Source organism: Oenanthe melanoleuca, chromosome 8 (genome assembly GCF_029582105.1).
Source record: "Oenanthe melanoleuca isolate GR-GAL-2019-014 chromosome 8, OMel1.0, whole genome shotgun sequence".
NCBI classification, from domain to species: Eukaryota; Metazoa; Chordata; class Aves; order Passeriformes; family Muscicapidae; genus Oenanthe; species Oenanthe melanoleuca.
Window position 1 is genome coordinate 10,059,249 of NC_079342.1, and position 72,089 is coordinate 10,131,337.

The 72,089-nt window shown below is 41.5% G+C and overlaps 1 long non-coding RNA gene across 2 annotated transcripts; it reads right to left on the reverse strand.

Annotated features, from left to right (window-relative positions):
• Window positions 1-609: 609 nt before the first annotated feature.
• LOC130256183 (uncharacterized) lies at window positions 610-23,825 on the reverse strand. 2 transcript variants are annotated; one of them, XR_008841069.1, is made up of 4 exons: window positions 23,727-23,825; window positions 18,469-18,540; window positions 18,269-18,364; window positions 610-1,642 (listed from the first exon to the last, which is right to left on the reverse strand). It is a non-coding gene; the product is annotated as an uncharacterized LOC130256183 (long non-coding RNA). The 2 variants fall into 2 exon arrangements; XR_008841070.1 differs by lacking the exons at window positions 610-1,642; window positions 23,727-23,825 and adding an exon at window positions 9,266-9,343 and having other exon boundaries at window positions 18,469-19,300.
• Window positions 23,826-72,089: the final 48,264 nt, after the last annotated feature.

Genomic DNA, 72,089 nt, shown 5'->3' on the forward strand with positions numbered 1-72,089 from the left:
TAAGCTGGGCTTTTTGTGCTGTTCAAGCAAACCAGGCTGAAGAGAAACCCAATGTGATCTCCCACAAACAGGCAGAAACAAAAAGATTAACTAACTTGTGTTATCAGAGTTCTTTTGGAAGAGCATTGACTTGAAACAGCATTAATTCCTCACCTTTATCTGGCTGAGGGGAGCTTCTAAAACATTGGCTTTTCCCCCTGCCCATACTCTAACCATTAAAAAGCCATTAAAATATATTGAAAGACCAGTCTATTAGAGGCAAAATTTGTTTGTACTGTGGCATTTGCAAACATCAGTCTTTTCACTACTGGTTGCATCAGGTAAATCTGTTTTCATTTGATAGCTGCTTGTTTCCAAAAAGAGCTCTAGAGAAAGGGAGAGTCCTTTGGTGTATGGCAACATTTACCTGGTACTCTGCTGCCCCTCTTATTATTCCATGCTTCTTGCAGGAGGAGGACTGATTTAAAATAGAAGACTTCCTCATGTCTGGACATCAATTAATACAACCCCAGCAGTCTCTGAGCTCCAGGATGCATTACTTTCTTTGCATAAAACTAGCCTGAAAGACAGTTTTTGGTTGTTTTTTTTTTTCAAAAACTCACAAAAAAATGGTGCATCTTTTAAGAAGGGATGTGGAAGGAGTATGTAGGGATAAATACCTGCCTTCAAAACCAATACCCTCAAACCATATCTAGCTGGCAGTTTCAAACTCAAAGTAAATCTCCCAGTATGGAATTGTCTCACCAGAGTAAGAGGCTGCTACTTAGTTATTTCTCAGTAAATATGGAATCAGAGTTTTCACAGACATGAAAAAAAAAGTCTGTGAAGAAATCCAGATGCTATTTCATGCTGTACTCTAAAATGTCTGGAGTATGCAGCATTCCTTTCACTGGCTCTGTACATTTCCTCAGGCTCACACAGCTTGCAGTTCAACACCTCCAACAGGCTCTGTGTGGAGGAGCACATCCCTAAGCCCAGTCTGGGAAGTGTTTCCAGGCATTTGAATTGGGCTTGATCATAGAAGGATGGCCAGGAGTTGGCTTCATCCAGCCATGGGAGATTTGATTTTCTGCATACAGCCAAAGAAAGGACACAGTGATGAGTCACCTAATTGCCTTGAAGCAAGTGTAGATTCCTCCTGACAGCACTTAGATGTTTAAGCTCAGAGTTTACCAACGGGCAGCTTGTGTTTACACAAAAATAGAAAAATAGAGAAGCAGCTACTTTGGAGGTGGTGAAAATGCTGTGGGTCTCATAGAGGAAGACATGAGCTCTGGGACCTTCCTGTGCTTTCCAGGTATGACAGGACTCTCTGCCGGTGTGGGCTCCCCAAAACAGGCTGGGGAATCTGCCACAGCCTGGCAGGTTTTGAAAGATGCCAGAGCAAAGTGGGGAGTGCTTTTTTCCTGTGCATTTTCAGGGTCTTAAAGCACTGTGCAATGTGTGAGGACAGCTGCACAGGGAGCCCACAGCCATGGATGGTCAGAGAAAAGGAGATTTTCTGGAAGGTCTTCCTGAAGAAACAGACAGGATGATGTATGTATAGATGCTTGTGTGGCAGCCTTTGGATCCAGATGAAAGACAGCTTGGAGAATCAGGCAATCCAATTACTTCTCTTAGATGTCCTAAGTAAAAAAATTACCTGAATGAGGGACAGGGTGTCACTCTAGAGTGAAAACCATGCAGAAGTTCTAAAAGACATGAACAGTAGTCTAGAGCTGCCATAATCCATTACAGCAGAGCTGGAGAGATTTTCATTCTTGGACTTTGAGTCAAGGAACACACTCATCAGCAAGGGTTCAGCCAAGAATGTTGTTCTAATAAGCACTGTAAAAGCTAAATCAAAAGAATGAAACATGAACATAATGTTTGCACTTGAGCAGAGACATCCCCATCGATTGGAGCAGCTCCTTTTGCAGTGTTTACTCCATACCCAGCTAGCCCCTCTGCACTTCCCTCAGTAGCTCTTCCAGGGGAGCACAGGACTGTCAGCACAGAGGCCACCACAGCTGCACAGGGCCCCAGCTGCACAGGGCAGTGTCACCAAGCTGCAGCTGCCCCCTTACACCTGCAGTGTGGGGCTGTGAGGCTGCAGCACACCCAGACAGCCCCACGTGCCCTGCTCACAGCACCACCTGGGCACCTCTGCACACCCACCAGCTGTCCCTGCAGAAACAAAGGTGAGTTGTACTTTCCAAAAGTCAGATTCCCTCTCCCCTTGCACATTGAGCAGTTGTGTGTGCCTACAAACCAAAGGCAAACTTTGGACACTTGTGCTGCCATGTAAAATTTAGCTGGGTGACACGTACACTCAGCATAGCTGGTGTGGCTGTTGGGATGGTGCTCCAAAGAATGCTCATCTGACTTTGGGATTAAAAGGGTTTTTTGGCCCTTGCAGGTGCAGTCAGTTAATGGGTGCTGTATTTTACCCATGTATGATTGTTACTGCTCACATTAGCTCTGAAAGGGCCAATAAACAAGGAAGAATAATCTGAGACTTTCCAGTTGCTAAGGCAATGAATTAATCAGCATGTATGTGTTCAGCAGACTCACATGCTCCTGCCAAGGCCTACAGCTTTAGGTCTCCTGCTATATTTTTGCCAGCACGAGGGAAGGGAGCAGAGGAATTGGCAGGGAATGAAGTGTCAATGGTTAGGGCTGTAATAAAAATTTTGGAAGGAGAAAGCAGCACCTACCACTACACATTCATGTATTATATGATGTTATAGCATGCCAACAAAATGAGGCTCTTTGCCACCATTCTGTGCAACAGCTTCATTTAGTCTAATTATTGGGTATAAAATCCTCTTGTCCAGTAAGAGCTGATTTCTCCTCCCAGAGTTGTGAATCCAAGCTGAACCATATTCAGTGCATTTGATCATATTTACAGACCCTGAACCAGCTCTTCAGCTGACAAGACATTGCCTCACTTAAACCATTAAATTTCTGTCTATCTCAGGAGCTGAGTTCTTTAAAAGCTTCTTGGAGTAAGATGCAAACCAGCCAAGCAGCACCAACACCATTTCCAAACCCAGGAGCATCAATGCATGCTCGGGAGGGCTGAGGACAGCACAGCATAGTTGATATGCTTGGGTGACCTTACAATTTGTAAATGGTTTTGATGCTGATCAGGCTGCCCAACATAGTGACTATAAATAAAGTTCTATGGTACCTTCTGACAGATGCAATTAACCAGGGGAGGAAAAAAAAAAAAAAAATGGAAGGAAAAATAAACCAAGTTGGATTTTTTGAGGTAGGAAGATCAAATGAAGTGGTTTGGGTTTTGGGTTCAGGATTAATTCCCATTTACCCACTTAAATACCAGAGATGAAGTCTTTCTTACAGTTCTTCACCACAAGTCAGGAGTTAACCAACAAATCCTATCTCTGTCACTTTCCTCTAGGCCATAGACATGGAAATATTTAGTGGACAACACTTGTACTGCTCCCTCCCTCCCTGAGCTGCTGTGCTGCTTCTTTTTCTATTTCACAGACAGAAGCATCACTGTGCATATGTGCCTAGAAGATAATTTCTGAATAATTTCACACATGCAGTTGTTGCAGTGGTGATTCATGCCTCCTTTTCAGTTTAGAGCCCTCTTGGTTTCCTAAGGAAGCTTACCTGCTCTGTTATCTGAAATGAAGGGTAGCCTTTAGCTAGGGCCAATACAACCCCCCACATTCAGTCAGGTTTAGCCAAAGCTGAAACAAAAAGGTGCCTGTAATAAGGGAATCCAAGCCTGACCTTCAGGGTCACCCTGGGGTGAGACAGATCTTTTTGAGCTAGCTCTGTAAGCAGGCAGCTGGTTATCTCCACATCTGGAGCTCTGAGCCCAGTCCTTACCCCAGACCTTCCAATCTGGCTTTGTGTGGATGTAAATCTTCTTATCAGTCAAGTGAACATAATGCCACTTCAGCACACTGCACACTGCAGGAGAATTAAATGGATAAAGTTTATAAAATATTTGATATGTCAGACAAAGCATATATAAGATCTAAACATTCTTACTGAAAAGCTCCAATAGCTGAATATCAGAAAACTAATAGGGAGAAAGGCATTAGAGAACTGGCAGAGAGACTAGGCCTGATCTTTGGCACTAGTTCTTGTGGAAAATCAATTTAATCTCAGAGAAAGCAGCCTTGGGAGGAGGTGCAGGTAGAGAAGGGGTTACCCCAACAGCCCTGGCTACACTCCTGAGACTGACCCTGCTCATCCCTGAGTCACCCACACACTGGGGGATCTAATCAAACCCATTTGAGTTAATTATGCAGTGGTAGGTGCAGGCAGGCTTGGGCTGGCTCACAGGCTCAGAATGGCAGTGAGACACTGCAGAGCAGCCCCTGTGCCTCCATCCCAGGGCTGAGGGATGCTGCTGCTGCTGCTCCCAGCTCCAGGGACTGCTTTCCATAAGCCTCGGTGCCAATGGGCTCAGCTGGGTGTGCACAGGCACCATGGCTGCCTTATTTTGGTTTTCCTAATAATTTTTTGATAACAATATAATTGGATGAGTCCTTAAGGCAATTTCATGTACTAGATTTATTGGAAGTATTACCTGCATATTTAGAGTTAAGAGGGACAAATATTTTATTTCCTTTTTTTATTGTCCCATTATTTATAGAGTTCTCTTTGAATCTTGTAAATACATTTTTTCATTTCCCTTCAGAGTTTGTCTTTCTCTTTGGCAAACATTGATTTTTTTTTTCATGTTTTTTCCAGTGAACCTTGAAATTAAAATGTCTTTTTTTGTTTAATTTCTTTTTTTGTACACTGGACTCATTGTCAGCACAGCAAGAGCAAGGTGCTTTGTTAGATTACTGCTGCTTCAAAGCTGCTGAAAGGAAGAGTTGACCACATTTTATTATTTGTGTGCAGTTCCTTCATGGGTTACAATTATCCTCTTTCACACACAAAGCCAATCCCAAGTTCTCAGCATTTGAAGGAAGCATTTTAATTCTTTTAGTATTTCATAATCAACTTTTACTGAATTATACCAGTTTCAGGAATTTTAGAATTATTTGACATTTTAGTGGAGAAATCACATGTGCAGAAACATCTATATACAAAAAATAGTAAGGTTTACAGGCAGAGAGAGTATCATTTATTAGACAGCTGAAATAGTTGGGGGGGGAAAAAAAGAAAAAGCTCTCAGTCACACAAGCCCTCTGAAAGCATTTATGCTTTTTTTCATCTATATCAACTGTTTTAATAAAAAATACCACTTCTCTCTGCAAACCTTTCCCTCTCTCCTACACTTTTACCATTGCAGCTACAGCAACACTATTTCTAGCAAAAAAAAAAATTGTATGTATATAGCAAAAGAACCATATCACCATTTTTTCAAGTGTTTTTCACCAAAACTACTCTGTTCCCCTTCCTACAACAGAGATTTTATTTTTAAAGTAGAGTATTTTTAGAAAATAATTTTTATGATAATTACTTGGTCATTGTCATTTTATCTGCTGTAGCAGAAGAACTCTCTATTACATAGTCTTGACTAAGAATGCTTTTTTCTTTTGCTAAGTAGCCAGGGCAACATAGGTTATGAAATTAAAAGCTTAAATTATAGCAGGGTAAAGTGGTCGGACCCAGGAACACAGATACACTTGTATCCTTGGTCAGCCTGAATGCCATCAGAAAGTTAGGAAATTCTTCAAAACATTCAGCTACAATGAAATCCTCCATAAATTAGAAAGGTTTTCTTTAGCTTTGTGACCTAGGGTTATACATTATGCTAAGCAAGTAAAGCAGTCTATGTTCAAAGGGTAAAGAGCAGGTAGTAAGTGTTTAAAGCAGCAAGAGTAATGTTTAAAAAAAAAAAAAAAAAAGCATTTAAAAGTGGATTGTTCTAGGCTATAATAAACTATGAATTGTAAAAGGTTAATTGACAAAATGATACTCATCTAATGCAGCAATCATTGCTGAATTCCTAATTCAGGGCTCTCGCTGTATTGACAACCACGTTTCCTGGAAGGGCTCTGGTCTTTGCTCAGTCTGTTTCAGCTGCAGGTTTCCCTGCACACGGGCAGACCCAGGCAGCTGTGGCTGTGCTGGAGGCAGGGGCAGCCTGCAGCCCTGGGCTCCTGCCAGGAGCTGACCCTGCTCCCAGCCCAGCCCAAGGGCCCTGGCCATCACCCCTGCACACCTGCCTTCCCAGGAAGGGCAGCCCCTGCCTCAAGGTTGCTGTGCTTAGGTTCAAATCCCATCTTTGCAGAGCCTCTGACCTGCAATCTGATCTGTTTTCCTCCAAACTGTATTTCTTATTCAATGAGATACAGTATGTTAGCAGTGAACAGAACAGTAGGATTTTAAGAATAGCAATAAACATCCCATCAAACTCTTTCCATGGGCACGTTGTCAGAGTGGCAGAGATACCCTCCTTATGACAGAAAAGATTCCTTTTTAACTTTTTTTTTTTTTTCCCCTAAGATATTATGCCAAATGAAAACTATTTTGTTTGTTTACTTTGTTGATTTTGTAAAAAGCAGCAGTTCCTCAACAGAAAGACAAATGGAGTCGTTGCAATTACTGTTTTGCAGAAGGGACTTCCTCAGCACTGGCTGCATCAGCAGCTTTTGTGAGCAGAGTGAAGTGCCACACAATCAATTCTATCCACACCTGCCACAAGCTGTAACCAAAAAAATGGCACAGGCTGGCTAAGAAGGGGCTATTATAATGTCTCCTTAATTACAATTCATTACTTCTTTTTTTAACAGTACAAACTTGTCAGCTATAACAAAAGATGTTTAAGAAACAAACCTTGTCAAAATAAATGAATTAAGAGCATTCATCCTTTTCCAGAGTGTAAAGAAGTTTGCAAGGTGATAATGAATTCGTAATGCATTAGCCACACTTCTTAAAATGTGTGTACCACTTACTCCACGACTTGCAAAAGTTTTGTCATTCTCACTGAATCTCCAGTTATGGGCATGAATTAGCAAGATTAGATTGTAATTGGACTCTGAGCAATTCAGCTATTATCCTGCCAAGTGCAAGGTGTTTTCCCTGTGCAGAAGCCTGTTAAATTCACATGAAATCCACAGGCATGCCACCATTGCCTTTGCTGTTGCTTGGCAGAGCCCTGTGCTGCAGAAGGTGCAGAGCATCCCCTGCCTGCCAGGATCCTGCCAGGCCAGCATGGGCTGGCCCCTGCTCTGGCAGGTGAGTCCTGCCCCAGGAGCTGGGCTTAAACCTGATCCCAGGTCAGTGCAAGCCTGCCCTAGGAGCTCAGCAACAGCAGGGCCAGGCCATGACTTGGGCCATGCTTCCAGTGACAATTCTGGGCCTGCTTTCCCAAGCCATTGCTTTCTTTGCACCTATGGGCCCTCTTCCACAGTGCAATAAATTCTGTCCAGGCACAACTGAATGTGGACCCAGCAGTGTCACCAAGTGCACCCACCCACACTGATCTGTGGATGCAGCCCCCTCCTGGTTTAGTCCCTTTCTGAACTGGGCACCAGCACAATCTTGCCATCCCTCTATGAGTCTGACCTTCCAGCTCATTAACTGTTCTCAGAACCATCTCAACATCTGCCTAAGATCCATGTCATCTCCATGGTTTTGTCCCCTCACTGGTCACATCCATGACTGTTCACAAGTTTATGGTTTTATCTGTACCAATCTTGGTGTTCCTTTCCAATAACAGAGCTGCTGGAGAGAGTCACTGTTCTGAGAAATTTTGATTTCTCAGAAAATGAGCACCCAGAACTTCCTCCATGTAATGAAATCTTTCCAGCAGTGACACGGCATAGCTCATTTAGCATTTCATCAGATGAGCACTCATAATACTTATCACAAAAAAATAGATTACACTGATGACTTCTTCTTTTATAAACTAAATGCTCTGAAGAACTGCTCAGATTCCTGAAGCCTCCTAAGATTATGGCTTTTGTTTTCCAAAAACCAACGGCAGCTTCTGCAGACTCCATTTTTACCCCTTGGAGCACAGTGACAGCACTGTCACATTTGCCTGCCCGGGGTGGCAGGGCTCCCTCTCACCATCCTGGTGTTGCTAGAAGAGAGGCTGTCTCCCACATCATCCCCACCCCAGCTCCCTCCTCCTGCACCTTGGATAGAGGCACTAATATCACCCTGGATCCAGGCTTCTCCAGCTCCTGGAGACCTCAGCTCATGGTCCCAGCCTATAAGCTCAGGTTGAGGTGGCTGAGCTTGAGAGATACTCTGGGAAACAAGACAAGTTTGCTGTATTCACCATGATAAACCAAACTGAATATTTAAGGAGCTGAGCTGCTTTCAATCCAGCTCACACACAGCTGCAGACATCTTCAACCCATGTACTTTCTGATTCTGATAGAAATTCTCCCCCCCTGCTATTTAGAAACAGACACAGGCACAAGGAGGTCAATACTACTGGGGGTCTGGCTTTAGATTTTCGGCATCAGAAACATGAATGAACAGGGAAACAAAGACTGTAGGAGATGTATGGTAGAGATGTATCAGAGGTGTGGAAGAAAAAAGGTTGGGCAGATATCCAGGGGAACAGTCTGGGACATTGGCCCTTGCCCTGGTCTCTCAGTGATCCCTGGCAAGATGAAGGAGTACAGCACGCACAAGAAGAGTTTTTCCTAGAGCAATACAACTCAGTTATTACTGGAGTGTGTCTGCATCCCAGGGAAATGTACAGAGATTCAGGCTACCCAAAAAGAAGGGAAATCTGTGGATCTGATGGCTCTTTCACAGCCCCACTGGGCTATTCCTGATATCCTACTGCAATATGCCATGCAGATGTGTCTGCCTCACCTGCAGTGGGACCAAAAATTGCAGCAGCCAGGAAGAGTCTGCAGTCCTCAGCTATGGGGGATGATAGGAAGCACAGAGCTGTGGAATACTGAAATAAATACATTTGGGAGCTGCTAAGTTATACAGCAGCCATCCCTATCCCCACAGCAGCCAAATGCAAGCAAGTGCAAAAGCTGAATCTCACCAGTCTTATTCACTCTCAGGGAGCAGAAACAAAATCTAAGCTTCAAACTCAGGATTAAAATAGGGTTTTAGAGTGGCAAGTAGACATGAAGACTTGTGCCCAGAAAACTGTAGGCTGTTTGAATACCAGGCTCTGTGGGAGATCCAATTTGCCACTGAAAGAGCTGTTCATGAATGTCAAAAATAATGCCAGCACTGAAACAGTCCAATCTGCAATAATATTTTCTATTAGATATTTCACTGCAACAGCCAGAATCTTAATAAAGCATATGGCAATTTTTAGTTGATAATGGAAAAGGCATTTCCTAAAGCTGGGGTACACCATACCTGTTGACTGGCAAAGTTTACCTCATGGGCAGAGGAAATTGCATCTCTCCAGAATGGGAGCTCCCCCTTCTGCAGCCTGGCAGGTGCCACCAGCAAGGACAGGTGGGACATCAGCCAGGGACACACTGCCATAGCACTCAGACCAGCCCCAGGGGCAGTGACTGAAACCACCCCATGGGCTCCATCCCTGGGGATTGTTTCTGCCCCAAGATCAGGACTTGCATTCTGATTTTTCAGATTTTTCCTTCCTGGACACAGGGAGCATCTCAGCCACAATCTCCCTCACTTTTCCAACAAAATATAGTGATCTTTAGTAGCAACAGTTGCTTCCAGCTTACCACAACATTTGATAGTAATTGTAGGATTCAATATTTGGAGGTTAAGGTGCATTTTCTAAATGTCCAATATCCATAGCTATGGAAAAATTCATAAATTGTCACATTCATCTTAAATGATTCACAGTTATAATTGGAGAAGAGCTTCCACATGAAAAGTTAGGCCATGCTGACCCATATAAACAAATTCAGTAAGCCACAACAAGCTGCTTGAATCTATTTTAAAATACTACTTTGGAAGCACAGCAAAAAGATACTGACTGTTTAGTTAACTTAGGGTCCATTTCCTATGTATCTATATCTATGTAAAAATATTCTGGTGAAATAAGCACATGTTTTTATTTGCTGGTGTAGAGATGGCATGTGTTGCTATTGTGGTCCATCTACAAAAAATCCATTGCTTTCAGTATGAATTAAATGAATACTGAAGTGTCTCTGCTACTCTCAGAGGAAAATTCTCTTCTACCTACCTTACAAATAAATGTGAAGTCCACTATTCAACTTAGCAGAAAAATACAGCACAGGAAAAAAAAGCAGCTCTCCAACATGTTATTTATACACTTTATATACTGACTACAGGAAAAACTGAAATTATTTTACACTAGCAACATATGTGTAATTTAATATCACTAGTGAAAACTAGGAGCTGAACTGGCCAGGATAAACTTCAAGCACTTGTAATTTTTCCAGTTTTGATCTAAAAAATGGGAGCTAAGCAGAACTCTCTCTTTATCTCTGCAGTGATTACAGCAGTATTTTCTGGAGGAAAGGATAGAAAACCAAAACTGTGCGTGGGGAAATAAATGAACAGAGAGAAAACAAACACTCCCCCACTACCCTACCATCAAACTTCTCTTGAATGAATCCATTGCTCAAGCCAGTCATGAAGCAAACAGCAATGTGCATAACACATCTGTCAAGGGTTACAGGGTACAGTTCATATTTCTTCACTACTCTTACTCTGCATAATGCTGTTCCTGGGATCTCACTCCCCAGCATCCTTCTCTGCTCTGAGCAAGGTCATAATGCACTGACCTTGTATCCTGCAAAACCAAAAACATACCCTAGCTTGCTGCTGGATTTTTTCCCTTGAAATCTCTAGACTAGGTAAAAGTATTGGGAGTTTGTGACTCCTGATGACCTTTAGAGAAACTTCCCCCACATTGCTGTCTCTTGCACTGAAACCAGAGTCATTCTTCCCATCTGATTGATGTTTCCCACTGCAGGCACAGCAGATGCATCCCAGACTTCTGAAGAAAGGACAAGCCTGAAGAGCACAATAAACTTTTAAGACATGGCGTGCATGGGCTCAGAAGGGCTCTTCTCTTTGAGCCTGGCAGGCAGGGTACACAGCATGCCAGCATCCTCATGTCCTTTTGGAAAGCAAAGGAAATGGTAATCCAGCTTTGCTTTCCCTGCATCTCCTGTTCTGAATTTACACCTCAGTGAAAAGGAAACTAATGGATTTGTGAAGAATGGATTTGTTACCATTTCTCCTACAGGTCATGCAGCAGCACAGTTTGGATTGAAGGTCATCAGTGCTGCATGGAATCAGTCACAAAAGCAGGATGCCAGAGGAGAGAGAGGAGAGACCTGCAGCATAAGCCAAGAGACGCTGGAGAGCAGCAAGGAAGGAAGGAGGTGATGGTAATTTAGCCTGTAAATCAGTGACTAACTCGGAGCACAGCTCACCTGCTTCCTGTGCCAGCACAGCCGCTCCCTCTTTTCCTAAGCACAGGGACAGGCAATGCTGTCTGCTTCAGCTGCTCCTCATGGGGCCCTTAGAGGCTGAGTTCATTCTCACTAATTCATCATACAGCCCTCTACCTTCTAAAGAGTCATGGGATCCAGTTTGCCAGCAATACATCTGCATAAAACAAAGTTCAGCACTGCCTGTGGTAATAACTACCCTTGCAATCACACCATAGCACTAAATGCTGGGTAAGTGAAAGGATAATTCCATAAAAGCCTGCGAGTTAAATACATATTTCCTCATTAGCATTTAGCTATTAGTCTCAGATCTTAACAACTCAAGAAGCCAATGCAGATGGACCAGAGTGGCATTAGTGCAGTGACCCTGTGCTGGGCAGGGTCTCATTGCTCAGGGGTCTCAGTACATCATGGAGAGCTCCCTGAGACAGCCCATTTGGAAAGGTGAGCTGTGCACCTCTGATCCTGGAACAGGCCACTTCTGAGACACCACCTTTGCCATGTTAACTGAGAAACGTGGCTACTCAGCCTGATGCTCTGTGTGACATAAGCACACTGGGTCAAGTGATAAACCAGATATTTCATCCCAGCCCATCTCCATTAAAAAAAAAATCTGTTCATGACTTTACATTCATAAATACTCTCACAATGTCAAGGGATGGGGGTTTTTCATCAATTCATTAGATCTGCTCCCATGAATTATTTATATTCAGTGCTAAAAATGGTTCCGAAACATTACAAGAATTCAATATCAGTTTTCACAGTGGGATTTCATCATTTTAGCACTGTAGCATAATAGCCTAATGCAATACTAATACTAATACTAATAGGATATGGTGCTAATAGGGTACAATGAGAGTTCTCTCTAATATGCAAACATTTCCATGTTGCATTATTATTTCTTTTAAGTTAATATGATATGGTGATAATATGATGAAATGAATTAGTTTCATATCATTGTTTGCATGAGTTGTGCATATTAAAAGAATATTTCCCCCCCTCCCTTTGAATTCACTTGGAATGAGCTTGAAAATTTACCCTGTAGTTATTCTTATGCTAATGAGGCTGTTTAGTAGGAAACACTCCTGCTGTTGCTTAGCCAGCTGAAGAAAGAATATGCTCATGTCACCTCTTGCTGGAATAAGAATTTTCCTGCCCTGTTTTGAAAGCCTCTGTCCTAAATGTTTGTTTGAACATTTCCCACTAGCTCATAGATTCATTGCATATTTGTGTTAAATTCTCTGGTCAGTATTTATCAGGAGCACTTTTACATAAGTGGGCATGGCTCCCAGCTCAGCCGTGAGGGGCAAGAGGCACACGCCAGCACCTGGGGAGGTGACCACAGAGACAGAAACATCATGGTTTGTGTGGCCCAGGGCTGGGGTGTGCTGGCCAGAGACATGGCAAGGCCACAGCCGGGCTCCAGGGCTCATCACAGCACTCCCCTCCAGGCCTTGTGACATTTTGCCAAAGCCTGTGCTGTGTATTCCTTGATGCAACAAACCAAGCTGGTGCAAGGGTTTTTCTTGCTGCCCCACAGAGCAGAATATCTACCAGCCTTGGAGAGAACTCCTGTCTGCCCTTCCCAGAAACGAGCTCTGTTCCCTGGTGTGTCACACTGATGTAAGGACCCCTTTGTTTCCCAGCTCTGGTAGCAGACCCATGGAAAGCATCCTACAGGTGCTTTGGCACTCTGTGCTGGACACAGCCTGCAGGGCTTGCAGCAGCCTTGTCCTGTTTGCCTTTTGTGCTACAACACTCAGATGTGCAAACTGGAATGGCTGCAATGGGACTCTGGCCCTTTTCAGAGGGACTCACTGGACTAACTGTGCTCATTAATAAATGGGCACTGAAATTCTGAGGACTTCTATTTGGGGATGATATGGGAGGACATTCCAAAGTAATTCAGCTAACATTAGCATCTGATTATTTTCTTCCTGACTTCCCTATGGAGACAGAGGACATCCCACAAGGTGGTTGACAACAACATCCTGATCTGCCCACACCCCAGCTTTAACTTCATGTAGATCCAATAATTGCCTTCAAATCCCAGCACATTCAGCTTGACTGAACCTGAATTCAGACTCTATGACCATTAATTCATATGTAGTTATACAAGAAAATTTTACACGTGAGGTTAACAGCACATGTACAACACAGAAAACTTCCCCAAATGTTACAGGGGTTTAAAATGTCATATATAAAAGCATCCAAAGTTTTTTTAATTATCAGATTTCCAAAGCTATTTTACATAATTCCCTGTATAATCCAATCTTAAACTCAGAAGACACTCATGCAGATGACATTTCCTCTCTGTTTTGAATAGGGATTATTTTTAAGAGGATACAGAACCTGGAAGTATTTCAATAGGTCTGATATTTAAAGCATATTTAATGGCATTTATGTTTTAATCTTCTTACCTACTAAACTTTAAAGAGAGCTGCAAGGAATTCAACAGTGAAAAAAATAATTAGACATTAGTTAGTACCATAAAATGCATAGGCAATGGGTCAGTTGATCCATGAACAGGACATAAACAGGAATGGCTGTCAGGGCAACACTGCACACCATGGTTCCCACCCTCCAGGAGTCACACTGCTCACATCCCTTCAGCCTGAAAGTGTTCAGCTGCCTATGGATTTGGGCTGCACTGTTGGCAGCAGGCTGATCTGAAAGCAATGACCCAAATTCACCAGGTTCCTTGTAGATGAGCAGATCAGAGGAATCTTTGCTAGAAAGAGAGGACAGGGGCTGATGAGCAATTCTCATAACTCATTCTGCATTTTCTAGCCTGAACACAGCATAGCACCATCCGAGGCCTCTTGCAGAGACACTACTCACATTGAGCCAATCTCACAGAAAATTATACAAAGAAAGCCCTTGCTGGTTTTCTGAACTTTTAGAAACTTTTCTGAAGTTTTAGAAACTATGTCTTATTTTGGTAATACACATTCAGCCCTGCTGCCTTAGGGCTGTTGCAAGTAGGGTGGTGATGAGTTACACCTTGTGCTGGTGCTTGTCTCCCTAAACTTTACACAAACTCATTTGCTGTTTCAGTCCTGAAAGAGCCTGCAGACAACTGCCTGCTTGTTTTTCTTCTCACACTCTGCCTAACCCCAGGAGCAAGGAGCCACTTCGTTAGGAGTAAAGGTATTAATTAGCAGTGAACCTGTTTAACCCACATGCTCTTTCATGCAGCTTCATAATGAATTCCAAACAGCCCAGAGTTCTAACATGACTACTATTTTCTCATATTAGAGCAGATACTCATTCCCTGGAAATCAGAGGCAGTGGTCCAGCAAATCTCTGTAGTATCAGCAACAGCTGATTTCAGTTATTTGTTTCACTGACAGGACCCAGCATGGTCACAGTGAGCACCAGCTTCAGTCCCTCTCTCTGCTGAAGGACCAAGACTCACATGCAGTTGTCTGAGGAGTCACCTCAGGCTGCCCATCATAAAACACACATTAGAAAACATGCATTTCAAAGATTTGGATGTGTATTTATTTCTACACTAAAAGAACTGATTTTGCAAAACCTCCCAGACAAATGGATGTGATTACTTTTAGCTGTCAGTGGGAACAAATAAGTCTTATGCAACTTAAGCACAATAAGCCTGGCCATTATTCTATTCCGAAAAATCAAAGATTTCTTGGTGTTACCATTACTATTGCTCTGTTACTTGTGGAAAACAATTCCAACTATCAGGAAATAATTATGAACAAAGTCCAGTTAATTATACAAGGCATCTAAGCTGCCCTAATTAAGGATTGGTTCAATACTCTTCACTTGGTAATTTTTTTTTTAATTGTGAATAGATTTAGTAGAAGCCTGGCTGATAAACAAATAATGAGATTGGTGGTCCAGAAGGAATTTGATTAATAAAATTATTCACCAATTATTTATTTCCTCTGGTTTATATCATTCTTTCTTCTACCTTAGAACAGGAATAGAAGAAGAGGGATTGCATTCACTCCTGTCAGAAACACCCTACATTCCTGAGCTTAAGGATTAAAGCTTTATTCATGCAACCATGATAAAATGGGGAACAATTCAAAGCCATACTAAGTCCCTGATGCTGTCACATCCAGGTAAATTCCTGGATCCATAGAAGCCTTATGGACTTTACTGCAAGTACTCACCTTGTATAAATACAATGTTTATGGTATTTGTGCTCAACCATAAGAAAATGGTTAAGGCTGGTAAAAACCAGAAAAGTCAAGCTATAGATCTGGTTCCACAGTTGATATCTCCCCACCATTTCCTCAGGTGAATTTATATAGCTGCTGTTGACCTCTAAGTGCCGTGTCCCAGGTCCAGGGACAGCCCACAAGCAGGTGGAATGGAGCTCAGCTGCTGTGGCTGCAGAGATCAGAGCCCAGAGGGGCTCAGGCAGGCAGGGCTGCAGGGGGCATGGGCAGGAGAAAGAGCCTCTGGGTGGATGTCTGTGGCTGAGTCCCAGCAAATCCTGGTGTGTTACCACCACACCAGAGATGGATGACTGCAGTTTAAACAGGAAAACAGCTGTACACGTTTTAAACTCCAGTCTGCTAGCCTCCAATTTTAATAGGAAACTGAAGCAATTTACTTCCTTTTTAATGGATTACAGAAGGAGCTCAAGCATAATGCTTCTACCCTTGTATGATCAATACCTTTAACACACTCATAAATTATTAATATTCTGCTCACAAAATTAACCACCTCTGAGATGCATAATTGTTCAATATTCAAAAGAAAAAAACATTTAAGGAAGTAGAGTGTTTCTTTGCATTTTTAGATATTTCTAGTAGCTTACTGTATAGCAGGAAAGCTACAGCCTTTGTTACTCAATGTAGTATATTAATTCTTTTTTTTTTTTACTAGTTTCTCTTCCTTCTGTGGCAGCATTAAGGGGCTTGGCATATGACTGTTTAATCAGTCAAAAGCCCATACCATGAGGACTCATTGCATTCTTCCTAGAAATGAATCTGTTTTCCAGACAGGAAGGATTTGGGTAGGAGGAAGGGGCTGAGCTGATTTAGGAGTTGGCATAAGTCAGTATTATTCAGGATTGGTCCATGCACCACTACATAATATCTCAATGCTGTCACCCCAGGGCTCCTGCTGACATCTCTTCACCAATGCTGTTGATAAGTTTCCTAAAGAGGACATGCATCTTCCTGTTAATTAATATCATGTGCTGTATTCACTTAGCTGCATTTCATTAGCTGAATTATAAAATTAGAAAATAATCTTCCAAAATGTGTCTCATTTTTAAAATTCATGTCTCATTTTCTGAATGAAGAGGAAATACAGACATCTCAAATCTATGCCTAGGGATCACAAAATTTCAGTGCAACTCTGAATCCAATTTTCTTTTTCCATGTGCTAGTCTTTGTGTTCTAATAAGTCTGGCAGTTAGAATCAAATTCTAAGGCCTAAAAATGTCTTTAAAAGTTTCAACTAAGGGAGAGCAAATGTTCTCCCAGAGAGGGACAGTGGCTCAGAGCACTGCTTTGTGTCTGGGAGGCTCAAGGAATACTGCAGGCAGTGGAAGGATTACAGGGCTCTCCATCTTGTAGCTCTCTGGGAGCTATACTCATACCCCATTATCCTTGATGTAATGAAGGGGAATTAGTTTGATAAATGTATTTTAATCTAAAGAAGATGTGAATTATTTTATCAAATAGATCCAAGGCAAAATGTTTATACCTATGCTTAACAAACATGAGATAGCATAGCTCATTGTTAGTAAAAACAAAACAAAGAAAACTTCACTTGGTGTTTTACAGAGCTGCTCCAGGACTGAGCAGACCCCTGGCTGCACAGTGTCTGAGAGGTGTTTGCAAGCTGTTGGCACTGCATGAGCAGCAAACTCATTTCCACCTCAATCAAGATGTTAACACCTTTGCTGCAGCTACCCTCCTTGTCAAGTTTAATGGAAATTTCTTAGGTATGAAGTACAAATTTTCAGCTCTGGAAATAATCCCTCCCATCAAGTCCTTGGCTATGGCCCTGGGATGGGAGAGGCACCATGGCTGTGAAGAGAGCTTCCATTGCTCCAGCCCAATACACTGACTTTGGGGAGGGATGGGAAGGGGGTGCTGGCTGGGGTTTGTTTGGGTCTTGCTAGTTTTGTTTTGGTGATGATTTTTTCAATCAGAAGTACCAAAAAGCTTTGAAACTGTGAGACCACAATAGCACTTCCAGATTTTTCCATTTCCATAAGCCAGCCTTAAGGAGATTCTTTGTTTATCTTTCATGGATCCTTTGAGCTTACCCTTATTTGCTTAGTTTGTGCCAATGCTGGGAAATCTTTGAGCAACATCATTTCAAAGGTTCTCTGGCTCTTTACAATCATTTCCTTAAAAAAGCTTGAACCTATATCTGAAAACAAATGCTGGATTTCAGCAGCCTCTTGTGTAGCCTAGTAAAATAGCAGGAAGAGTCACATATAATTAACCAGACTGACTTCTCCGACTCAAAAACGTTACAACCTTTATCATTACACATTTCAATAGATATTGTGATGCTGCAGTGTTTAAATGTATGCATTTCTTTTTTCAGATTCTAGAGGCAGAATAAATAGCTGCCAACACAGCCAGAAAGTCCCGGCAGACTTACAAGCAAGAAACTCTTATCACTAGTGTGAATGCTGAGGAAGTAGCTGTCTTTATACAATTAAAGTTCAAGGTTGCATCTATAATAGGCTTTTCAGCTGTATTTGAAAGTAATTTAAACTGTTACTCACCCATAACCTTGTTAGAGATTCATAGTGCTGAGTATGTAAAGCAGAACAGACTGAAAGGGTTATAATACATTTACTAAAGGAAGAGAGGCTTGTAGCTAGAGAGAATATTGTGCAGGGAAACTACAGGGCTTTGGAAAAGCTGCTTTTTGTGAGAGTACATTTCCCTTACAGCATCTGAATTATTCTTAGGAGATAATTTTTTGGAGGGGTGGTCATGGCCATTTACCTGTTTTGTAAAGATATTTCTCTGCCATCCAGCCAAGAAATTAAGTAATTTAGAGGTGGTTAGTGATGAAATGGGTCCTTCTGTTTCAATCCAACTCTGGAAAGGATATGGGAAAAGATTTTCCTTCAGTAATTCCCATAGGTTAAAAAAAAAAAAAAATATATAAAAAATTAATAATAATAATAAAAAGCTGTGATTACCAACTAGTGTTCTCCATAACAGCCTCTGGGGCCAGAAATGCAGCAAATTCTTCCAGGTATCTTCAGGAGCTCCTGTGGAACAGTGATATGATTGGAGTTGTTTTCACTTTGATTACTGGATGTTTCTCACACTGCTCATCCAATACAAAGTGATGTGGGAGCTCTAAGCTCTAAGCATCAGCATCCCACTCCATTTCAGAAATTACAGAAAAAGAGACAGAAAACAGAACAAGCAGAAGCAAAAAGAGAAATGCCAGCAGGCCAGCCTAGTCATTTAGAGTGGCACAAAGAAAACAAGAAAAGAGAAAGAGGGCATTGAATGGGTAATATTAAGTAATGGCATGATGTCCAAATATTTCAGTGCTGGCTTCCATGCACATGGCCAAGTCATGTTTCCCATTACAGAATAATGGCAGGGCACAACCCCATGATTCATCTGCAATTCATTCTGGCTCTTTTCACCACTGAAATATTTCTGTGGCAGTTCTACAGATTCCACTGTCCAAGTTTTCACACTTCCAGGAGAGGCTGAAATGGCAGCCCTTGAAATTTACAAAATGCCATGTGAAAAGTACACCTCACACTATGCTGCTCTTTTCATTTAGGGAAAGGGAAGGAGATATTTAAATTCCTAAAGGGTTGTTCTCACAACATTTCCAAGAAAGTCAAGAATTCCAAAAATCCTGCTGTGCCTGTGTACACTTTTCACTGTACCCATCACATGGCTTTAAGCACTTCCAAAGCTCTTGAGTACTTTGTGACTGACCACAAGGCTCAGTAAGCTCCTGTATACTTATCTTTTGAAAATAAGAGGTCAAACCTTTTGAGAGTTGATTCTTCCTAAAGAAGCTTCTGCTGCACAAATCATAGATCTGACACAGCCTGTCAGGTTCACCAAAGAGCCCTTGTGGCCTTGTGTACACTGGTGATACACAGTGTTATCACCACAGCTTGGTATTTGACTGCAGCCCTTACTGACCTGTGAATTTCACCACAAAGAACAGTTGTTTGGGTTGTTTTTATTTTAATAGATAGTTGTGAGGCTACAGGTTCCTGAATTCATAAATTGTAAACTATATTAAATACACTGAAAATTGACTGCTGCTTTCCCAGGCTAATTTCTTTTCTAAACCATGATATGAAAATTCTGCTAATGGACTCGTGACAAGACTAAACAGGGGTAATAGCAGACTTAATCAAGAAAACAAATGGGATTCATTAAAAGCTGGCACTCAGAGGATAATCTTTGGAGAGTTCTAACCTCAATCTACATGTCCCCATCAAAAATGAAGAAGAAAATAAAAGAAATCTTCAGCTGACTTTATCTTGGGCTGTTGAGCCAATTCAATGGAAATTCATAATGGAAAAATATTAGACATGATTCTCTTTCCAACTCTTTTTATACTCTATCACAGAGCTTGCAGTAAAACATTAACTAGAATTTTCTTCATGCAGTTGAGAAGACAGATATAGGTTTCACAACTACTTCTAACAGGCAATTTAAGATAATGTTGCAGTAGTAGAACCATATATTGGCAAATGTTGCTAAGAATACACACACACACATTTATATATATATATATATATATATATGAGACACATACATGTCTTCCATATCTAAGTATGATATAAAAAGCCTTTATATTTATAGATAAGTTGAGTACAAATGCCATATACCTACCCTGCACTGTGCACTTTTATAAGCTGAAAGGCTAGAGATGCAAGCCAAATGCCTCTACAAGCTTCAGAAATGCTCTGTCTACAATTAATGAAACCAATTCCCTAAATATAACCATCTTCAAAATTCAGTTTTAATTCTGCATTTCAACATCCCATAAAAAGGAAGAAAACTTAAAAGTTAATTATTACTCCCCTTCAACAGCTACTTTGTTAAAGTTGTTACTATTGTTAAAATATGCACAAAATTACCAGATAAACAGATAAGTCCCCTAAATAAGTGTATAGATATTTCTTTAGCCAATACTATCAAAAAAGAAGTAGCAAAATAATTCCTGAATTGCAAGGAATACATTCTAGCCATGGTCTACTTTGAATTTAAGAGAAAGAAAAAATAAATATGCTTCAGATTTACTTTTTATTAATTTCTCTTAGAAATGCAAATGCATAGAAACTACTGCTCCTGACATCTATGTAACCTACCCGAGGTCTCTAGGGGCCAAATGAAACCTCACTGATGCACCAAAGACTTTTGATGACTGGGGAACATTTGGGATCAGGAATTGTAAATATATTCAATTTGTTTTGTAATTCCCCCACTTTGCAAAGACAGTTTTGCTTTTGCTAGCAGCTCAAGTACCACTGTTCAAATCCAGGATTAGCTGTCTTCTCTCTCCTGCACTGACACACAGTTTATGTGCTCTCATTTGGCTCACTAACACTGTGCTCTGCAAAAGCTTATTTACTCTCACTACCACCTCCTAATTACTTTAGGGAAGTCATATTGTTTTGTCATTATGCTCTTCTAGCTCTGTTCTGAGCAGGACATATTTTCTGTTAAAGTGTCCAAATTCTTTTCAGGTGGCTGCACCCCTTGCAGCATGTGGCCTTACACAGTGTCTAAATTTGCTAAGGCAATTTGAGCATTATCAGTCTGCTAATTAATGTCTTATAATAATTCTGACCTTTAAAAATTGTCTTCTAGCACTGCTGTTTCACAGGCCTGCTGTGCATATGCTTTTCCTTTTTTCTCTTTCTTTGTGTGTGAAATTTTTCCACCTACATCTTCTGCTCTCATAGGAGTCCCAGGTCACTTAAGCATTGCTGACAGAGCTTGGAAATAGCCCTGGCTAAAATTTTGAGGTTTGGTTTGAGGGTTGGTTTTTTTCCCTCCATTTGCTTTGAAGGCTTGATTATCTCAGCTATTCTTGCAGAAGAGACTCAGAAAGAGGAGTTTTTGCATTGTGAGATCATGCTGCAAGCTGGCTCCTTGGCAAGCCACATCCACACACAAGCCCTTCCCCTGCAAGTCAGTAGGTCCAAATACATGCAGATGAAGAGCAAAAAAGGGAATAAGCACCTGAAAGCAGTGGGTGAGCAACAGAGAATCCATGCCTGAGTTCACCTGGTGCACAAGAACTGCTGCTAATACCCCAAACTTTCAGGGGTGGCCTTGGTGCACAGACTCAGGAGACATTTATGGGACACAGAGAGTGCTCCAGCTCTAACCCTTCTTCTTCTGTGACCACACATGCAACCCTTTGTGGATTCTGCTGTTGACTATCTAGCCTTCCCTGATGAATATTAGCAATATGGGGGTGGCTACAAAAGATTTATTACTTAGGAATATGAAGAGAAACTTTCTTTGCAGTAGAGTCATTTGGGGGGATACAGAAGTGCATGCCAGAGCTCATGCTCCTGTAATTACAAAGATATCAGATAACACAACCGGCCTTATTAGAAACCTTTCTGTATTTTTGGGATTAATCCAGGAAAGGGAAACAATGTGCTATGACAGAAACCACAGAACAGTGCTCAGTGTGATCCCAGCAGGGCAAAGGCTGTGCTTACACCTTACTCTCCCTTCTCAACACTCACACTGAAAAAGAGGGTCCAGAATAATAATCTGCCTGTGTTGGTAGGTCTGCAGCACACCCAGAGAGGACCCTGGCACGTGGACTGCCCCAGCAGGGCAGCAGCAGCACTGCCCACCCACCAGGAATCTGCTAGCAGCCATCAGGTCCTTCTGAGCCCACTAAACAACATTTCTCTCTGTTATCACCAGCTGTGTTGAGGTCTTTCCAAACAACAGAACAGCTGGAGCCAATGCTTTCACATATTGCAAAAAAAAGAAGGAGAGACTGGCATAAGGGACAAGAGTATCTGCAGGGGGAAATGACTGTTTAAGACAACAAATTACAAAAAATGTATCATCCCAGTGATGAAGTTTTGTATGCATTTATGTTGTCAAGGTCATGAACTTGAAAAGAGATGCAAACTTTGTAACAAAAATGATAGCGGAGATTTTTTTTAAAACCTCCAAAACAACAGTGAGGATTTCCTCACAGTCCTGCAAAGCCATCCTTTATGAACCCAACATCAGGGGTTTCCTGTCATGCAGTTACAAAAGCAGTGGGGATTTTGAAGGGTTTTGCTTGTCACACCACCAGGATTCAGTGAATTATCTGAGGCATGTTTTGCAGCTGTCAGATATCTGTATCTCTATGACACAGCACAAAACAGAGAAGAGCTGTCCAGAAGAGAGAGCTACAACTGTATTCACCTGAGAACAGAGAGGGCATGTGAACAAAAGGAGAAATATTCCAAAACATGTCACTGGAAAAGACAGCAAAGGATATTGACCCTTTCTGTAGTTTCACTAAGGATGTCAACGTGTTATCAAAGCTTAAGGAACAGAAACAGTCCCTTCATACTCCCAAGGTATTTCTATGCTTTTGTTACCCATCTAACACCACAATGAATGGGAACATGCATACGTGTCACACATCAGACTTTACCTGGACAGGTTTTCTGGGGGGTTGTAAAGACTTTCTTTCTTCAAAGTTCTTTGGTATAGGTGCAAAATGCCTCTATCAGGTAGAGTCAATGAACCTCATTATCAAGATATTGTGTAGGCAAAAAGAAAAAAATCCTGTCACAGAAACATTAATATAGGAAAGATGGTACTGATGAGAGACACTGCATTGGCAAAACTATCTTGGGCTGATTCCAGGAGATACACAGGAGGTATTTTAGCCAGTTCCACCAATGCACAGCACAGCATACTCAAGAGGAAGAGCAGAGACCATTGACTGTAACACTCACCCACTGAATGCAATCAGACCTCTCTTCTGCTCATTGGCTACAGGAGACAAGTAAATAAATAGGTGAAACCCAAATAACAGAAAAGGTAAAAACAATCTGAGAAACACCAGGAACAGAGAAGACAAAAATGTTGAAACTCTGACCTTAACTAATGTGTCTCTCGCCATGGGCTGCATTTACCAATGAAAAGTCTCTGTCTCTGCAGTCACAAATCTCAAACCTTCATCAGACTCTCAGATTCTCTGGTTTCCAGAACATTGCTATTTTAATTAGTTTTCATTTCAAAGCTGCAGAAAGTCTAATACATACCACTAGGACAGAAGATGGTGCATTAAATACATTGGGGTTTGTGAGGGTCACAAAGTGAAGTGTTTAACCACATTTTTTTCCAGACCAGGGGAATAGCAGAGTTCTGAAACCATAAGAAAAGAGGACTGGAGCCAACAAGTTGTTGTCCTGAGGCCAGGGTAACGTACCTGTGCTCCTGTGCCCTGTGGCAGCAGGGTCCCTGCCCTGCACACAGGCAGGAGGTGCCTCGTGGCCTCACTGTTCACTTGTCCTGCAGGTGACAGTGGCAGGTCTTGTGGTCTGCTGCTCTACAGCAAAGCTTTAGTAAATTATTCATTTCCTCTGCCTTCAGTTTTCTACCTTTGGACACCCTGATAGCTTAAATAAGGACATCCCAAGGCTCTCTTGAGAGAGGCTGGAGGGAAGCAGGTTCCTGCCTGTCTGACAGCTTTGCAAACATTCCCCTGGTTTTCCTGCTGTAGTAAGGGTGGGGGATGAAGAAGTAGAAAGAGATGAAGTTGTCCTTTGACATTTTACATCCACACCTTACTGAGATAACCTTTATGGATAATTTTTCCCAGCAGGTGTTAGATATATTTTGTGAGCATTTAGGAGTGAAACATCATTAAGTAATGACTGGCAATTGAAATTTGTTAAAAAAATTTTTGGAGGGGTGGAACCAAGACAAATTAACCTTAGGATTTTAAATACAAGTTCTCTTTGTACTAATCCTATTACTGTGGATATCCTTTCTAGCATACTTGAAAGCAGACTCACTTGGGCTGAACTTACTGTAATGCATTCAAGATGCCCTTTCTCCAACTTTTAGAGAGAAGCAACTGCAAGTAATTACTATTAAAAATATTTTAAGGGTATTGAAGCCATTACTTCCTGTTTCAAAAGATGTTTTTCCAGCAAGATCAAATGATTTTTAAATTTTTTTTAAAGTTCTATTCAAATAATGGAGCCAATTATATTATTTCATAATTTCTAGCTTCATGAAGAACAAAGAGAACTTCTATATTTTAAAGGTTTACTTGCTGATTTCAGAACATTGCCAGCTCTAAAGGGGAAGGGGATGTTGTGTAAAAAAGTTGCCACTGAAGGGGCGAATTTGCACACCCATGGATCTGCTGAATCCTCACAGAGCAGAGTGGTGGGCTCACTGTGGCACCCTGAGAGATGGCAGCTCTGCCATTACCAGGGGGTTGCATGGGAAACCTGTGCTCTAACAGCTGCAGACTTTTGCATTTTCTGGGGGTAAGGCCCAGCCTTGCTTTACACCTGCCCTTCACGTTCACCCCTCACTTTTCTTCCTTTCCCTCCTCTTTGGGTTGCACTGGTGCTGTTGGAGTTAGTAAGTCAGGGGTCTCTGAATTCTTCAGAGAGAAATCAAAGTGCAGGGACTGAATTAAAGCCTTTGGATGGATTGAAGCATATTAAGCCACTCACACATAAAGTAGACGTTTAAGTAGAAGTCAGTAAGTTTTAGGGTCAGCTCTAATGCTTTTAGTAAGTTAAAGGTTTCAAATGCCAAAGTTGCAGTGTGAGTTCTAGTGAAGGTTGAAAAACATGCTAATGTTTTCAGCAGAGGCTCCAGGCCCACAGTTGTAGACAGGACTTAGACATAATAGAGCTATAGTAAGAACATTGCTTACATTTTTTAGATAGAACAAGATAGGTTGTATGCAAGCTATACATAACCTGGTGTGCTAAGAAACTAGAATTCAATAGGTTAAGGAGTGGTGGTCTGAGCTTGTGTCTTAGCTTGTTGGGAAAACCCTGTATAGGAGTATGTATTGGGGAGAGTTGGTGCTTCTTGCCACTTGCTTTTGCTTTTGCTACTTCTTTTGCCATTGCTTTTCTGTGTGCTTTTGAGACTGATGTGCTCTGTAATAAGATGTGTATTTGTAACTAATGAGGTTTTTAGCAAATATTAGCTGCTTTGCTTATTTAAGATAACCCACCAGAGTTGATGCCTTAGAGCACCAGAGGTTAATAACCTCACAGGCACCCATTCCCTGCCCTGCTGGCCAAGACTGCTGTCCTGACACTCCCCCTTCTCCTGTCCTGTGAGTGGGAGCTGTGCTGCCATCCCTGCTGCCCATGGCCAGGGGTGATGCACTGACACTCTCCCCTCTCCCATCCCTGCCCAGCATCAGCTCCCATCCCTGCTGCCCTGCCCAGCATCAGCTCCCATCCCTGCTGTCCTGCCCAGCAGTCAGTTCCCATCCCTGCTGCCCTGCCCAGCAGTCAGTTCCCATCCCTGCTGTCCTGCCCAGCATCAGCTCCCATCCCTGCTGCCCTGCCCAGCATCAGCTCCCATCCCTGCTGCCCTGCCCAGCATCAGCTCCCATCCCTGCTGTCCTGCCCAGCATCAGCTCCCATCCCTGCTGTCCTGCCCAGCATCAGCTCCCATCCCTGCTGCCCTGCCCAGCAGTCAGTTCCCATCCCTGCTGCCCTGCCCAGCATCAGTTCCCATCCCTGCTGCCCTGCCTAGCATCAGTTCCCATCCCTGCTGTCCTGCCCAGCATCAGTTCCCATCCCTGCTGTCCTGCCCATGGCACTCCAACCCGCTCTCGCCGCCGCATTCCCGCCCTGCTGCCGGGAAAGTCTCAGCACCCTGCGAGCCTGTGGAGCTCCTGAGTGGCTGCTCCACAGTGTTTTGTTTTATAATGGCTCCATTTCACACTCCAGTGCAGCTGACTTACCCTACTGTATTTCACTCTCCTTAATTAGATTTCGCTCGTTGTTCCCGAGCCCCTGCAAAGCGCAGAGCCGGGGCTGCTCTCGGTGCTGAAGCTTCTCGGGCTGAATCCCGGGCTGCACCCAGAGGAGCTGGAAGAAACAACCGTGTGTTTTAGGCAGGGAGAAGCTGTGCAGCCAAGGGGCCGGTGCAGGTGCAGCTGCAGCCAGGGGCTCTGCGGGGCAAGGCTGGCCCAGCTGCGGCACCCCCGTGTCCCCGCTGTCCCCGTGTCCCCGCTGTCCCCGTGTGTCCCCGCTGTCCCCGCTGTCCCCGCTGTCCCCGTGTCCCCGTGTCCCCGCTGTCCCCGTGTCCCCGCTGTCCCCGTGTCCCCGCTGTCCCCGCTGTCCCCGCTGTCCCCGCTCCTGCACACCTCCTCCCATCCTCTGCCCCCCGCTCTCTGAATATAGGGCAGTGCTTTTAGAGCAGTGAATTATCTGATAGTTATCTCCGACTCCAAGGGCTCTCGGTGCAGGATACAGCTCCTGAAGCCCCTGGACTTGTAGGAATTTATAGCAGTAGATTGACAGGAAGTTTTTTTCTGCAGGTTGTTTATATTATTGTAAGCTGCTTAGGAGGAAAGCTTTAACAGAACACTAGATAAAAAGAAAATGGGTTTTAAAACCTCCAGTCACTCTTCTTTCTTAACTTGTTCTTGAACAAATAAATGTGAGCCCTGGGAAAATACCTGAAGGCACTTTCACAAGAAACTAGCACAGAACACAGGAGAATGCAATGGGCAAAACATCCTCTGCTCAGCATTTGGCAACAAAAAACCCCACTAAAAACCTGGGGGAAGAGCAGGACCTGGGCAGTGAGGTCAGACTATGAATGCAAGCACTTGGGTATTTGAATAAATAAATGGTCCTTGCTTTTTCTACCAGTAGGATCCCATATCCTGCAGTATCACGTATCTTAATAGCTATTGATTTTCTTCTATATTCTGCCCACAGCTAGATCAAAACTTCATTCAAATGAAAAACTCATGAACATGCTGGCAGTTATTTTAGGTGAAGGAAAGACAAAGAGTTGGGAAACAGAACATTAAACAGAATATTCCTTTTAGCATTACACAGAGGTCCCATTTACTAAGAAGGACCTTCAGCAATCCCAATGAAAATTATTTCAGACCAAGGACAGAAACAGAACAGTTGCCTCTCATCTGCAGCAATACTGAACTTACACCTTTTGGGAGACAATTGCATGTCTTTCAGTCATTTAATACATCCTTATCTGCCCCAAGGGCCTGCCCTGTTGAGAGAAGGGCAGCACAAAAAGGAACATAAAATCTCCCATGTGGTGCCACAAGGCAGCCTGTGCTGATGCCTTCCCCCATCATCCTGAGCAGAGGAGGAGTTCAGAGCCAGAGGAAGAGTCTCCCTGCTGCCAGTCCAGAAAGTCCAATGGAAACATGGGGCTGCTGTCAGGACAAAACCAGGATCATTGTTTGGGATTCAAGGCAGTTCAAGGGAGCTGAAACCTTCATGTGAAGAGAAATGAAATCAAGCAGTGACTCAGCCTGTCCCGCTGAATGATACCAAAGAATAAAGCAGTCTGAATAAACAGTCTCAATCCTGTGGTTCTCAAGTGCTGAGCACAGGGGAAAAGCGATTTTCTATGTCAGCACTGCTGGTTAATAGGGGCAGACCAAACAGGTTTACTTTTATGTGTCTGTCTTCAGTCTGGAGGACAAGAGTTTCCTCCAGGCAGGGAGGAGATATCAGTTGGCCTAAGTGAAGTCTCAGCAGGAAGTTTCCCTGCAAAATACAGAATTTAAATAATTTATTTGCATTTCTTGTATTTAAACAGGATACTAAGAGGGAGAAAGAAAGAGAAACCTGGGAACAGCAGGCAGCTTCCTTGGAATGGGAACTATAAACACAACAGTGAAAGAGCAGCTGAGTTCCTGTGCAAAACATGGTATAAAGCCTGGCAATTCTCAATGGTAAAAATAACTCAGAGCAAATTCACAACCCATAGCAAACTGAGCAGCAGCAATTCAGAGTTTAGTCAATAAAAGAATACATTTCTCTAGTATATTCTCTAATATTTTAGCATATTAGTTACTGTGTAATAGGAGCACAAAATGTGCAATGGAGATGAGATGCAGGAAGCCAAAGAGAGACTTGGGCTGGAAGAGAAAGCTACTGCAAATTCAAGAGAAGACAAAGCTTTTTGTCCTGCTGTGCTGCCTTGGTCAGCTGGAGAATTGGAGGTTTGTATCTATGGGGTTAAAGAATGTTTTTTGGGTAGAGGCAGAAGTGGGCTAAGGAGCCACAAGGAAAGGGAAGGGATCACGTGTTGCTGGAGCTCAGGTCTATAGACGTAGCTCACAAATGCAGAACTGGAGGTTGGGATTATAGTTCCATGCTGGTGTAGTTAGCAGGGATAGTTGAACAGATGAGCAAGCTGCAGGAGAGGTGAGTAACCCTCAAAGAGTCACGGATCCCTATCATGCTGTCACCCATGCCCTTCAGCTCCTCCATGAGTCTTGCTGTCAGGGCATGGGAAAGAGTTCCCTTCCTTCAAAGCAACAGCACAGAGAGTGGATCACTGCTTCTGGGCAGCTGAATTGGGACGTCCTGGGAGGAGTATCTTAGTCACCTGCAGCCTCCAGGATCAAACAGGAGGCATCAGGGGAGTCAGCTGTTTTCCCTGCCTTTGCCCTTTGCTGTGTGTGAGAACAAACTTCTGACACCTGGATGGGTACAGATGGCTCCATGCTTTCTTCAGCAGTAGCCCAAAAGAAGTACCTGAAATAGACTGACCTTTTGATTATACACAGCCAACTTGCCTGCTCTTTTAGCTACTGCTGTTGAGTTTTCCCAAGCAATCTCTAAACATAAAATAGGAGTGATTTTAAAAGAAAATGGGTTCATCAGGTCAGTGGTAGTGTAATTCTGGAAAGGGTATGAAAGTGAGGAAGTAATGATAATGCACGAATTGAAGGGCTGATATAATTTGCCACAGCTGCACTGAGGTAAGAAATTGTAAATAAAACTTCCTGTCTGGCTGGAACATAATGAGTTCCCTACCTTTTAACAGTGCCTGCAAAATAAATTAAAAGAAAACACATACTGCCTTCCTTTGTTTGCAGGTAGTATCTATTTATTAAGGTAAAAGGAAGAGTGACAGACAATACTGCTTCTGCACAACAATACTTGCATTAACTCCAAAGTCCTGGCTAATGCCCAGAGATGAAGAAAGTAGGGGGAATGATACTGGCATGGGAATAAAGTGATCTGAAATTTCCACTGACAGTAAAATAGGGAGAGTAATGGCCAGTGGAGGCTTGTCCCTAACCCTCATGTAGCCTTCCTTGTGCTGGAAGGAACAGCAATTCCTCCCTGTGATTTCAGGGAGGGAGAGGACATTTGAAGGAAATGGCTGTTTCTGGGAGAGAGGTATTATTAGTGGTGGTTAACTGCAGCCACTGCTTTCAGAACTTCTTAGTGCTTCAGTACAGACACTGTCCTTGCTGCTCTGCAATTTCAGACTGGACTTGCAAGTGGAGGAAGCCCAAGACCAGAAAGGGAACAGTAGTGCAAAATGAGTGATGTGAGAAGGACTCCCAGTAAAATGTCCGTAGCCAAAAGGGGTGGAGCTGAACAAGCTCACTAAAGGGCACTCAACAGCTGAGCTTCTGAAATGCACAATCATTGGACAATACTTCTTATAAAACTGTGTGAAGATACCCATTTACCTAGCATGTGATTCACATGTCCCACCAAGTTTCTGTGAACAGGGATATGGCTAAAAGCAAGCAAAAAAGGAAAGAAAAAAAAATTATTTTTCCTACATATAACAGGACTCTGCATAGTTACTTCTCATTCCCTTAAACCTCACCACAGGCAGGAACCCAATGTCAACTGACTGATCAAGGCTTCTGTGAACTACACACTTCAATTTCTTATCTAGAGAACAAAATGGAAGCTATGGTAACAGAGACAGGCCTGATAAAGTCCATCAAAGCCTGAGAAGGAAACTCAGTCTACCTCTGCCTCGAGCTGTGACCTGTCTGCTGAGGCTCCCAGCCAGAGGGGCACTCCTTGTGACAGTGTGATGGGGATATAAATAACTCTTACACAGACACAACCCACTGCACAACTGCCTCTGATCTTCACCTGTGCTGTGCTTGGGCTCCTGGTTGGAAGGAAGGCATGTACATCCCTCATTTCAGGGGATACCTCTTGGAAGAATACATCACTAAAGCTGTTATCCAGAAACCAAATGATCAAAAGTGTTGGAATTCAGATTGTTAATTTCAGCTCAACCTGCTACATTTATCTTACTCCATATTTATATAAAACACATCTGGAAATTGTGCCACTGCTGTAATTTATAACTTTATGTAAAATACATTTTAAATACAAAGAGCATTTCTAAATATAGTGCTTTTATAGACAAACACAATGTCAAATTTTGCAGATTTTCTACCTTCTGAAGAAATAGATAGAAAATCAAAATATAGTACAGGAAACTTTTCTCCTAGGAAGTATAACAGTTTTTTTATAACACACTCAAAGGCAATTTACTGTGACATGACTTAAAAAGTGAAGCTCATTTTTACAGTGTATAGGGCGGTTTTGCAGCATGGTAGAATTTTGCTGTATGCCTGACAGCACAAAGAATAGTGTGTGAAATACAATGTGGATTTAATGTGACCAAAAGCAGAAGCTAGTTTATAATCATCATTGCTGCAGAACACAAATTCTTTTGGGGGAAGCCTGGAGCAGGGTGTCTTGAGCCCCAGAAGAGAAAGCAGGTCATTTGTGTCAATGAGAAAAGGATGCATCTTGGCTCGCTTTGTTTTCCCACAGCTAGTAACAAACTGCATCCTGAGCTTAAAAGCAGAAAACCTGGTGAGGTCAGCTGTATTTCTGCCATTTGTCTGTCCAGGCAGATTTTAAACTCAGTGTTACAAAGAGATTCTTATTGTTAAAAAAAAAAAAACTCCTTAAAAATAAAATAATAATTAAAAAATATATAAATAGCACACAGCATGGCAGAGCACTGGACAAAGCAGAGTCTGCCTTCCTTTCTAGAGGAAAGGGCTGGGCTGCTGCCCATGCTGTGCTGCCTCTGGATTCATCTGGATCCTGGCTCCTGGGGCAACCATGAGGGAGCAAGCTTGGGATAAATCCTGTGCCCCCAAGGTTGCAAAAGGCTGCCTAATATACAGTTTGCCCAGTAAGAGGGGCTGTAGGACAGAGCCAAGTGTAAGCACTCATGTTTACACTTTTCAGCTTTTTTTAAAACAAAAGGAGGGTTGGCACATCCTGTTGTTATTAATCCATTAAATGCACTAAAAGGAAGGGAAATCCAGGTGAAGTAAGATACAGAAACTTGTCTGTATTATACCATTGCCACTAGATTTGGGAACCTCTAGTGCCCTTGCACTCCCATTTGCACTATCAAGGTACCTGGCCTTGCAGCCACTCAGTCTGTGCTCAGAACTTTGTTTAAGGTGCATCCCATAATACCTTCTGCCTCATGGTGATTTAGGAGCATTTGCACTGGAAAAATAAGAAAGAAAGTAGTGCTTGAATTGCCTATATAAAAATGCTTAAAATTGTACTCCCTTTTGGTATCACTTTGGCATATGTGATGAATGTAACAAAGACTGAGAGATACAATGCTCAGCACAAACTAGCATCATCTCTTGGAAGATATACATTAGTAAGAGATCTGAAATGGAAGCAAAAAAAAGGAATATCAAAATTATTTAAGAGCAGCAAACAAAATCATAAATAGTCGTTTTGTCATGCATTTGCTATATAGCCACAGCTCTGGAATTTTAAGTGGTAGCGTTGGAGAAAGGAAGCATTTGGCCAGGTGCAATCTGAATTCCAGTTTCATATTATTCCAGAACCTGTCCTCTAGTAAGTCAGACAACTAATACACTAATAGATGTCTTTATCACAGCAGCAGCACAATCAGCCTTTGGCCAGATTTTTTTTAGAAACTGTCACAGAATTAGCTTTATTCTAGAGTTACCAGTATCCTAATTCTGTACCTCAGAGGATTTCTAAAACCACCATGCAAAATGAACATATGGATTAATTACAGAAAGAATAGATACTAACACTTACCTCTGAAAAATAATCAATATTGCAGAAAAGGCTTGTAAGCAGAATTAAAAAAGAGAGGTAATTTTCTTTAATCAGTTTTGAGCTTTTATGCATTACCAAGTTTCATTAGTACTTTTTGTTTGCCTGGAACACACATACAAGGGGAGAAAGGGATGTATATAAAACTAGCTCAGAAAGTTCTATCACTTTTTATATACTGTTCCTTGCCTACCATTAAAAAAAATAAAAAATCTGTGTGTACTTTTCATCTTTCACACATTTTAAAATTATACAGTAGTATATCAATTATAATTGAGTGGCAATAAAAAATATTATTTCTCTCTGCTAGATGTATGGTATGCGTGAGTCAAAGCAAAGATTTGTAGGGTGTGGAGAGATAATTTAAAAGCATAATGGCTGCTAGTGCTTGCTTATGCTACTAACTTTGTTTTCTTTCCCCTTTTTTATATTTGTCATATAATTTTTACTGTGTGTATTTCTCCTCAGAAAACATTTCAAAAGACATTATAATCTACCACTTTGCCTTTTAGAAGGTCATTAGTCACACAAATTGTCATTTAAGCTGAACTTGACATTTGATGAATTTTCTGTTTCAGCCTGTAAGAAATGAGACTGGAAGCTGAAACAAGACCAAGGCAAATTATGAGGGACGCTGCAATGCCTGCCCAGCTGAAAGTATGTTCAAACACATGGGTTCAGGGAGTAACAGACACATGAACATTTTGAAAAATGGATATTAAGATGGAGAGTGTAAAAGGACAATCTAAGCCTGCAAGGGTAGTGCAGGGACCTTCCACTGTGCACTGTTGCCTTGATGCTCCACTCAGCATAGTTAATGATACTTGGATTTCAGAAAACTGAAAGGTACACCTGCAGTTTTTAGCTATTATGGTATCTTGTAAGAAGAGCCTTTACTGCTTTTCAGAAGTGACAGCTACAGGCACAGACCTGAAATGCAGAGAAGTCAGGCTGCACTGTTTCCAGATGTATTATTAACACCACAAGTGCAGTCCCCCCAACCTTACCAACAGAAGTTTCAGCTGTCAGATTTAGGGATTGAAGAGCCCTTTCACTTTTCCCTTTCTCCCCATCTGACATCACAATGGCCAGCTTTTACAGAGCAGCAGAGAGGGAAGGAGCAGCATTGGCAGATGCTGCTGGTGGTTGCCACTTGCCGCCCACGCTCCCCAGGGCTCTCCTCATAATCACAGCCACATTCTGCACACAGGTTTGCTGCTGCAACGTTATTCTCCACCTACAGCTCTGCTTCATGCAGTCTGATCTTCATTCATGCTTTGTTACTGCAGTTTTCCACATTTGCAGGCTCACTGTAGGACAGAGCCATCTCTTTGTGGCTGCAATCCTCTGCTTCACTCAGATTTGTTTCACATCAAGCCTCTTGTGTACAAGTCATTATAAAAAAATGTTTGGTGGAAAAGTAATTTATAAACCATAAATAGAACTATTTAGTCCCTGTTTTTATCAGTGCAGACCAACACAGCTCTTAATTGCAGTACTAACCTGGTCCCAAGCAAAGGCCAGCTGTGTCCAATCATCCAGGGGATGGACCAGAACACACCGAATAAAGGAAATGGAAAGTAACGCCAAAATGTTTTAAGATGTAAAATGACACAACGTTCAATGAACACTTGCCAACAACATCTCTAATTACTGCAGTGATTAAGTAGTAAAGAATTTGGTCCCAAGGGGATTGCAGTTCTGAAGAAAATACGGTGCCATGTGTTACAGAATTTTTTCTTGCAAATCATTATGGAAATCCTGCTTCCTCTGGTTCTCCTAACAAACTCCTTCTTTGCAAAAACCATGCTTCGTTTGTGAAGTGCAGAGGGAGTGTAGCTTGCCTGCTTCTGAAGATTTATGTCTTTATTGCCATGTATTCAACTTGCCTTTTAAAAAAAAATCCTTTTATGTCTCTAAAGAAAGAAGCATAGAAGGCATTATGTATTTGCATACTGTAAGGGTTCCTCTCATCCTTGCTGAAGAACAAACAGGGAGTAGGGGAGGGCTAGATAAAAGCTTAACGCAGCATGGCAATGGCCTAACAAACAGCCAGAGAAACTGCAATTAATGCAAGACCAGTTTAAAATCATAGTCCCTGGGGACATCTTAGAAGACCTTGTTTAGAAATACTTTCTTCTTTTTCATAATTCTATTAACCATGAGATCAAAATTTTTCCAGCTTAAAAAAACCGAGAAGCACAACAAAAAAAACTTCAGGTTGAATAACAAAAGCATTCGAATTGATTTTAATTTACTGGTTTAAACTTTCTGTAACTGTGGATCAAAATGTCTATTCTACAAACAAAATATGTCTCTCACCATAGCATGCTCATGTTTATTGTGTTTTATTCTCAGCAGGTGTCCCTCGATGTATGCTCTGTTGCCGTCTTTTCATTCAGCAAAGGAAGTGGAAAAGATCCTTATCTTCTTGCAGATCTAGAATAGGAGACAAAGGACAGCAAGGGAATAACCATGGACCTCCTTCTCTGTTTTGTGCCAATTTTTGAATCAGATCCATGTCTCTGCTGTCTTCATACCCTTTGCTATACAGAGCTTCCAAACACACCATGGCCTGCTCACAAAGAAATATTGAGCTCTCACAAGGTACTTTTATCAGCACGTCAAAGCAACACAATTATCCCCATTTCACTGGTGCACAAACCAAGACTCAAACATGCTCTATGGAGCATGCATGGCAGGGAAGTAGTGCTGTGTGTTCCCAGGCTATGAGTGCCATCCACATCCATCAGAAACGGGGCACTTCTGTCTGCCGTGCACAGAGAGCTCGAGGGAGAGGAGAAGGAAAGAGAGGCACTAGAATGTAACACCCTGGGGTTTAAGCTTCCTGTTGTCCTAAGGAGCACGTAGAATCAGCTGTAAACAAATAAAAACAAGATAAACTGATTTCAGACACAGCTTTTAGAGGAAAATCTGACACGTGGTTAAACGCGAGCGAGAAACGGCGACACGGGCAGTTCTGGCTGTCAGCTGTGCCCCACCAGCCTGGCTGTGTGCTGCTGGCATGTGGTCAAACCTAGGAGCACCATGAAAAACAAACCAGCTACAGCAGTAAATTAAAATGCTTCCTCTTGCTTCTTAGTGGAGATGAGGTTTAGCTGGAAAGGCAACAGATGCTCTGAATTTCAGTGTTTAAAATGAGACATTGAGGCTCTTCCTTTTTAGCCAAGTTGTTACGAGTATGGGAGAAGATGCTCTTTTTTTTCCTCAACATTGAATAAGATGTTAAACTTAGTTTTCTAAGCTCATTTCATGAATCATTCATGATCAAGTACAAATCCTCACAAACTCACAAGCTTCCTGGTCGAGAGCACTGAACCAGCAAGAAGACTGTTTAGGGAGATTTAATGGGGAATGCCAAAACAGTTAAAAATACAACTGGAAGGATCATAAGCAGTAGGTGAATTCATTGGACCAGAACTCTCATCTATTGCTTTAGTCCATTTGTACTATCAGCAATACTGATAATAAAAGTGTTGCAGATTTTTCAAAAAACTCAGATTCACAAATTCTAATTTATTTTCTTTATGCATCTGCAGTTGTTATTTCTGTGAAGGGTATCATGCCATCCTGCAGCACTTGTGACTCACTGAAATTCTTTTTTTGAGACTTAGCAGTATGAATGTCTAAGTAAGTCATGCAGAGAAAAACACTCATTTTGTATAAAATAGATCAAACTGTGTTTACAGTGACCAAAAAACTTCCAATAAATATTGCCCCCACAAAATCTGACAAGACAACCAGATTTAGAGGGAAATAGATTAGCTGACTGGCAAATGTATTGAACTGAGACCACATGTTTGGGGAAGCACTGAAAGCAAAAGTCTCCACACAGATTTTCCTGTCCCCTTTTCTCACTCACTCACTCACTCACTCAGAAGGTCTCTCTGGCATCTGCTCCCATCACTCATAACCTTGCTGAGGGGCACAGAAGGATGGGTCTGGGGCAGACATGCTAAGGCAAAGGAAGATTAAAAGGCCTTCATGGTTGTGAAGGGAATAAACAAAGTGTACCCTGCTTGTGAAATGGCCAGGTGAGGGTGAGGTTACAACAGTGCTGCATCAACAGCACAGCCAACATGAAGAGAAGGGTCAGCCTTCAACACCCCATGGCCAGGAGAGCTGCCTCTCCACGAAGGGATGCTCTTGCTCTCCTTGCACCAAATTTTCCAGCACTGCCTCCCTAACTTCCAAACAACAGGTCTAGTTCCTTTTCCTTTTAATAACTACTGCCACTGGTGGAAGTGTGGACATGACCCATCAGCAAACACAGCAGTGACCCTCAGCTGATGATTTGGAAATGAACACACATGTTCACAGGCTCCTAATTCCTCAGGGCTGGAAACTCCTAGTACCCAGATTCTTCTACATCTATCCAGCATTTGGCTGAACTGTCACCAAAGCAGACATGTGCTTTCTGGCAGCACCCATAGCAAGGTCCCAGGGGCACCAGTTTGCAATTGCTGTCAGAAATATGACACAAGAGACCAGGAATGGCAGGCTGCCACCTCTGTCACTCACCAAAAAAGGAGACTGGATACGGCCATTCCGTCATGATTTTTCAAGTCCTGTAACACCTGCATGATGTTATAAAAACACAGGATCTCTTGTAATCAGAGACCTCACCTACAGCATTTTCATACAAACTGAGTACACTCAAAATGCAGGGAGAAACTGCTTAGACCCTTCTACAGCTTGCTAGTTCACATTTTTGTTTGAAGCTTGGGTACAGTGGAAAGACATGTTAAAAATGTTGATAGGCTAAGCTTGAATTTTTTAAAGAAAATAATTGTGCTCTAAAAAAAGACATAAAATTATTCATTTATACCAAATATCAGCTGCTTCTGTTTTCTATTAAAACAGCTCTGGCTTTCTGTTTTACTGTATTAGAAGAAAATCGGGAGGTTTTAATATTTGAGGCTTGTGCTGTTGTAAAAGCAAAGACTCACATGGCTCCTAAACTGTTCTAAATTGCATTTGAACGGAAATGTACATAAACTTTCACCTTTTTGAAAGAGTAAAATCCATGTATTGCCTTGAAAAGGGCACTAAATGGCTCCTGCATTTAGAACTGGATGGCAAACTCTTTTACTGCAGTGTCTGAGATGCCACTGCTGGCCTTTGCTATGGTGTCAAGCATCAGCCTCAGTGGCATTGCAATTTCCCTTCTGGAAACAAGTTGGTATTTGTGGACCACATTACACTGAATGAAATTTGCAGTCTCTGATGCCTGCTAGTGGGACATTTGTTACATGCTCTGTTTTGAATGTAGTAATACATATTTCAGTGTGGCACTGCTTCTTCAAAAGATTAAAAACCTCTTGGTCCTTTGAGACTTGTGTCAGCATCCGATTTCATGTGCGCAGTAATCTTTAAATATTAATATGGGGCAAGGTCATGCTCTCTTTAACCCCCAAAATGGAGTTAGTAAATCATGATCTGGCAGTAAAAATATACAGGGCACATCAGTATTTGTTTAGGGCAAAATCTAAATTTAAATTAAACTAAATTGGCTACTGGTATTTTTATAATCACATATACGTAACATTTTATTTGTGGTCAGGGAGGGAAGTATGGATATTCTATGAAGCTGTAGTTGAAATATATTTATTAAGATGATATTAATAAAATCATTGGCAACAGAGAAAGAATGTCTGAAATACCAGTTAGATAAATTTAAAGTGGGAATTGTGAAGCTCTTGAGGCAAATCTGCTGCTGTCAGATCCTCTGTTGACTGCAGCAGAATGAGTCAGTTTGCACCAGATGAGCAGAAGCCTTTTGGGCTCTCCTCTAACCTGAGCCACTGATTTATGGCATGACACTGGTAGTCTCTTTGACCTCTCTATATGCCATCCATCCTGCTAAGAAGCAGAGGAGGGGGGAGTGCTGGACCTTCCTGGAAACCAGATGATAGACCCAAATAGACTTTCCCTAGGCAAAATAAAACATTTCAGAGTTAAATTTCTTGAGAGAGGCTGATGGGTTAGCCTTGTAATTCTCCATACATTACCATTCTGTGTTTTCCAGAGCTCAGCTCCCAGTGCAGCTGAGGTTCATGCCACACATAACTAACCACATTTGTTTTGCTGCCAGGGGACCTCCCTTGCTACAGAGATGGGGAATGGCTTTAGCCTACAAAAGAGAGCCAGCTGAACTTTGCAAGGAGTCAGTACTGTGAGCCTATGACCTTTCATATGAGGTACTTAGAGGGCAACAGAGAGGTAGCAGAGTCTGGGGAGGGAGTCTTCACCTAAGCACTGGGAAATAAAGGGAGACAAATCATTTAAATTTAAAAATACAGCAAATGCACTTGCTAAATAGACAGCAAATGTGTGATTCTCATTTAGAGCAGAGAACAGAATCGTTCAGGTTCAGCATTAGTGATTTGAGCTACCAAGCAGGCAAGATTTTCCTTACAGAAACATCTGAGACAAAAGGTGATCATAAATAATCAGCTAAAGTAGCTTCATTTTGCTCTTTGCTTTGCTTCCTAAAGTTGCCAATTTTAAATTATGTATATAAATTTTGTGATGTCCATTGGGAGATGTGCTCAGGCTTTCAAACTCATTTCCTGTGGCCCTTTTACTTTGGTCTGAGCCTGAAAGTGTTTTATGGCCTCCCTGGCAGAGGCAATGTGAGTCTGTGGATCAGGTCACGCAGGCTGCATTACACCAGACACAAGCCAGGCACCAGGAGGGGTGCAGAGCAGACTTGGAGTCTCCAAGATGCAGCAGAAGCACCAGTCTCTAACACTACAGAGTGACTCAAGCACTGTTTAAATCAGCCTGTGCCACCATTTGGGGCAGGTTCCACAGCTCAGCAAGGCTGAGCTTCAGCAGGAACAATCCTCCCAGATCATCACCCTGATTTTTGGCTGTGGCTTCCAGTCTGGGGACCATGAGTGCTCAGGAATCTGTGGATCCATTCTGAGGGCTCTGCAGAGGTAGTGAGGTGTTTTCAGCAGGCTTATGTTTGCTATGCAGATATCCACACCTCCACTAAAATCCACGGATTACAAAGTTTGATTTAAGACTTTGCTCCCATATATTACAATTTGGTACTAATACTTTGCAGTCCCTTTTTCACAGATAAGTTTTATCAGCAGCTTCAGAACACGTTTCCAGTGCTCACTAAGCAGTCTTCTCCCTCTAAAAGCTCACTGGAGTTATTTTGTAATATTTAAAATTGTGTGAAAATTCAATCCTGCCTGATTATCCTGAGGCATTACTTGTGTAAATCAGACTCTAAATAGAAAAAGATCTTACTCTTAGGAGGATGCAGGAGCAAAAATACAAGATAATGGGCAATGAGAACACTGAAAAAGAAGCAGATTATTTGACAAAATAAATGACTGGGGAAGGAGAAGGAGGAAAGGCAGGACAGAAAAGAAGCAAATCGAGAAATTAGCCTGTAAGAGTAGAAAGTCACGTTAATTCTCTCTACACCATCTCTTTTAGCTTGGAAAACAGCAAGGACAAGGGCTCCAAACGTTACACAGGTGAGGTGGCAGCAGCTGTGAGGTGGCATCTGGCAACCAACACCTTTGGAGGAGCTCTGCACTTCTGTGGCTCCTGAGGCAGGGACCAGACCCATGCAAAATGCCAGTCACATGACTAGTAAAAAAACCAATAAAAACCAAACCAACCAAGTAAGCACAAACGAAAAAAAATGTGACTGAATTTAAAGCAGATCAGTGGAAAAGGCTCAGAACAGCCCCAGGAACCACAAACATCCTTCAGCACAAACCATGCAGCCCCAAGGAAGCACAGAGCAGAGATGGAGGGAACCTGGAAAAGCCTGGTTTTCCACGTGAGACAGCAGAATAGTGGTTTCAGGGTGCTCATTTCAGCCAAACGAGGGAGCTGCACCTGCTCTGGCAAATAATTTGATTGTACAGCCCCTTCTAGAGAGTGAACAGAATGTCAGCAGCACAAGGAGTCACCATTCCCAAAGGCATCTTTCTGATGGATACTTCAATACCCTGGTGTTTTTAGACACACACACATACACAAAAAAAAAAAAAAAAAATTATCCCCTCTGAGACATCAGAGAGGGCAATGGCCAGGGCAGAAAAGAAAATGCAGACAGCCAGTCTGGGGCTGGGATCATCTGAAGAAGTGCTCAGAAGCAAAACCTGTTTCAGGAGAAGGATTCTGGCTTGTCAAGAGCAGAATTAATCACAAAGAAACAGCAATTAGCATGATTTTAAATATTCCTCTAAAATACGCTATAAATCGTTTTGCCCTTGGGAGAGCCAGAACAAAAGACAAGCATAAAACTGCAGGAAAATGCAAAAGTCTCCATCTCACTGTGCAGGCAGATGGAGTTATTTAGTAAATCCTCCACAGTCTTCTCTCAGCTATAAGGAAAAGAGGGGGAAAAAAAGCTGCCCAAAGTTTCAGTCAATATTTACCTCTTGGGTTAATAAATTGTGATCCTGACCTCAACAAAAGTCAATATCTTCTGATTATTGTACTCAGGCACCTTTTTATTTGTACTCACATATTGTATAATGAGTCACCCGTTTCCACTGGCAACTTCACTTTCATTTTGAATGTCTGAACTGAACAATCATTTATACTCCAAAGGCATAAGACAAAATTACTATAAACTAGAGCAGTAAAATGTGGACATAGGTTGCTATTTCCAGTGAATGAGCAAGCTTGGGCAGGGGGCGGGCAGAAGGGATCAAGGATTAAGTACAAAAAATAGCTGGTTTAAATCCTCTTTTAAATACCTCTGAGTGACAAGGAGCAGAGAGAGGAAAGCCCTGAACTGTGATATTAAATACAATTAGGCTGCAAGCATGGCAGAAAAGAAAAGGCAACAATCTGGGCTGAATAGTAAACTAATTTTAAGGGAACATTAGTAAGCTTTCTCCCTGAAATAAGCAAAAGCAACACCAGAAAATAAATGCTGAGGGCAAATAATGTATAAATGCACACACTTTGCAAGCTGAGCCACAAAGACAGACCTGAATGAAAGTCACCACACACTTGCTGCTTCATTAGAGGTGGACTAGACCAGAGCTGGAGGGAGAAAATTCAGGGTGTTCTTCTCATAATTATGTAATGTTTTATATAATACCACAGGTGTGCACTGTGCTTTCCTGAAAGAAATCAAAGTACAGCCTCCCCCAGCAAGATCAAGAATCAGCTAGAATCACATTTTTGCTCTTCAACTTCTCATTGTTTGAACATCCCCCACTGACTATAATAAAAACGTTCTCTGGGCTTACAAGGCTTGTGATACTGGAAAGATTTTCACCCACATAACCCACTAATTCCATCTCTTTTTAAAAAGTAAGTAACTTTGGCAGTTTAAGTTTGTCTGGCTCGACATTATTCTACTATTAATCTCACTCTGGCAAACAGTGGTGAGAGCAGCACATCTCTAGCTCAAACACACTCACTTTTGAAGCATGCAAAATCAGAAAGAGCAAATTATGATCGAATCAATCATGATCTGGCTGCCTTTGAGAACACTAATAAGCCCCATTTAAATCACCCTAGTGTATTTCTTCTAAAAACCACATTATAGATAGGCATGGCACTATTCTGACACCATATTCCCTTGTATTGTAAATAAAAAATAGTTCAGTATGACCACAGAAGGCAGAGGTGTACTTATGGGAAAATGGGTGCAAAAGCACTGTTTTCAAACTGGAAAAGAAGCTGGCATTTTCAGATGGGACATTCTGCCCAATGTTTATTGGTTGAATATGTATTTTTGTATTATCTGGCAATACTGTACTTGAATTGTATATATTCAAAAAGGGGTATCTCTCATTCAGAAGCAGCAGAGTTGGCCAGCTCAAGCTTCAGTAAAAGGATGTCATCACAAGTAGATTTTCCCTTCTACTTCACAAATCCAGCTTCCAATTAGCTTGCTACAAGCACATTTTAAATAGAGACCAGCAGACAAAGTTGTTTAGATAGCTCATACACCAAAAAGCAGGTGATTTTCTAAAATAAAATTACATAACAGAATTTTAAAAAAATCTCCCCACAACAAGAAGCCATAAGCCAGAGCTAGACCATGCTGAAGCTTAATATATTACACATTCATTTTATGTTCACAGATCTGCTCCTACTAAATTCAGATGTTTTTCACCATTAACTTACTTGAGATCCTTTATTTCCATCTAATGAGTTTTATCAGCAACTGCCACCGTTACCACACTGGTGCCAACAAGCAGACATGCTAATTCATGTGCCATTAAACAGCATGCATATCCATAGGGGAAGGCTGGAAACTGTCTTGGGAATGGAAATGGATGAAGTTTCAGTAGGTTTGAATAAATCTGTGTGCACTTTGTAGCTATAGAAGATTTTCATCCATAGCCTTTATAACAGCTCGGAAATGACAACTAATTTAAATGCATCAGCATCTACAGACAGAAATAATGCAATAAGGTGGGCAAAAACAGCCAGATGCTGTGGTTTCTCAAAGTAAGCTTCCAGGGACATGCATGCCTTTGAAAAGAAACTATTCCTTCCTATGCTGTAACAGACAAAGTTGAAGTACATTATCTAGTAGTGAATGAAAAGCCTCTGACAAAGCACAAAAATCCATAAATTTGGTTGATGGTGGTTGGAGCCCAAGGTACTCCAAGCCAAACTTGTTCATATCAACTTTCTCAGGCTAAACTCACACAGAGTAATTTATCTAATTGTGATGGAATGAGCAAAAAATGTGCCAGTCTGCTTGTCCACACTGGGTATGAGTGCAAGCTGAGCTTCTCATTCATGTTTGGGAGGAAGGCCACGGGACCAGCATCCCCAGACATGCACTAATGATGTGCCCTAAGTCAATGATGTAGCTATGAGATATTTAAGGATTACAAAATGTTTTTTCTGTGTTTTCACGGTTTGCTACTTAAAGGACAAGAGTCAAAGGACCCGAAGCAATGGTGGAAAGTTAAGGCCTCAGGTCACATAGTTTTAGTTAGAGAAAGAGTGTTTATCTGCATGCATGTTTTAAATAGGGCAAAACTGAGGATGAGACAATTACCCTTCCCTCCTACACATTTCCAGAACAGAGAGAGGAAATAGCATTCAAGTCAAATAAGTCTGGCTTTTTTTGCAGGTCATTTGGAAATACTGCTCTTGTGGGAGGTACCCTTCTCGAGGTGTCTTTCATCATACTGAGGTCTGACAGAAAAGCAGACAATTTCCATGATGATATGGCCATGAGGTTATAGAGAGACAGCAGGAGAACTTGTCCAAGGAGGGGAAAGATCCTGGCCATCAGCCCCAGTGCAGGAATTGCCAGCTGGGAATGCCACTGCAAGTGGTGCCAGCAGGGTGGGAGCACAGAAGGGAGCTGGATCCAGGGGCAGCAGCAGAGAGCAGCTCAGCAGGAGCAGAGCAGGGCTGGCACCCGGGGCTGGGGTGGATGATTCTCCTCTCTGCCCTCTGCAGAAGGCAGCTCCCCCCTGCCCCAAAGGCACAGCCAGGGCACCAAATGGCTCCAGCACAGGCCTGCCACCATGGGCTTGTTTTAAACTCAGGCAAGCCAGTGCAAAGAGCAGAGAAGATGTTTGATGCATTTATCATAGCCTGTGCTGCTAAAGAGATTCAGTGAGTCTTCTAAATTAGTACAAGTTCCTGAATCCTAGAGAATCATAAGAGGGTCTTGTGAAAGGAAGGAGGCAGATGGTTTCTGCAATGGAAAGCAACAAATTATTTTTGTTAGAGGATTTTTGAGTTACTGAAGGTTCATTCCTACTGGCAGTCAAGATACTAACAGATACAAATGTTCTAAAATTGCAATTCAACAGCTATCAGTCTCTCACTGTAGGATCTATGTGATTTTAATTTTTAAGTTCAATGTCTTCAGATGGATGGATTTCTGTTCTCTTCTGCACTGCCTCCTCTTTATTTTTTCAAGCAATAACCTAAAATATAATGCACTGACCAGAGCATAATAGAATGGACTAAAATATAAGAACCATAAAAATCATACTTGTTTACAATACAAGGCATGGATTAATGTTAGCAAGTGTTTGGAAGCAGTGAAAGAACATTTTCAACCCCCACCTTTATGATCAAGTAAATCCTAGCTTTATGTAGAAAATAATATTCAATAAGGAATACAATCTAAATCTTGAATTTTATAAAAATCACAACACGTATTTTCTGTGCTCCTCTAAAATTCAATAAATAGTTCAATAGATCATCTTTATTCCTTTCGCCTTTCTGGGGAAAAAATTATTCTTAGGCAAAGAGCTTGCAGGCCAAATTTCAATCTGAAAATAACCTTTATAGCTGAGTTATAAAACAATGAGAATAAGGGTTTATGATGTGAAAGTTGATGCAGGCTTTACTGCTTTTTGGCATGATTGAAGCTATATTAAAAATAAATAAATTAAACAAAAACAAAAAAAGGGGAAAAAAACCTTAAAAAACCCCAACCACAAAACAAACCCCCAAAAAACCCACAACCTCCCCCAAGGCATTCTTCCATTCTTCTCCTTTGACTAAATAAAAGAACTGTATGCTATCATGGCCATATAAATCTAAAGTCTTAAACCACTCCACCCTTATTATCTCTTCCAAAAGAAAAATGTTTATAATAATACATATATTGACTTTAGCTTTCTGTTCAATAACAAGATTTACTGCCCCACTCTTCAGTCAATTGTAACCTCTTTGGGTCAACAAATCTCTATACTGATCTCAATAGAAGTCAATACCTGCTTATTACTTACCTCCACATTTAGGCACCTACCACAAATTCATATGGGCATCCCCTTGGCAAGCAGAAATTAATACTTTCTGTTTCATTTTTATACAAAATAGACTTATGTGCTTTTCCCATACTCATTTTTAAAACCATGAGATGATGCTGTGTTTTGGGAAAACAATATTATATATTAATTTCTGGAGCTGAAGAGCTAAAGCTGTTTAGTTTCTCTGATGTTTCTATAAAAATTCACAGACCAACCTTCATGCAGTTCCTATTTTTTCCCACATAAAATGTAAATCATCAATCTGATATTTTGTCCTTACCAAGTGAGAAAGGCAAATAATAGTAAAATTGAAATGCTAGTTGCAAGTAATAATACACAAACAAATGTCTCAGAAGTTCAACAGAGAAATGTACTAATCACTTCCTTGGTTGCATTTGTGTAATGCCAACATAAAAAATGAGCCTGAAAATCATTATCACACCTGCATTTGGGTATGAATTCAGCCAGTACTTTCAGAGTCAACCTTTCTATCATCTAGTTGGTACCTAAAGTGTCAAACATTTGCTATGAAAGGATAATTGAACCAGATTTTGTGTCTTATAAGCAAACAGATCAAATGGGTATCTATTTACCATGCAATCCAAAGGCTTGCATAAGACTCTTATCACAGAGTTGGACAATGAGAAATGCATTTTAATATACTGTCTCATTTGACTCAGTCTTGATAATTTGGTTTACTTATATCAAGCATGAAAATAGACAGGATTTTATTTCAGAATGAAAACTGAGAAAATACTGGTACAGAAGTCTTGACTACATGGGAAGGAAATGTCAGAACTTATGTTCAAAAATGCCTTTAGAAGTGCCTGAAGTACCTGTAAGAATCACCACAGTACTGGTCCTTTCTATACTGGTTGTGTCAAACACAGCAGGCAAGAGATGGAGCAATGACCCTAACCCTGAATACCAGTATTCTGTTCTCTTGTCTTGAAATCTGCATTTCACAACATTGCAAATGGCAATGAGAGTATTTGTACTTCAACCAATGGAAGGATGGCAAGGATGGAAGGATAGAAGTAAAATAATAACTAGGAAAAGTGTGTGTTGAAGATGTAAATATAAAATCAATTTTCAAGTTTTCCTTTCAGCTGAGCCAGTGCAATTCACATAACACCATGAAAGGCTGGCTTAATGTTGCACATTGCCATCACTGTCCTATACCATTTACATTATTGGAGGTAACATGAAGCTGTGCAGTCTGCTATTACTGCTTTCTTGTGTTGGCCCATTAAATCCCAGAGTCTGAAAAACTTCCATAAATTGAAAACTTAGATGCAGTTTATGCACAGAAGATCCCATTCTCTATTTATTGACACCAGGTTTACAAACACCATAGGGATAAAAGTAATGGGATTCATGAGAATCATTCTCAGACTTACCCAGGAACTGTATTTGACTAACAAGGTGAGACAATTCAAAATTAAATAGTTTTTCAGGCTAAACAAAATCAATATTATTTATAGCATATGATAGCGGGCCTAAAAAAACACTTCTGGCTTTTAAAAAATAGATATAGCTATATTGATTTACAAAACATAAGGCATTAGGCTGCTCAGATACATGGAACTGTCATGTAAAAGATCTGGGTCAGGAAACACCAATAAAACTCTCATTCATCTCATTAGCTGAGGAGCACAGGGAAAGGTTAAGCCAGGTTAAAGTGGTCTGTCTAGCATCTGATACTCGTGCAGGATGACAGGCTGCTCTCCACAGGTTTAGTGAAGATCTCTGGCTGTCCAGTGAAGGCTGTGCACCCGGGGTGAGAGCTGCAGAGGGAGGCACTGGGAGCTGCCTGCCCCCATCACACCCACCCCAGCCAGGGCTGACCCTCAGCTGAGCCCAGTGCCAGCATTTACATCCCACAGCTGGAGAACTAGATCTGTAGCATGTTTTGATCCAAACCACACGTGGAGAGAAGGTAAGCCCATCTTCCTCAGCCCCTTCTCTCTGCTGTGGATCTCCATGAGGAGGAGGAGCAGTGCAAGTGTGCTGCTGAGGATCAGCCAGAGTGGGATGCAGCCAGGAGTTACAAAAAATCTTTGTGACCCAGAGCTGCTGCATGGAACCTCTTCATATGGACCAAGAAATAGAACAAAGATCCATCTAATAGGGGGAAAATGCTAAAAGTAAAATGCCATAGCTGCCACAGAATAGAAGAATCCAGGATTTGGGTTCTGTTCTAGCAAACAATAAAGATTATATTTATTGCACCTGACTGTAATATATTTCATTCACAAGAAGTGATATTAGCAAAACCATCTTGAAATTAAAACATCAGTGCTTTCTTATGCAATACTGTTTAAAGTGGGTAGACTTTGTGTAAACTGTAATATGAAGAATTAAGGATGTAATACTGTAACATGAAGGATGACAATAATTAACACAGATGAAGTGCTGGTGGAAACACTGCAGAAATTCAACAAAGATCAAGTTCCAGAGTAAGAGAATATGAAGGAAAGACAGAAAAAAAATGAGGACTGTGTAAATGAATATATAATAAATATAATATACACTAGTAATAATCATGTAGCACCAGCTGGATGGGAAGAGGCAAAGGGCAATAGGAAGATTGGTGTAAAAGCAGAGATATTCTGCCCTGACTGTGGCAAAGACCTTGGAAGATGCTCAGAGGGAAGAAATCTCCATGGAGACTCATGAAAGCTGCTCATTATTATTATTATTACTTTGCAGACATATTTCTACCCCTGCACAAGCCCTGAGGCCCATTCACATTTCTTGAATGTCCTAGAAGACGAAACCTAACTTTGAAATGGGAAGAGCTAAATATGGTGGTTTGCAGTTTTCTGAAGGAGATGGGCTGTATGCAGAGGGGCCTCACAACACTGCAACCACTCCATGTTGTTCCCAGCTCTGTGAACTCATCTCTTCCAAGAACCTACTGACAACTTCAAAGTATCACTTATGTCCCAAACCATCATGTGCCAGGTTTTGATTTCAAAGTATCTTCCCACTGGATTATTGTCCTAATAAAGGACTCTGGATGAGTGTCTGGGCCCAGAGACGAAAAGACAGATGAGGGGAAGGCAAATACTGAATTGATTTGGTTTACTCCATGCTAACATATGCACCTAATTTTCTGAAACAGAGTTCAGTTGGTCAGGGTATAAACCATTGTCACTATTGGCAAAACCTGCGTTCCCTCATTCACTGACTTCTATAGCTGCAGAATTTATTGGACTGATTACAGCCAGCATTTGAGTTGATGATATTTTAATTGAACACGTTCAGTTGTATTGAAGACTTTTTATTATTTGCCTTTCAGATGACAAGAGATGACGAGGCTGATGGAGTTACCAATGCAGCCAATTTTTAAGTGGGGTTTTGACTGTGAGGGTTATCATTATGGGAACCTCTAAAGTTCCTATTCCTACGTATTGCACTAGCAGAAAATAAAAAGTGCTATTGTGTTATGCATTCTGTTCAAGTTTCTCTCTTGGAAATAGTTATGATTGTCATCCTTGGCCAGGCTTAAATTGACATTTTTATCACAACATTCCTGGCACAGTACTGCAAGTTACTTGCTTGTGAGTAGTTATCAGCTGGCAAAAATTTGGAAGGCGGTTGGCTGATTAAAATTATATGCCAAGAGCTATACAAGACAACAAATAATAAAAAGCAGCCAAAGAAGCAAGGATTCTTTAAAAAAAATTAGAAAACCTTTACAGAGAAAATGATACATGCAAAAGTCATAAATTGCACCTCTTCATTTGATATTTGATAATCAAAAAGCTAATAATTAAAACCAGGAGGGTTAGGCCAGTTAAGTTTTACAGCTGAGCGCACTCCCTGAGCATGCCCAAATCAACACTTATGAGATTAATTTAAAAGCTCTTCAAATTCTGATTCTCCAAGGTTTATGCTGTCTGTGCATTGTTTGCATAATGCAGTTTTGTACTAGCAAAGCACTATAGAGGGATTATTTTCATATTCAGCATGTTAAAGATACAGCACAATTCACAGATATCGTACTGTGCTTCTGTCTGAGATAGCAGGTACAGCATCTTGCCTTCTGATTATCTACCAAGCAAATGTAGAAACATAGATGTTTTCAGAGAGAGTGTATCCTTAGTGAAATTAATTCCCCAATGGTTTTATTAAAGTCTGCAAATTGCATTATTTTCCCATCATATTTGAAATATTGCACTTCCTTAATGCTTGCTCTAACCCATGGCATGCCATCTTCCCTGGGGTGTCTAGACATGGTGTCTTAGATTTATGTGTATGATCTCAGTGTGTTACAACATCACTCCTGACTAATGCATTATTACAATACTTACATATATTCCCAAGTGTCACTGTTTTGATTAAAAAATCACCAATCTGCATATGCACACCATCTGTGCTTCAGAGAAGCAAAACATGCAGAATAACATTTGCCTTACTCAAAAGGAAATTCAGATACTACTAAAAAACAAATGGGAACCTTTTTTTATGGTTTGTTTTGTAAAATAACAAAGAAAATGAATACTGTTTCTGTAAAACAACAGTCCATGCCTCTGACACTTTAAAACATAAGCCTTTTCTTCTCTGCACAGCAAGGAGATTTACCTCTAGTAACAACATGCAAACGATTTGCCCTTTTAGAGATAGCAAATAACATGGGAAGGAAATGTACTGCTGCAATGAATTTTAAAAATCTCAGCTCAGAACAGGGGAGTTTTCAGCAGAAGGAAATGTAGTCAGCAGCAAGTCCTTTCTCAGCTGAAAGCTGCAAGAGTGGTTGTAAAAGATGAATGAGGCCCTTGCTTACTGGGGTGAAATGCTTTTAAAGGACAAGAATCTGCTTATCTTTGATTGATTGCTCAGTCTGATACTTTCCTTTATAAAGTTTATTGACTACAAGCCCATAAATCAAAGAAAAACAAATCACAGGTTCAATTTGGGGGGCATTGACATCCTGCCATCTTGCAGCAATAGCTTAGAAGTCACAGGGCAGGGAGAAGGGATATGGGGGACTCATGGAGACAAAAGTATCTACTGCAGATAAACTATCATTTAAAAATTTGAAAATAATTATTCATTTGTGCCTTATCACATGTTTAAGTCAAAGGAAAAATGCAGACAACCAAGCTATCTATGTTATTATTTTGGAGTCTTGAAAGGCAGAATTTACAATTAACAGACATAATTCTCACTGTGCTGCCACGTGTCTCTGGTTCTGGGAGATTACAGTCACATACCCACACAGCCCTCACCCCCTGCAAGAATGCCACATTTACAATTTAAACTATCAAAGCAAGAATCAGACTCCTTTCAGGGGGGTTGAGGGCTTGGGAAACTCAAAATCTGTGTATTGCAACACCCCATACAGTTGCACGTGAAGAAGGAACTAGCCATAGATCTTTCTCATATGGGGCATACAGCAGAATATGACAGCATGATAATACAGATTAATTTGTGCCATTGACCTTGATGCACTAGTCTATTGTGTATTCTTTTAGAGTCAGCACTCGGGTCACTAGAACATCTGGTGTTTAACAAAAAAATCCCATTCTGGAGTGCTAAATGTGTTGAAACAAATGGTACTGTACTATCATTATGCAGTGCAACCTCTCTGCTAGGGGTCTAATTTCAAGGCTACCCTGACTGAACTACATTATTATTAGGGGTTTTGTAATTCACATCTTGCCACAGTACACAAAATACCTAATTATCAAAAGTAGCCTTTTAAAAGCTGGGTTGTGTTCCATGTTACTGGGGCTGACTGTCACTTTCTTTCCATTTTATCTTTGGAGACATCTGGAAGGGCTAAGCCTGCACAGTGCTGAGCATCCTGGCCTTGACCCAGCAGAACACTTCAGCATGCACATGGATGTTTATACACAGCCCCTGTATTTCAGCAAGACTTGCTCTTAGGTTATGCATGTGCTCGAGTGCCTTGCTGAAGGCATGGACGAGGAACACCACATTGTTTGGAAGTTGCACAGTGCTCAGTATTGTGTCTACCCCATCTTACACCCCACTAGGTTCAGCTTGTGCTTGAATCCCTCCTAGTGCTCATCTCTGGGAAAAGCTGATGCAGCCTTTTACAAGGAGGCTGAAGATCTGAGAGATGATTGGTAGCAAAGAGTGGCAGATCTGCTTTACAGGAATATTTACATGGTGTTTAACATGAAAAAAAGAGCAAAGGGTGATGACTCTGCCCAGCCTCAGCATCCCTCTGACACCACTGCCGTCCCCATGCCCCTCAACCACCACTCTGCTAGCTCTGCTTCCTGCAGAGATTCTCCACGTAAACAAACATAAAGGTTATTTTTGTAGGATCCTTGGCAATTCCACAAAGCTTCCATGGGAAGGATTAAGCGTTTGCAGGGGTCTGATGACCTTTACCTGACCTGAAGCAGATTGCAGTGTCAATTAGCATTTCAGTTTCCCTGTTAGTAAGGATAGACACAACCCAAGCTGGGCTCTCCGACTGCGCTGTGTGCTGTGAGTCACGCTGGGCTGGTTCTCCCCTGCTTCACAAATCTGCAAATTTATGTCCCAGCAAAACAAGTATAAAATGCTACTACTCTGCTTTTTCACCTAATTTTCCCTTGCTCTGCCAGCACAGGCAGAAAGGAAACATACTAGTAGGCAAGTACTATGCATTTGACAATACCAACATTCTTTTAATAAGGTGAAAAAAATCCTCACTATCAAAAGCATGGAGAATTGCTATAGGCATTTATGAACTAAAGCATGTGAGTCTCAAAGCCTGACAAAGGACCAGTACCTTCAGCTATGGAGAAAAAGGGAGAAGCAAAGGCAAGCATGCAGGAGTATTTACAAAGAGCAAGGGATGCACATGCTGAGCCAAGCAAAGACAGGGCAAAAGGAAGAGGCTCAAGGTCGTTCAGCACAGGAAAGCAGCAGCCCAGAAAATGCCTTTGACTCACAGCAGGGCTGGAGAAGGAGGAGAAGGTGTCTGTTGTGCTGTGGCTTGAGCCAAGGTGAAGTAATTTCCAGTTGTTTCAAATGAGATTTCTGCCATGAGGTCTCAGCTGATCTCCATGACAAGTTTATATGTGGTTACTGAAATAAAGAAAAAGCAAAAAAAAATTCAAACATGATACCACTCAATGAAAAGACAGCATTAAGCAATCAGTTGCCAAAGACCTAATCTCATTAACTTCTTCTAGGATTTCAGCCATCAGTCTGTAGCTGGCAGCTACGGGAGAACTGAGCACAATGAAACATCTTTTAAACATTATTTTTTCAGGCCATCTTCCTGATCTTTTATACTTGTTTGTTCTGCAGTTTCTTAGAAGTTACAACTGCTGAAGGAAGTAGAGAAAATCCAGGGAAAAAAAAAAAATAACCTGCTCTCCTATGCAGCTTCACGCCGCTGGGTCAGTGATTAACAAAGACAAGGTCCTGCTGCAGGGAAGCCAAATGGAGTTCATTATGGACATGAAAGTTAGCAGGGCCAAAAAGGTGAGACCATAGGAAAGAGGATGAAATAGGAGCCTAACAAGTGTGGATTTTACTCCCTCGGTGCAATAAGGACAGCTTTTAACTACCAACTACTCTAAAAGAAAATCTATCTAGACAATAGTTTAAGATAGGTATTGTCCTATATATTACAATAATATTGCTTTGCATATACTCAGAAAAATTAAAATATATTGCTTAAAAAATTTAGTGTTGTTCTCCAATGAGAAATCTTTGATTTGCAGATTGAAAATCTGGGTTTGTCCTTTTTTTTCCCGGAAAAATTCAGAAAATAGAAGCATTTAAGTGGAACAGAATGATTCAACCTGGATGGGGACATCTACCTCAAACCCTCACAAATCTATGAGTTTGTCAGCCACGCTCATTGTTTGAAGGCTTTGGAAATGTCAGTGCTTCCTGGAGGTGCTTCCTGGCAGCAGCAAACTGGAGAGGGAAACTGCAGCCAGGTTGCTCCTGTGACACTGACAGAGCCTGGAACTGCAGCCAGCAGACACTGGGTATGAGCACATTTTCTTGGCCCTGAAGAGTGCAAGCAATAGCCTGTGTCTCACTCACAGGTAACTTCTCACCACACACTGCAGTGCTGGGTACCTGGGCAGCACTAAAAGGATCAGCTCTCACAGGATGTTATATTTTTTCCCCAGAACTGGCAGTGAGTAATCACTCTTTCAGTACTTCTGCTTCAGGACATCTCCACTTTGATTTTACACTGGCTCTAACCCCATCATCATCAGAGAACTTGAAATTTTCTGCTACACCTGCCAATGTCCTGTGTGACCAGAGAGTCCATATGGCTTTACCACAACCCTCCACAGAGATGTCTGAGGTGGTGGCAGTCAAGTGGGGACATGAGGCACTGGCTACTATAAAATTACTTAGAAGTGGGGCTCACCTGCAAGACGCATATGTGATAGTAAGGCTATAAAATCAAGTACATCTCAAAATAAGTTATCTGATTAACCTCAAAAAACTAGGCCAAAAGGAGTTATGAAATGTAACAAATTAAAATCTCAATGAACCTTCAGTTCACAATAGATCAAAGGTCCTTGAACAGGAGTGTGTAGGCAAATACCTTGAACAGAACATGCATCCAGTAACTTCAACTTGTAGCTAAAAGTTTCAGGGAAACCAGAGGATGAAATGTGATTGGAGGTTCTTGGTTCCAGAATTGTCTGACACCTAGAAAATGGCACAGAAAAAAGAAAAGTGGATAAACAGCTGATGAATAGTAATACATTTCTTAGTCCCTCCAAGTAACCATGTCAAGGATCTCTGCAGAGATTAGCTGTGCCAATAAATTCACCTGTATACAAACATCATCTTCATTTCTTTGTCCTTAATGTTTTAGTGTGATATAAATTATTCTTTTGAATTATTAATCACAATTCCACTTTTGCAGGGAGGAGAATTCAGGCCTTTTATAAGATATTTAGATGATCTGTTGTCTAAGCAACCCTTAGAATAGGCAGGAAAAATCAGATGTAAGAGTAAATTAATGTGGCATTAACTTGCTTCCAACAGCTTGTTAATGGAAACAAATTCAATAAGCATCACATCCAAGAAGGGAGAAACTGTCCCCATTTGTACTGTTGTGCAAAGCAAACCTCAAAATAAAGCAAGAGGATGGACACAAAGAGCTACTTATTAAAAGCCTCCCTAAACAACTGCAGTCTCAGCAGAGAAGACAGGGATGAAATAATGCACATGTGAGTAAACTATGCAAGAATAAAGAGGAGCCAATGGAAAAAAAATGTGAGCTTCTAGTAATCATTAAGAATTTTGATTAAAATTCCTAGGGCTTTAGAGCCATATTGGAGCTGGTACACTAGTGCTCTGTGATTTAAAATTCTGAAGTATTTGGGTGAAAATCTGTCTTGTAATAGAAAAATAAAACAAAAAAACAAAACCAAAAAAAAACCCTAAACAAAAAACAAAACAAAACATAACAATCTAAATAAACCCAAATAACACTGAAACAATATCAAAATAACTACCTTATTGGCACATGGTGATAATCATTTTAAGAATACTGCTAAACCATGTAAGATCTTGCAAATATCATACTTTTAACTTTGCTCCCCACTGTTACATGCTCTCAGACTTGAAGAGAAAATGAAGAACCTTATTTTGCTCAGATAATAACAGTTATAAAAATAGATTAACTGTCAGTATCATGAATTAATATCACACAAGTACAGAGGCTCAAATAATAGGTTTAGGCCATAAGCAAAGGAGCAAGAACACAAAGCTTATGCTTTGACCTGGGAAAGGATACCCACATCACTACTGCAGAAAAATGCTTACCTAAAATGGAATTTGTATTTAATAATTCTGTGTGCTTTTAAAACCTGTATTTTGTTTTGTTCTATGTGGAGACCACTTTTGATATTAAACCATTACGCAGTAGCTACAAAAGCTGATGCTCAAGATAAAAATCTACAGCTTTTAGTTCATGCTTTCAAGTTTTTTTTTCCTTTCCCCTCCTTTTTTTTTCCTTTTTTTTTTTTTTTTTTTTTTTTTTTTTTAAAGAACCTCTGAAAGTCTAAATGATAACATGTTTCAAGTAGCTGCTCCTTCCCTGGAGTTGAACAAAATTGAAAAGATCAAAGTTAGTGCAATCTTGTTCAAAGGTGAAGAGGTGAAATCTTATGTGTGCTGGAGGATCAGAGCAAAGAGAAATGTACAATGCTTGGTGTGAGACACCTGAAGCCCACTTTCATCAAGGTACCTCATTTTCATCTGAATCCACAATGTATCTCATTTAATGGTAAAATAAGGAACAGCATAGGATTATCTTGTTACACAGAAGAGAAGCCCTTGCTCAACACTGAAAAGTAAACATCACTAGTAGGTGAAAATGGTCAAAATTTTTTTTAGAATTACTAAGTTCACCACACTAAATTTTATTTTCCTTCTTTAAATAACATTTATATAATTGAGATGAAGCCATTACACCCACGATGTTTTAAGAATCATAACACTGTTGATAGTTTCTGTTGAGTTTCTTGAAAAAACACTGTGTTTTGAAGAGGACTGCAGAGAGGGACATCTAAAAAGGGTATGTTTTTTTCCATAAATCTTCATGTGACTGATGTGCCCTGACATAATGTATCACAATGAAATACAGCTGCCAAAAAAGAACTTCAAATTAAGCCTTTTTCTAGAGAAAGGGGAAAAAAAAGGTGATAAGAAAATAGGTACCTTTTCAGCAAAAGCTTTTAAAGCTTTAAAAGCAAGGCAAGTAAAAAAGTTCTCTCAGTTTTGTCTAAGAAACTAGAAGCCAAATGGAGAGAAAAGGGTTTGGGAAATAATGCTCCAGCCTCTGTGAGAATCAGAGACAGTGAACACAACACAGTGTAACAGGAAGAAAAGATGATTTTAATGTCCTTGTCCTACCTTGTCATTTTCAAACACGTGGAAGATCCACTTTAAAATTACTGGGAAATTGTGCTAATAATGCTAGTCGAAGAATGTTTTAGCATAAACATGGACTTAGACATGGCAAAGTGGCCACATTTAGAAGCTGAACTGAGTCACATTTCAACTGTTCCTTTTTGACTATGTAGAGTTTCTTTGGTGTTATTGCTATAATTCCTAAATTCCCAAAAGCAATTTGCTGCCCAAAAGCAATAAGCATTATGGATATATTGTCTATTACAGGTCAAACCTTGACCTGAAAATCAAGTCTTCTCATGAGAACTATAAAAGTCTTTCCTATGAGCCCTAATAGGAGCCATCCCACAGAGCCAAAAGCCCTTTTGTCAAGGATTCACTTGGCACATTCACACCTAAATTCCCACTTTTGTTCTCTTTCAACCTCAACCCTCACAGAAAATCTGCTTTAAAAAGTGTTGTCTTCCAGTGGCAGCTGCAGAAAATGAACTGCTCAAAGCCGAGCATGTTGCAGATGCTGGGGATCACAGACTGGGCATGAACTGAGGTTCAGGGACAGAAAAGAGATAAAGGTGACAAAACACACAAAGGGAATTTAAGAAAACTGATGCAGGCTCCCTCCAGTATTATATACATGCACGATTCGACTGGATGCAGCTGAACCTGGCACCAAACTACTGCCCTATATTAGGTCAGAACTTATGTCAGCCAAACTGCAATACCTCTCAGATCACAACATTTCTAATGGTTCTCCTCTTGCCTACATAAACTCCATCTCCATCTATCACAAAGTATGATCTAAAACACACATAAGCAGGTCCCAAAGGGTTGACACAACATACTGGTTCACATATTTTAGCACTGGGCTGAAGTAGAGAATGAAGTTTTCATAATTTCTTTTCTGTGTCTCAGGCCACCATTTCTTATTTCATGTTTGGGGTGCAGGAAGAGTTGATCTGTTGTTCTCCATCAATTAATCTGAGGAGATAACTGTGAAAGCGCTGCAGGTAGACAAAATCTCTTGAAGTCAGGGAACCTCTGCATGTTTCATAAGTGATGTTACATGGACATAAAACACCAATCACATGCAGCATGCAGTGGCTGACTCACAGAGATTGTGCTGACTGTGTGTCTTTATGCTTGAATTTGCTCTTGCATTTTGGTAGCATGTAGACAGCTCTATTTGCTGCTTTGGAAGGGCTGAGCTGGGATTTCAGGCTTCTGAAGTGCTCCAAAGAACTAACTTCAGGTATTTCTTTAACCAAGAACTTCTGCAGTGTTCAGATGCTCCCAGCAAATGTCCAAGCTCCCCTACACAGCAGTCATGAACATTGTTCAACATAGAGATGTGTTTTAGTCACTGAAGACCATGGTGTCAGTGCTGTGCTCTGAGGCACAGCCTCTGCTTCCTACAAGACTGTGCCATTCCCATGCTCAACAGAGAGCACGTGGCCAGTCCCTCTCTGGCACTCGCCACGGTCTCACCAGGTGGGGTAATCCATCAGGTGTACCAGACTGTTATTGCTCCTGTCTGTATTTGTGTTTGCTATGGACTATAAACCCTGATGATCCCATGAAGGGCTGTGACCATGAATCCCAATTGGCTGAGCAGTGCTATTTCATGGAGGGACAAGTCCAGCAGTAATGAATTCAGCCAGCATAATGATTTCGGTTTCACTGCACTGCTCTGCTTCCTGGGAATCTGCAGAAGATGAGTGACTGTGTCACAATCATAAATTCAGACACACACAATGCTGAAACTTCTTATAGAGCTCTAAGTCCCTGTGAAATGTCAGACTAGTAAATATGATTATCGTATTTGTTATTTGGCAAAAGTATTAATTAACCTGGAAAAGTTAATAAAAATATATTCCCTAAAATTATGCAGCAGAAAAAATATTTTCTCTTATTCATGGTTATATGAATGCAAAATGCCATGGGTTCTTCATCTTTAATACCTAAGGGATTTTTAAGCATATTGCTTCCATAAAACTTGGTTCATCAGTACAGTACACAGCCCAGATATGCATATTTAATTACTCTGAAAGTAATTTACTTGTACAGATGGTGGTATTAGAAGGTCTTACTTCCATTTAAATTACTTCTATTTGAAAAATAATGCTATTTTGCTATGAATCTTGAGTGAAGAATTCACTCTTATTACAGATGAATAATACTTGACAATTGTAATTAATCTGTGACTAATCTAATACTGCCCAGATAAACATTTTCTCTCCAGTTTTACAAATCAAAGCATCCTCTTTTAGAAGGTTGGTCTAGTAGTATTTCATATCCAAACATGCAGACTGGAGAAGACCCCAGTCTCCTCTTGGGGCACATGAATAAAGAGCCACAGAAGACTTTGTTGAATATCCCTGAGACTCCCCAAGGCAGAGATGTTACAAAATTGTTTGCATCTTTTTGTAAGAAAAAGCAGGGATTGAAGCAAAAGGGTGCACTTCAGGAAAATACCTACCAGGCATAAGATTTCAGAAAAACAGTGACTCAATGTGCATGTGTGGACTTTGGGGGAAACTTTAATGGGCAAGGATCCAAAATATTCTGGGCAGTAAGCCCTCCCAGCAGTGCAGGTAGCAGGGCCACGGGGGGTGCCCACCCAAATAACAGCAATTCCCAGGAGCAGGCATGTAGCAGAGCAGGGAAAGCTAGCAGCAGATTGCATTACCTCTTACACTCTTCCTGGGAAAATCTTCCTGTCTGCTTCAAGTGAGGTTGAAGCACTGTAAAAGGTCTACATGTGTATGTTAGGCTTTCTTCAGTGAACCCCCATCTTTATTCAAGCAGTGAATAAAGGGGACTGATGTGGTTGCTATGGTAAGCATTCATGTTTTATTGAAGACTAAATGGCCAGAACCCACATAAAGGGCTCCCAAGTGGCCCTAAAATGTGCTCTGCCTTTCCTTTCTGCCACCTCTCTTCAGGACAACACAATTTTTTGACAGCTGATCTGATTTGGAGGCTTATCCAGAATAGGCATATTTGTCCCTTCTATCCATGTAACTTTAACATTGTGACATGGATTTAATGCAGCAAACCCTGTGGACCTGCTTCAGAGAGCTGGAAAGCACCTGAATGTCCCAGAGAGTTTTGGGGGAACTGGAGATGATGGGTAAGCTGTGCCACACTAAGACTGACAGAACAACATGTTTTTGTCACTTTAAAACTAGGAGAGGGGGAGGAACAAGGGGAAATGTCATAATCTTGTCCAGCAATGCTGTACAACTCAAGCTGGACACACAGCCTGGAGGGGTTTCACCCAGGCATGGCAACCAGGGTGCCAGAGGAAACAAAAGGAACAGGACACATCACTCCATGAATAAATCTGCTCCTGCTATAGACAAGGAGCTGTGGTGCCCTGTGTCAGGCATTCAACTTGCAGACTGCTTTTCTTTTTAATTATCCTAATTAGGAAAAAATTTTATCTCCTTTGGCTTTCATATATTTACACTTACACGGAATTTCCAATAGCGTTTTTTCCAGGAAATCTAAGCACATTCGCTTTCACTGAGTTTAAAAAGCATCAAGGTCACATCTTTTCAGTTTTGAATCTTGCTTTTTTCAAACTGTCTGTGGTTGCTGTGTCCCTAAGCAGATACCAGTGTTCACATTATCCCACCCACTGCTGCAGTCTCCAGCTGCCAGGGCTGCACCAAGCCGTGCCAAAGACTTGCACCCTCGCAGTCCTGTGCGAGAAATGCGTGGAGCAGGGAAGTGCTCCTGGGATTCTCATCCCCAGCCCTTCAGCAATGCTTTGCTCCAAGGGATTTCTCACCAAGTGCTCTCTCTTCAAGGGAAGAAGAGAACCACTTGTCTCCCTGCTTGTCTTCACCCCTTCCTAGTCAGGGTGACTCCCCACCACGACTGCCACCCCACTCCTGCAGTCACGCTGCCCCAAACCCTCCAAAGCCCCATGGCAGCCATGGCAACAGCCAGAGGCTCAGCAGTGGGGCCAGGTGTGCCTGCTTAGCAGGTGGTGCTGAACAAGCTGGGGAGGGCAAGCAGAGCCTGTGCCTGTAGCTGGAGGCAGCACAGGTTGCAAGTCATGGTCATGTAGAAGTATAGGAACAAGAGAAGGTGAGTCAGGAATTTGGAGAAGATGCAAGCTGTAGGATGGCTGTGGCTGAGCTGATCCCAATTACAGTATTTCTCAGTTTAAGTATGCCATTTTAAAGCATGGAAATTCAAGGCTCCTGTTTGTATTTTATGACACAGAGCCAAAAGCCCAAAACAGAAGAAGAATCTTAACAGTTCTGTTCCTTATTTTCATACAAATTCACACACTTGTAGTCATATGCATATAAAGTCAGCCTTAAACACAAGATCCATGGTAAGTTTTTCAACAAAATAATCCTTTAGACACTGATAAATCAAGCAACAATGACACTGGGATATCATAGCATCACTAAAAATGTCACCACAGTTAACAAGCCTGCTTGCTTTAACAAAAAATATTGGTGAATAATCATCCGTCAGTTAGCAACGCTAAAAAAAAAACATGCCTGGTGTTCCTTGCCTAAAAATGATGGGAGTGGAAACATTGTTTTCTTGCCAGGTTATTTTCATTTCAGGAAGAGAAATAACCAGGGGAAACATGGAGAGAAGAATAAATAACAAGAAGCAGTATGAGGGGAAGAAATCCTTCATAATTATGCCATTGCCTCTGCCTCTCTCACTATCAGATTCCTCTCCTGTACCACACTGTGCCAAACCACTCACACGCCAGGCATCCTCCAGATGAATCAACAGAGTGGCACACGGCTCTGAGAGTACATCAGAGGCACAGAGGAGGTGTTTGATATTGTATTTATGAACAAATCAGAGACAAGAGCTTGGTAGGGGATTTTTTTTTGGAGGAGGAGGAGTAAAGAAAATAAGATTGTATGCCAGCTTGGGAGGAAAAACATCTCATTATCTTTTTAAAATTCCTATTAACCACAGACTCTGTTCTGCTTCATCCTCTAAGTGGTAAATTAAAACAGCACACATGCAATCTGTAGATTTGCTCCTTTACCCATCACTCAGAAAATATAATATGAAAGACTGTCTGCACTAATCTGGGCTCCAGCATCTGTCCTGCTGCTGCACACTGGGGCAGAGGGGCTGAACTGGGGCACTGTGCTGCCTGCAGCACATGGAGAGAGCCCCAGGTGCCACCAGGCAAGCACAGCCAAGCACCATCATCCCAGCCAAGACAGAATTCCTCCCAAATACGGGAAAAACTCCATTTTGGGAAATCTCACCATAGTAATTTCTAATTTCACTTTGCAAAGCAAAAAAAAAAAAAAACTGATTATGTCCACAAGCCACCAGCTATGACTACAAGCTATAACCTCCTAGTTGCCTGGCAACTTCCCTGAAACCAGCCCACAAAGACTTTACTTTTGTTCAAAAGCACTGGTAATGAAACACAAAACCCTTTTCCAAACTACATTGATGAAACCTTACCAGCTCTTACCAGTTTTCTCACCAATAAACATCTGCTCAACGGGAGGTGACAGAAAAAGGACTTCTAGAGCCCAACATCACAAGCTGACAAAAAGAGAGAGCTCCACGGCTCAAGTTTCAGGCCCAAAACCAGAATTCATCTACTGCATGTTCAGCCTCTTCATGCAAAAGTTATCCACACAATTGTTTTCTCCTGGTGAATAAAAGGATGTCAGGCCAAAAACTTGATTGTGTCCCTTACCTTTTAAGAAGCAGAAGTAATCCCCATTCATAGGCAGGGCCTTGCACCCAGTTTGCTTCTGTCTGCAAAGTCTCCCCTGCAAACATTTTGTTTTCTTCTTTTATTTTTCCTTTTCTAAGACAGAAAAATCAGATGTGGCAACCATTAATCAAGCAAATAATAAACATAATATCAGCCAACTGAGAAGACAGAAGCTAAGGAGATGCAGACAAAACTCTCCAGCACATCTCCTGTGGAATAAATGAGACTTTTCTGCAACTGAACCATAGCTCATACAAGATCCTCACAAAGAATGAAAATCATGTTTCAAATATTACACTGGTAAAAGAGTTTGATCAACAAGTCATCTAGCACATAAAATATTAATAATTGCACATATGTTGTCATGTATAACAGTGACAAAACTTTTTATGCTAAGATGGGTGTGTGGGAGAGCTCCAGAGGTGGAATGAACACCTCCAGCTTGTCCTTTGTGGCTCTTGTTTCCAGCCTACACCCTTGCAGCAACTGAGAGCTTGAAACAAAACCAGAGCCTCCCACCAGGGTAAGGAGTGAAATGCAAACACTTTCCTATGCCAGACTCTGAAAAACATGACTAGCAGACACTTTCCTTACACAAAAACATTTCCCAGTGCCCCAAATACATATTTTCCCAAGTAAAGACTGATACCAGACTTCAGAGGTTGGCTGTGTGTTTTAAGAGATTTAAAGCCTGAGTGGACTTAAACACGGACAATGAAACAAAACTGACTTCTCACATCAGACCAGTTGAGTGGGGCACAGCCTTTAGAAAAACACATTTTGATAGGCATTCCACCAGTCCCAAAAGCAATCCCAAAAGGAGCTCTTTCTAGTGCCTAACTACTTTCACTCTCAAAAACATGTGATTGCTCAAGTTGTAATCTTCCTGATTTTAATCTCAATTATTTGGGGGGTTTATATGGATTTTTGCTTATCCTCAGCCATGTAAAAAGTCTTCAGTTAGTTAGGTATTTATGCATCCAGTTCCTTGCTGTTAGTTTATCATACTTTTTACTGTAATTCAAGTGTGTTCTATCAGCTTCCTCAGTGGAAAAATATGCCTTTTTTTTCTCTTTTAGTGGGGGTGTGGCTCGTGTGTGGGCTTAGTTAAGAAACTCACTCAAACTCCAACACTGTCACTGATATGAAAATGAATCGTTAGATAAAAGATGTTTTCCCCCTTGTGTTTCTCAGATGAGTAAAAATGCTTACAGCAAGAGAAGGATGCAAATTTCAGGAGGAGTAAATGGCTGTGTGGTTCAGGGAATGGATGTGTGCAGGGGGAGCACCTGGGGGTGTATTTGCCTTGTCTGTGTATACATGGACTTTTTGAATGCCATAGTACTATGGGCAAACTGTACAAGCCCTAAGCAAACTTTGAAAGCTTAAAATGCAGTAAATTATGGGGTTTGTAAAAACAGAAAATAATCAGTAATGGTAACTAAAATCGATTCTGTATTTGAATTGAGTGTTCTACCCCAAAACAGGTTTTCACTAAAACAAATCACCTGATGTTTACTAGATTATTTATTGCACCTTTATCTGTATTACATATACCCATATAAAAAATGAGCTATTATTTTTAGGTCTTATAAATATATAAATTAAATAATGAATCATATATAGGTCTGTATGCAGCATGTCTCTGTGACACACACCATTTTTCTTGCACAAAATGTCTGTAAAATGCCTAGCCTGAGACTGCTTTTTCTGGCTAAAAAATAATCAGTTGCAGAAAGCTCAAACTTCTGTCAACTGTATGAAATGAGAAGGCAGAAGGCTATGCCCCTCAGTATTTTGATTACATGGATCAGGAAAACAAATTTCAAGAATTAACAGTGCAAATTTTTAAATATGCCAGAGCACTGTAATTCTAAGCACTGTTACAAGTTTCAGCAAGGAAAGGTGTTGCTTTCAGATTTGGAAATGCTTACTACAGTCTAACCTCTTTGTCAACACGTTTGCAGTTTTGCAACATCCATTTCTAAGTGAATTACCTTATGAAGGAAACCAAAAGGCAGAAAACTAAAGAAATAGGGGTCAAATTCCTTCTGTGAGATCTACCTTGTAAAATTATCCAGAATGTAATAATACCATGTTATTGACTTAAGCACAGTTCCCTGTGACATGCTGCAGCTGACCTGTAATTTTTATCCTACATGTTGCCAGCACTATTAAAATGACACTTGTGAATGTAAATTAAGCTCACAAAGGGGACAGATTGTATGATTCTGGTTTCTCTCAGATGCCTGTAGGCTATCACAGGTTCCATATGTGAAGTAATTATGTTCACTGAAGGAAAGAATAAATGCTGTCAAATTGTGTACTGAGAGAGAAAGCAGCTATTATATTGCAGTAGTCACTGGAGCATTGCCTTAGAAAGTGAAAAGATGTATAAGAAAATAATAAAAAAGAAAAACTGGAGCAGAGCTATATTAAATATAACCTTTAAATGAGTATCTGCATTTGAATACATATTACACAAAGCTAATATTTCACAAATAAAAGCATTTTACCTTTTTAATCACATTTTCTTTCCCACATCTGGAGGGCACAGGGCAGAATTTTTATTGGAGGGGTAAAGGACAGGTAGACCATCTTTCAGCTTTCTGTGTTTTCTCAGGAAGAGGAGCCCTCCAAGGCCCCAGAGATGCTGTCCCCACCTCCTTCCCCACCCCAAACCTCCTGTGGGAGCAGTGCAGTGGCCAGCCTTCCTCCCCAGCAGGCAGTGTGCCACCCCCACCCTATCCATCTCTGATGGCCAGCCCCAAGCCTCTGCCTGCCAGAGGCTCTGAGTGAGGGCACTAAGGTGGGGCACTTCTGGAGACACCCAGCTCTGCAGCACCAAACACCAAACCTTGGCTGCACAGGCTGCAGCAGCCTTGGGACAGTGAGCCTTCTACCATGGAAGCTACACAGCTGCTAGAAGGAAAGAAAACACTTCCATCACCTCCACAGCTGCAGAGTGGTCCTGCTCTCCTGCACCTGGGGGAGGTGAGCCTGTATTTAGACCAGTGAGGTCCTCAGTGAACCAGCACAAGAGGGGAGAGGATACTAAGCTGGGAAAATAGCCTTTTAAAGCCTTTCACTCACAGGGAACCAAGGACACCAGAAGCAGGGAAAGCTAAGTGCTTGTCTGGGTTTAGATTTTCATCCAGAAATGAAACAAGGAATAAAAGAAAGTTAGGATGCTCTGGAAACAAAACACAAACAGGAAGGCACATTTTCTTACAAGGGTGTAACTATGGATGTACAGGTCATGAAGGAGACCAGAACATTGAAAAGCAGAAGGCTGGATGCTTCCCTATGTTTTTTACTGTTTAATAGAGTAAACACAAAGTTTGGCATTCTGGAGCTTCCCACAGCAATGGAAAGGGGATATTTCTGCAGTGTCCCACTAGTCTAGTTCTGGATGTCTGCAGCCTCAGACATAATGGGTTGCAAATGTAACCAAGGGCGAATAAGGTCCCAGCACAGCTGTCCCCAGCCTGCCCAGCCTGTGCTGTGTTTCCAGCTAGAACTAGCCTAGACTCAGGCTAGAACTGGCTGCTGGGCAGTGCTGGGAGCAGCAGAGCTGGCTGGAGATGGCACAGCCCAGGCATCAGCAACTCAAGCACTGAACGTCCTGCGTGGCCCAGACAGTGGCTGCCTGTGCCTGAGCTCTGTGTGTGCTCAGCTGGCACTCCAAAGCTGACATGCCCAGGAGACCAAACCTTTCAGACTGCTCTCTGATGTGAAGGCAGCTCTTGGGAAGCAAGGCCCCTGCTGAAGCAGAGGAGATGCCTGCAAGCCCTCAAGCCCTCCTCCCTCTCCCAAAGCCACGATCAGCTCTGGGACAACAGGCATGAAAGCACTCACACTAGGTCTACAGAGTCCTTTTCCAAGCAGCTGATTTCCTGATTGTCCCATCAGGTAATTTGGGCAACTAACTTGTATCCAAGGGCCTGTCCTGATTTTGGGCAAACAATTTGCAGGTAAAGTGGTGATATACCTTGACCAACAGCTCTCCCTGGAGCCCCTGGTGGTGGCTGCACTACCCATCAAATCCTCATGTTCATGTGAGCAGTAACAAGGTATTAGGTAATGGCATGGGGTTTGCCTCATCAAAGGCCACAGCTTGCAGCAAACCAATATGTTTGTACAACATCACATTTCTGCTTCTGGTAAATTAGAAACTGTAAACTGTGGCACCTTTTTTTGAGGTTTCTTAGGATAAAAAAAGTCTGACACTTAGTTTTGCAGTCTCTCCATGGAAGCCATTTTACTGCATACTGTATTCAGTAGAGTTGTTCAGCACAGAGAAATACTCTGAATTGAACATTGTGCAATTGTCCTTTGCTGTTTCTGGGCACACACATCTCCATTAGAAGGAAAGGACTGCCAGGCTGCCCCACACACTGCCACCATCAGACACAGCACAGTTTACATGCCTCTGCCCAAACTCTCTCTGCATGTTAAGATATGAGGCTTACATCTGAATTGCCCATCAGGAACAGGGCCTGGCACACCCTGCTCATCCTCTCTGCCCAGGAGCAGGGTAACAGCCTGCCACAGCCCTGCTCTACGTCCACCTTGACTGGAAGGGCTCCCAAATCACTTGGGTTTCTCCACATCAGCACTGTGAAGGAACAAAACACCATCCTATCTCCTTATTTTAGTCCTTGCTTCTCTACTTCTGCTTCACTTCCTGGCCAGCTACCTCACTCATGCCAACCCCCTCCTCTGCAGCACCAAACCCTGGCAGCAACTTTCCCTCAGCAAAACCAACCAATTGCCTCTTTGTTCAAGGGCATCTTGTAACAAAAGGGCTGTGAGCACAGCCCAGAGAGGCGTCCAGATGCAGACATCAGCAGAGCAAACTCCCATCCCATGCCCCAGAGCTGCCTCACAGCTCACTAGTGTGAGTGGGGGCTGAGACAAGAGAGACCCACCCAAGCAGAGCACAGCTTGAGCACTGGCAGAGGGCTGAGGGGGGACAGTCACCTCATGGCATGTGCTGCCAGCCCCCAGCCCTGGGAGACACACACCCTGGGACAGAATCCTGCCGGGAGAGGTTCCTGGGGAGGGGTGCTCGTGCAGAAATGAGCCATCCCATTGTGCAGCCTGCTAACACCAGCTGGTCACGGCTGGGCGGGCAGGGCGATGGGCAGGCAGCACAGTCACACCACTGCAACTTCTTCTGGAATAAAAACCCCTTTGAAATCAACTACCATTTCCTAAGCAGCTGAAAACTATTAAACAACTGTTTGCAGGGTAGCTCATGTCATACGTGGGAGGCTGAAATGTAATGCAGAAATGAGAGGGTTTTTCTGGTTGGCAGCACTGACAGCAGCTATAATGTATGACTCTTTCGGATGCAGCGTGGCAGAGGCAGGGCGAGGATCATCCAGTGCTATTCACTAGAGAAATTGTTACATATAAAGGGAAGGCAGAATCAAGGATCTCAGTATCGTGGCAGAAAGGAGGGGCAGGGAGGAAAAAAGGGAAAGATGTGGTTTGCTTTTGCAGTTTTAATAAGGATTTGTGGGGTAATGTTGTGTAAAGGTAATACAGCTGGATCTTTAGTAATAATAACTAGAACCAACTCTCCATGTTAACTGACCTTTAAATATTATTGTCCCTTTCAGTTTACCAAAAAGACATTTACTTCATGAAAGATGTTATTCAACTCTGTATAAAGATCCAGTAGGCTAAAATATGCTAAACTGACATTTAGAATTATCTCATAACAGTTTTTTATGATAACTCGTATTCTTCCCATGTGACTTGCATGTGAGGGTTTGGGGGTTTTTGTTTTTTTTGCAAGTATTCTGAAACCATTTTAAATAATAGGCAGGTATTTCCTAGACATTCAGGCTATCTGTAATGATATTAGGACCTTTCTCAATAGCTGATTAATTACTTCCTTATTACGCTCAAGGCAAGTTGAAATCACATGCCCTGCTCAAGATTTAAACCTCCATCACACAGGCAAAGGAAGCATTCAGACTGACATTTTGCATACCTAACTGCATTTTCTATGATAACAAAAGCACCTGTGGTATATTGCCCTGGTAATCTGTGGAATCAAGACCTGGGAGCACCAGAAAAAGACCCACATTTTGTTGGGAGGGAAAGGATGGAGTAAAGGTAGATGTGTTTGTTCTGCCTATGCTGCCTGTGTTGAACAGGGCCCATTTCAGACACATGCACAAGCAGGTCACTGCTTAGGACAGCACTGTGCCCTGGTGTGCTGGAGCCCTGACACTGCACCTGCTGCCCCAGATCCCCAGCACACACAGCAGCTCGGCACTCCTCCCTCCCAGCTCTCACAGAGCCATGCTCCCAATTTTCCTACACTGTGAGACAGTTCTCCCTTCAGGTCCTCCTTCCCCTGCCACATATTCCAAGCCCATCTCCAAATGTTTTTGGCATCATAAACCATGCTTGAGAAAACAAGAAACAAACATTTCTCATTCCTTCTTGCTCCTGTCACCCATAAGAGGAAGATCAAGTTTTGACACCCTTAAACCAGACAGAAAGCAGGAGTCACCCAAAACCAGCAGACATAAACCATCCCTGATATTTTAAATTCTTCATTTTCTTACCTGCATTTTCCACTCCAGGGACCTTCCTCCTCTGGCTACTACATGTTATAGCTCAGCTACCTCAGGATCTGGTGAGAGATTAGTCCTTTTCCCTGGATATCCTTCAGCCCCAAGAGAAGGGAAAATCAGCAGATTGCCAATGTGCCAAGAATGTGGATAAATAAAGACACAGTAAAGTAACACATGATAGTAAACAGCAATCCACTTTGCATTCTTGGATATGGTATTTCACAATGCAAGAGGAAGGATTGGGCATTAATGTGACAAAACCCTGCTAAATTATGAAAAGGAGCACATACACAATCAGCAAAGAACTGAAATGGAAGCTACAAACAAAACCAATGACTTATGAGAATTTTAGCATTCTGTGATTTCAGCAAAAGAAGCAAACATAGAAGGGATGAATTATGATATAAGAAGAAGGCTAATTTCATAAATAAAATCTGTAATATTTTCTAAAAACACATTCTAGATACATAGATTCAATATTCATAGGATATGTTTTGGTGAGCTCTTCCTTCATTCACAATATTTTTAATGTCAGCAATTAAAGGAGACAAATTTTTTAATTTTTACTTTGCTACTGCAGTTCATTTCAATTGAGCTAGCAGCAAAGTACGTGCAAAATTTAAACAGAAGACTTCAACAAAATGCTTGAGATAATCATAGCATATCTAGCTCATGTAGGGCTCCACTGTGGAAACACACATTATTTATCAGCTTTGCATCTTCCAATGAATTAAAAAAAGAGTATTATCTCTTTTCTTATTTCAATATTTGTTTAGTGAGTCCTGGTAAATTCTAGGCCACATATTATGCACAAACAACAACAACTAATTATCTTAGAAATCCACAGTGATAAGAAAACTGCACAGTAAATATGTTATAATCAGGCAACAGCAGAAGGTAAGTTAGTATTTCATTTGCTGTGGATTGCACAAGTTGGTAAATGTTTTCTGGCAGGTGTCCTTCAAATTCCAAATATAATGCATCCATTTTATGGCATTATCTCAATTTCTATTATATTTGTTTATATCTTTGCAGTGAAACCATATTGTTATTAAGGTTATCATTATAATAGAAAATTGTATTACCTTTTAAAAGCCTGTTCTATTTTATGTGTATATAAATAGGAACATTATGGTCACACATGATTCCCATTTGTCCTTGCTATATTCTTGACATTGCTGTAAATGGAAGCAGAACACAAAGCCCTTACCAGGGCTTAAAATATTGCCCCTTTGATTGGCTGCACAGAAATCAGTTTTGCTTTTGTCATGCAAAATCTGACCCTGATGGTTATACACTCCAAAAAGTACAAACACTCTGTTCTCTTTACCTTTGACCACCAAGGTGGGTCTGTGTGCATCTCTATTTGTACAGTGCAGCAGCAGCAGAGTACTCAATACGTGCCAGAGAACTGACTTTGAGGATCTGGAAGTGTCTGAGAGCAGTGGGGTGAGCGGTCCCAGGTGCACAGTGGGGAAAAGTGAGGTGTGCTGTCACCTCCAGCAGGCTCCTGGAGGGATGTGTGACACCCAAGGCTCTCTGAAATGCAAGCTGTGCTGTGGCTTCTGGAAGTGCAATGCACTGTGGGCACTGATGTGCCTCTCCAGCAGCAGGAGCAGCCTAGACTTCCACCCTTACAGACAGCCCAGCCTAGACTCCTACCCATGCTCAAGAGAGCAGGCCAGGCTGCAGATGGGTGCGTGGACCAAGCTGGGGCTGGGCAATGGAGGCCAGATGAGGTGGAGCACTACTGTGGGAGTATCTGCACTCCCAGAAGGGACTGGGATGCACTATATTCTGTCAGCAGAGTGCCACATCCACTGGCCACATGTGTGCAACACTGTGATGCTCTGACTACATCCTGAAACAGGGATAAGGCACTTAGGCAGAATAAAAAAATCTTCAAAATTCATAAGCAAGGTGCTTCATTAATGAAAATTAATGCCACGACTGCTGAGAAATCAGACAAGTTCAGATGATTTCCTGTCACCTGATGGCCAGCTAATGGCTGTGAATATTGAGAGCAGCTCTTTTTATTTCCCAGATAAGATGCAATTTAATTTCAGTGTCTTGAAATGTTTTACAGAGTGCTGTTGTGTCTCCTCCTTGCTGACACAACACCCAGTAGTTCAGGGAACACTAGGGCATGTGATTACAGGGCAGATCCCAGTCAGATACACCATATAATTAGGGCTGATGTACAGTGTGCTATGCTCTGAGAAAACCCAGAAGAGTCTGGTCTAAAAAGTTCTCTGAATTGGGGTAATTACAATATTAATCACAATCCATTGAACTAAAGTGGAATTAAATACAAATTTTCTGTTTGTATAGTAAATGCTGAATAACAATAAGTTAGCTACAGCATTTTGGTCTGGTTTAACTGCCTAACATCTGGAGAACATTATTATAGAGTCATCAGCCATTTGGCCAGTGCCCAATATGAAAACAGTTTTACCCTTTTTTCTCTAAACACCAGCACAGCCCCAACAGAACACACATATTTCTCTTTTCTCAAAACATTCTCTTAAATAATTTCAAGTATTCTAGAATTTAGATGGGAAAAGCCACTTGTTTCTGTTTAGAAAGCAAACAAAATTGGACCAAAATAAGAGACCAATTTAAAATATCTAATTTAAGCAAAGATGGTGCTGCTTATGAGAGTCTGTGGTAAAGGCAGTTGTTCCAGCTATTTAAACAATATGATTACATGGCATTTCACAGGATGGAAGAGACAGATTACCAGAAAGTTGAAAACTGTGTGCCCTTGTTCCTATATAAATATGTACACATAACCTATCACTCGTTACTACCAAATTTATATCAAGTATAATTTGGTCTTTATTACAGTTGCTGAGCCTGAAAAGAACCTCTTTACTTATGAAGAATCCTTTTTTTTTCTGTAGTAATGAAAAAACACAGTTGTCAGCATAATATCCTGACATTCAGGATGCCAGGCTGTCTATACCAGAGTCAGATGTGAAAATAAATAGATATTAAACTGTCAGTCAATGAAATTACAAAGTCAAGAGCAGCTCTAGCTGCGATTCTGTGCGTTCTGTTTGATGGACACAGGTGTTTAAGTGTTATGAAATCCAGCAGAGCCTCAGAGTGAATAATGCACCTTCCAGCAGTTCTGCCCTAGCCAAAAGAGCTGTGGTGAGCTCCCCTCTCACCCTGAAGCTGCTGAGCAGTCAATGTGCCCTAAGAAAGGGGACAGAAAGGCCTTCCAGGTTCATAGAGCTAAAGCCCAAGAAGTCTTACAGTCTGTGTTACAGCATGCATTGAGGAATTGAAGCTACACTTCCCTCAAACTGTGAAGGTTAGTCCCACTGGCTTTGCATACAAATCTAAGGCAGATGCCCAAAATCCACATCATTTATTTATTATTCATAAGGCACTTAAAGTCAATCATCTGTCACTAATAAACATTAACACTATTAAAAATTAATGATCATCCTACAGCATGCTGAGACAGATTCTTCTTTCTGTTTGATGAGTATTGGAGCAAAGTATATCGCTTTCATTTACTGACTCTGAAAGTGTTTATGCTTTGTATAATGTTGCTGCTTCAGCTGCTCCTCTGAACACTAGTGACCCCCTTCTCTTGGAATGCCAAAAAATTATCAGTCTCCTGAGAGAAGCCTGAAAGGATGGTTTTAGCTACAAATATGTATTTGCAGAGAAGAAAAATAAATCATGGATTCAAAGTTATCACACACAGCACAAGTCTTTGTGATGACAGGGCTTTTT